At 46.7% G+C, this 66,768-nt stretch overlaps 1 protein-coding gene across 1 annotated transcript; it reads left to right on the top strand.

Annotated features, from left to right (window-relative positions):
* The first annotated feature begins 22,836 nt into the window (after positions 1–22,836).
* On the top strand, positions 22,837–66,687 carry DNM1 (dynamin 1). Its single transcript, XM_010152175.1, is given in 21 exon segments — positions 22,837–22,993; positions 24,151–24,300; positions 25,551–25,754; positions 26,286–26,384; positions 27,041–27,201; positions 28,324–28,466; positions 28,550–28,685; positions 29,996–30,063; positions 31,116–31,254; positions 39,295–39,381; positions 39,590–39,660; positions 40,107–40,158; positions 41,388–41,399; positions 42,651–42,764; positions 53,339–53,448; positions 53,989–54,100; positions 55,327–55,338; positions 56,629–56,799; positions 56,977–57,218; positions 57,619–57,837; positions 66,479–66,687. Coding segments are annotated over 21 exon segments (2,520 nt in total). The 3' UTR covers positions 66,540–66,687.
* Positions 66,688–66,768: the final 81 nt, after the last annotated feature.

The raw sequence follows: 66,768 nt of genomic DNA, 5'->3' as shown, positions 1-66,768 counted from the left end.
GGGTGTGCGTGTGGTGTGTTTAAGTTTAATCTGCTCCATCCCCCTCCCCCAGCCCTCGCTGTCCTCCATAGCGGATGCCATGTCAGGAGCTACGGGAGGCTGTAGGAAGGACGGGGTTCTCTCCTGTACGTTCAAACCCCCGGTGCTACCATTTTGCGGCAGGCAGTGTACCGATGTCCTCCCTTGGCGTGACCTTCGCATTCATCACCTGCAACCTGAGTAAACTGCAGCCGGGCTGCCTGGCTGTCTGCTCCAGCGTAGACACGTAACACCTGGGGAGGGGGGTTGTTCCTCACCTTGTTTCTGGCCCTGTTAACTACTTGTGCTCAGCGATGCACAGGTTTTAGTTATCAGGGTATTTTTTTGTACGCTGCGAGGGGCATGCGTGTTGCTGGCTTGTCTTAAAAGCAGTGGCTGCTGTGCTACCTGGTCAGATGCTTGTGTGGGTGTTTCTCAGCACGCTGCATTTGTGACATCTATGGGATCTTGTTCCCCCCACCCCCTCTTTTTCTTGTAAGCTGTTTGCGGCTGGATGGCTTACAAAGCTTTTCTACTGTTGGAAGGGTCTGTGGGGTGTATGAATCTCTTGTTTAGCTGTGCGTAGCCCCAAATTCTGGGCTTGTGCAAGGGTAGCCTTGAGCAGCGGGTACGGGGTGTGCTGTGTGTGCTAGGAAGAAGCTGCAGGGATTGTGTCTGGTGCAAAGAAAGATTATTTCTTTTCTTTGCTATAGATACACATTCGAAGAGTTTGGGATCCTTTCTAGCTAACTTGAACAGTCCATCCAGTGTCCCCCAGGGATGCTGGGAATCATGCCAAGGGAAGGACGTTGCAGGAACGCTGAGCTTCAAGTCATAGACCAGAATCTATTTGTTTGTCCATAGATGTATAAAAAAAACAATGATTCCTTCCACCAAAGTAAAAAACTTGCTGTGCTGTAGCTTTCTTAGAAGAAGAGGAAAAATAAATCTCCTGAAATACGTGAGCAAAACAGGTTCACCTGTTGGCTCTGCTGTTTACATGCTTTCTAAGTACTGGCAGCCTAACCCCGTAAATCCTTTTTAGAGGATCTATGCAGTCAGTGCTGCAGTGGCATAATACATAATGTATGGCTGTTGGGCCAGCAGAGGGTTTGTCGAAGGACCATCAGTGTATCGGGATACATTGCCCCTCTCTTTTAGAGTGAGCAAACAGAAGGGGATATGTTAATTCTTGGTGCATCTCCACTGGTACCAATGAACTGAGGATTTTATCTGCCTCGTCAAGAGAAATGAGTTAAATCGGTTTCTGACTCTTTCTGATGGCCCCTGGTCCCAGGAGAACTTGTGACCTCACTGTGTCCCATCAGTTGTCTCTCTAGCAGCAAGTTACAGTGACGTGGCTTTTAGAAAATGAAATAATGAAGGGTCCCCTGAGCAGAAGCTGAGAGGCTTGTCTGTAGAAAAGCATTTAGAGGAAATAATTGGAGTGGAAATGGAAAATATGTTGAAGGGAAGAGGTCTTTCTCTATTTGATACCGTTGAGTGCTGGCTAGTTTAGAGGCTGGTAACGTGAGACATCTTGCCATGGAATGTGTGTGTATATGCAGCAAAACCCCATCCTGTTAAAATCCTGTTGGGGCCCTGCTGACATATATAGTCCCTTTTTGTGTGGGTATTGCAAACCATGTTAAGAAGCTGTGGAAATGGAATCCAGAATAAGCATGGCTCCTCAGTGCAGTTGTGATAGAGGCTGTGTTCTTGTCTGCGTAGGCATAAGAAGAAATTGTGTGTAGACCTACTGTGTACAAATACAATTACAGCTCTAGTGTGGACATGACATATGTCACTGCTCCAGCTTGATACCAGGATGGTGGTGCAGCGATTGCTCAGCAGCTGCTCACTGCATAGTGAATGTGAGTGCTGATGAGTTCCTCTCTGAGTGGATGGAAATTTGTGCAAGAACAAATGCTGATGCAGTTGGTGCTGACTGATAGGCTTGATGGGGACACTTCAGAGGTGCTGGAGGCCCTGCTAGGACTGTTTTCCCTGCTCAGTACCTGTGAGGGCTCCTCTCAAATTATCATCAAAGCATGTTCACGTAGCAGGGCAGCACACTTGACCCCACTGCCAGACCTAGCCTGTGGCTGTGCAGGACTTCAGTCTGGGGCTGCTGCTGGCACCTTGCAGTGGCAGCGAGGCCCACACATGCTGGGAACCTCAAAGCACAGAGGAGTGATGGTGACTGCAATCAATGTTTAGTTACGTGTATTACCAAACAAATATTTATTCCTTCCCCCCCTCCCAATGTGATGCTTTACTAGTTGCTGCTAATTATTCTTCCAGTGTCACTCAGTGTGCTGTTAACAGATTATCCCACAGTGCAGAGACTGTGTTTATAATACCAGATGCCGATATGGCTGCTCTGTGTGCTTTTGCTGCCGGAGACTCAGCGTGGTGACTAGGATGCTGCCTGATAGTGTTAAAATCAGTGAAGAGAGGAGTGAAGCCATACACAAGCCAGACAGGTGACACATCTCTTTGTAGACTGGTTTCTTCTGGGCCACAGAACTGGAAGGAAGGTTAATCAGGGCAGCTCCAGGCATTTCCTGTTGGTGTGGTTATAGGCTTGCAGGATAACACAGGTTGGAAGGGACCTGAGGGGTCGTTTAGTCCATTTTTATGGTGGTGTTACTTCCCTGCTGCCGCGTTTCTGAAATTAGAATGTCCTGGAGCAGCACCAGTACCAGCAAAATTGGTCTGATAAAAAGAACAGAGCATGTGATATGTGCTAATTCAACTTGAGAGAGCCCAAAGGACCAGGAAGGTGGGATGATCAAGACAGCCTACATAACTGTTTGTAAAATCATCCATGTTCATGCCATTCTTATTTTGCCATGTGAAAATAACAATTATAAGTGTATTTTTAAAATCCTAAGATCTCAAAGGACTGTTACACAAATCTTTGGATTTGAGGGATTATTAATGTTCTCCACTTCAGAAACGGGAAAAACCAAAAGCACTGGGCTGTGTTCAGCTGGCTGCATGAATGTCTGTGCCTTGTTCTTGTCTGCTCCAAGGCAGCGGGCTGCTCAGTCCTGCTAGGACAGCTGCACTGCTCTTCAAGGAGAAAACGAGGCACCTCTGACTTCTGGAGAACAGACGGTGTAAGGGGGCTGCTGAGAAGGGAGTGACTAAGGACTGGGAAGGAAAGGTAGGTGGAAGGGCTTGAATGGAAGTGAAATCATCTTGTTTATCAAGGGAGCTAAGCAGTGCCAAAGTTGTGGGAAGTGAATTGGGGTTTATTTGACCCCAGACCTGAGCGTTAGTCCTAAAAGCATCCTCTCTTGGGAGCTTTTATGCCCCATAACAAACAGGGACACTTAGCACACCATCGGAGCCTGGCAACGGAATGCTGAGTTAGCTGATGTTTTTATGTTGCCTGGGTGGAAATTGGAGGCAGAGATGGACCTAAACTCAACTATTTGGTGAACCTTGCCTCTCCTAGCAAACAAATTTCATCATGGGTGAAAGAGCAGGTAAAACGCAACGTTGCAATGCCAGTGGCAGTGGTAAGGGTAAGTACCTATTAAGCTTGCTACTTGTGTTGCAGTAATTGCCTTGACAAAACCAGGCAAGGGCCAGGCAGGATGTGCTGCAACTGTGTCTCTGCCTTAGAGCATCCCATACTGAAAATGCAAAGCTGGCTCTTGAAGCAACGTGATTTCGTTTGGCTCCAGGTATAACTTTGAGGACCAACTTAATATCTTCATATCTCAACCTTCTCCAGCCATTTAGAGATAAATACACCTGTGAGATACGATGAGGGAATGCTGGCTTTGACAACACGCTTTGCTTTGTTATGGGAAGCTTCAGCAAAACATTCTTCAGAAGCCAACAGCAGTATTTAGTAACTAGAAGTGAAAGATCCTCTATGGATGCATAGGGAGATGCAGACACTTGGCCTGTTCAGATACTGCAGGGAAAGTGTTCTGTCAACGATCTCTGTGCTTTTGAGTTGCACAGGCTTCTGCTGTAGTATGTGCTTTGTGAGCTTGAGTGCTCTGAAGAGAACTGAGGGGTTAAATCCTCTAAAAATCATAGCTACGTTATGTGTGGATTGAGGATATCTGCTGTACTGGGTAATGCTGAGCATCAGTGCAGTATTTCAGTAGCAGATTGAAATTTAACCGAGATGATACACTTGCTGTCTTGCTCTGCTCTGGCCACAGAAGGGGTCCTTAAATATAGTCTGTGTTGGGTGGTTTTTTTTTTTTGCTCTGCTTTGAGCTATGTTTACATGCCCAGAGTGCTGGCAGAGAGAGTAATTGCAAGCCATGGACCCTTAATTGTTGTATCATAAATATATCTGTGAGCTGACCAAATTCTGTTGTGTATTTGCAGGTTAAAGACATGGGCATTGCTTGGGAATTTAGGGTTGCAGAGGATTGCAGGAGCCAGGATTGGGGTTCTGCTGTTCAGAGGAATCATGGTCAAATAGTCCTTCAAATGGCAGCGAACCTCTGTTCTTCAGTGATGAACATGCTTATTTTCATCTCGGACTAATCGGGGAAGGAAGAAAATACAGAGCACTGAGGGAAATGGATAATGTGTTACAGTAGACCATAAGATAAATTATTTTAACTGAAATCTGTACAGCTCTGAGCAAACACTTGTGGGAGGAGGAACGCTAGGAGAGGATACATAATTAACTTAAAACATAATGCAACATAGATGGCTGTAAGGGGAGGGGGAGGAAAAAAGGCATGAATCTCACTGTTTGTAGATGAAACAGCAGTGTCTGCCTGTATTTGTCCTCTGACTACTTGCTATAATGTTATAGTGGTTGGCTCAAATGAAGTCCTAATATCTTCTTTTCCTGCAGCAGTTAGATGTTCTCTGCAGATCTTGCTGACTGTGTTCTTCAGTTTAACTCTTTAATGGTAATCTCGTACTGCTGGTAACTGCCCATTAGCCTTATATAAACTTGGAAAAGACCCTTATGGCAGGTCTTGGATCATATCATAATTTACCCAGGGAAAGGAAACTCGCTGCATCTCCTGTTGGAAACTGATGCTCAGTATTGTGCAAGTTGGGGCTTGCCTGGACCTACTGGCGTGTGAAAATGACAGGTTGCCTTGTCATTTCTGGAGTTCATCCCCTGATAGCTGACAGGTCACGCCAGCGAAGAAAGCATCCTGGAATCTTCCATGTTTCCATGATAATCTTCATGTTGTCCATTTTAGAGCATCCTGAGCTTTGAGTAGTCCTTTCTGTAGTTTGTGAGAGGTAAGTGTTTTGGGGCTTTTGTGTGTTTGCTCTACAAACAGCGTGCTGTGGCACAGAGCTGTAAATCTGCAGAATCGGTGAGGGAAAGTAGTCAGAAGTTCCCCAAAATATTCTCCTATGCTGGAACTGTCAGCTGCTGCTGTTTTTAAAACTCCACATGCTTATAACTTTTCACACAGTCAAAAGGGGGGGAAAATAGGCAAAACAAAGACAAACTTCTATTTTTAAAGGCTACTGAATGTTTTCAGAAGCCACAGTTCAATACCTAACTGGGGATGCCAAGTCGAGGCCTTGAACCTGACTTTTCCAGATGCTCCGAGCAGACACAACTCCACTAGACTTAAATAGAAGGTGTGGGAGTCTGTCTGTAGGATCTCCTATCTGAGACAGCTTCTGAAATTGTTATTCTAAAGCAGGAAGCTAATCCCCTTCCTGATTTGGTGAATTACTGTATGTTCCTACTTTGAACTTCAAGTTTTGAGCTAGTCTGTCCAAGTGTTGGTAAAAATTCTGAGTGAGGATCTTGGCATCTTTGAGATGAATCTTTTAGAGGAGAAATGGAAGAAGCTGATAACTTAGCATGAGTTAATTTAGAAAAGAGTTCTTGCTGTGTTCTAGCTACTGGGGTGAAACTTATTGTGATGCCTTGAGCATTGAATTTATTAGACAAAAGCAAACCCATGTGTGCCCCACCCACGTGAGCCAATACTCAGATTTTTGTTTCAGGCAGTGCATTTGAGTGGCAAAACCAGAAGACTTACTGAAGGGGTGGCATCAGTCACGTAGAAGCATATGGTGTTCCGCCTGTGTGCCTAATATAAAATTGCTTTGAGGTGGCATCTGTGAAAGGAAATTTACTGGTAATGTGCAGGGTAAACCTACTTCCTTGATATGCCTCTAAAAACACCCAAAAAACTTTGGGTGTAATACTTTCCTTCTTGTACTCTCAAATGTGTAACTACATGAGTCAGAGTACTGCTGGTTGGGAGGAGAGCTAGAACTAAATCTGGTCCAAAAAAAAAAAAAATCTAGTCATGCATGGTGGGAAAATAGCTTGTTAGTGGGACAGTTTTTCATTCCACTTGAACTTTTCTGTTCCTGATCACAGACCTGGTTTTGCACATCCTGATAGAGTGAAAGCTCAGGGTGAAGGAATATTCTCTCTGATAACAGGCAGGCGGGCATGTTCAGCCTTAGGAGCTCAGTTCTCAGCTGCAAAACTAAGTTCTTGTGTGGCTAATTGTTTTTATACCTCTTTCTTTACCTGCAGAAAGAAGAGACTGTTGGTCTCTGTCCTGTCATGTAGCTGTATAACATTAATGGACACTTAAAATAACACTAGAAAAGGTTAACCCTAAAGTAGGAGACTTTTTTTCCTGACAATAAATTAAAACTCTGCAAGGGTGACACAGCAATGTCTGACTGAGCCCTCTGAAAGACCTGCCTCCTCTCCAGCAGTGGTGTGCCAAGAGCTTTAGCTGTCAGGCTTAGGCCTGCCCTGCAGGGAGCTTGGGACTGATGCAGCCACCTTTGGCTGCTAGCATAGATCAGATACTGGATGTGAGGAGCCAGGCTGTTCTTGGAAAGCGCTGGGAGATGAGGCTGCGCTACGTGAGCTCGTAGCACTTAAATTTCTGAGCATAACCTTTCAGAGCAGGGATGGGTAGCGCAGCCTTGTAGAGGAACGAGCCCCGGATTTTGTCCCTAGTGACTTCAAAAACTCAGTCTGGTCAGGCCTGCAGATGGTTGGACTGCTTCTGAAAAGCTCCAAAAAGCTATTTCTCTTTATTTAGTTATATGTGATCCTTCTAAAGCATGCATCCTGCTTATTTTTGAGTGACTTGATCAAGTTTGGTCATGAGAATTGGATGTCTTGCTCAGGACTAACTATTTTGAGTACTGGGGTGGTTATAGAGGACTGAGACAGCATTTCAGGGTTTACTGAGGAGCAGGCAAAAGCATTGTGACTGGCAACTGGGAGCACAATTTAATGTTAGGTATTTACACAATTAGTCCAGGTGACTCGTTGATACCTTGCAATTATGTCCAACTTTTTGTTTTCAACTTCTTATTAGTGAGTACTTTGATACCAATTGAATGTAAAGTGTCTCAGTAATTTTCTTAGGCTCTTGCATAGATATCCAGGGCAATTAAGTTCCTGATGGTCGCTTCAAGCATGACCTTCAGGCTTGTCACAGCTCTGAGGCTGGTGCTGGCTGTAATAGACAACTGCTTTTCTTTCCTTCAAGGCACAGTACTGAGTCTGAAAACTAACAGTGTCTCTGATTGTGCTCTGCTACGTTAGATGCTCTGAAAGCTTTGGCAGAATCAGCCATGACCAAATGGGAGTGTGATGGTGTTTCAGTCCTTGGTCAGTAGCTTCTTGCAATTCAGCATAACACACTTTTGGAAGCATCTTGGAAGCAGAGTTATGCAAGCTCCTCAAGCTGTGTCTTGCTGACTGGAAGCAAACTTGCCAGCTTCTGCCACTTTTCTGCAAGTCTTGTGACTTGTGTGGCTTTTCTTAGAGCCTTGGTCACAGCAATTAAGATAATAGAAGAGCAGTGTAGCTTTTATATCAAAACCATCAATTTCTAGCATGGATATTTGTGGGTACTTTTGTTGTTTTTCTTTAAAAGAAGCTGTTTCCCTAAGTGCTCCTGGAGACAAGTATGAAGAATCTCCAAACTTCTGAGACCTGCTTTGTCAACTTCCCTTCTTAAAAATCAGGGCTTGGTTCCAAAACTATAAGCTCCATTAGAATACTTGTATTGCAGTCACGATGAACAATAAATTATACAAAATGAGATTTGGAATAAACCCAGTTCCTCATTTGGGGCTGAAATGGGAACCGAACTGGGGTCTCTGGGGATGAAAATACTATTTAAATAATTTATTGCCTCAACAGTCCCCCTTAACACTCCCTTTCCTGTTTCTTAAGGCTTTGGATTGCATTGTTGCAGCTGTGGTGAAGGGTGAAGAGTTAATGCTACCATAACAAACCTGAGATGCTGGGACTATCATTTTGTGGCTGTAAAAGAGTGTAGCAAGAGCAGCCTGTGTAGCATCGGGATGCCTGAGAGAGGCCATAGCCGATATTAAACTGAGGCTGCTGTGGATTTTGGCTGAAGGGCCAGGGTTGCTGTAATGCTGTATAAAAGCTGAGCACAAACTGCAGACATATTTCAGAGTAGTTTTTCAGCTGCATTTAGACTCTTTCTCAAGCATCAATAGGCAGAAGTCTACAGAGATGCTGAGTAGTGGGTTCTCAACATCTGCAAACGTTTTTACAGCAGAGCTAACTTACCCTGGAGAGCACTAGGAAAAACTATTAATTCTGCTTTTTTTTTCTTTTTTTGAGGCTGGAGATGCAGGGATAGAGGAGGCTGTGCTGAATTTCTTAGAACAAGGAAGAGAGATCTAAAAGCAAATACCTTGAAGTCTTTGTTCAGTTTCTTGTCTTTGCCTTCCTGTCACTCTTGCATGTGTAAAGGCAGAATAAGTTACGTAGGATCTGGTTATGGCTCAGACGACAAATTATCAGGCTGTTTCAGCTCTGAGAGCTCTTCGTCATCCAAGTAATTATAAACATTTACAAACAGGGGCTTATAATGATGATAACTGTCCATTTGCCACCTGCCTGCTGGCACAGGAATAATTCTGTCAGCAAGGCAATGTACCTGATGACCTGCGAGTTCAGAATTAAACCAGTTGAAAACCAGGCTCTGACCCTCATAGATTTTATGCTGCTATGTGGCTCCACTGACTTGCTTATGATTTTTTCTGAACTTGTACAGCTCTGAGTCAGGATGGGGCCCCTTGATTTTAATACACGTTAGGTTTTCTCTCTTTCAGGCTGCTGTGATCTCTTGAGTAATCTCTGGCTATTTCTTAAGCTGATTGTGCTTTTCCTTTTAATAGAAGCTCCTCTATGAATAGCTGGGAATTGCCTGAGCATGGTGGTGGCCTTGAGAGGAGATCTGTCGCAGTGGGGTTACAGCTAGCGGTAAGGAGGAGACTGGTACACACTGAAATGCAGAATTCCCTCAGGGATTGGTGTGTGGCATGTGTCACGCTGCGCAGCTGATGCTGCAGCTCCAGTGCTGAAACTCGGGTCACCTCTTCTACATCAGTGCAGCTCTCGGGAGAAATCCCAGCAATATGCTTTTTAGCTTTGGGATAGGCTACTTTGGTTTAATGTCCCTGTTCCTAGGGATCGCTGTTATGCCTGTTCATACAAGATGTGTTTGTTATGCCAGGCCTGCAAATGACTTGGCACCCCAAACTTTTCTTAGTGAAAGAGGTCCACTTCCTGAATGAGTTTTTAGAGGCTACTGGAAAAATAATGTTAAAGAATACTTACTGCAACAGGAACAATTGAGGCACTGCATTAAGCCTTTGGTATTTTGTCATCTTCTGTTTGGGTGATAGTTGACCTCAAATGAGATCTCAACAGGCAAAATCAAATGTTATTAGAAAATCACTGCATTGGGTTGAAGGGGTGGAGGAAAAATATCAGGGAAAGGAGTTCAGATCCCTATTTCCTGCAGGAGAAGAGTTGAAGGGAGTGGAAGACCGGAAGGCTCTGGTCTGTTTGTCCAGGTCACCATGCTATAGATCACTTTGCTGTAGATTCAGAGTGCCCACTAACAGGCAACACCAGTTTTGTCCTTCCTCTGCTTTTTGAGTTTAAGCCCTGAAAGTTCTTAATGATGACTTGGGCTCCTGTAGAAATTCTGTGGAGGTGTGTCTGTGTATAAACCTGCCTTTTTCTCACCTCCTGTGGTCACTGCCCAAAGCTACCAGAAAAAAATATTCCCTGGGATACAAAGAAGTGCTGTCACACTGGCTTGTCAAAACGACTCTGGCAGACACATTGGAACCAGCCAGGAGGTCAAAAGCTCACCTCTTCTTGGACTATTGATCCAACTTTCATTCTGGTATAGCCTGAAATGGAGATGTCGTGTGTGGTTTTTGAAGTAGAGTTTAATGCCTCTGACTTTGCTCTGCACCAGAGGTGTTAGCAGTCAGCCTGCTGGTTTTCCTTCAAGGGCTTACGAAGCAGTGCCTCTGCACCGTGTTTCCAGCTAGGGTGATCCTAATTATATCTGAAACTGCAGAGGTGCAGTGCATAGCAAGGAGCTTGGCACTGTTCCTGCATACCTCTCCAGGCAGAGCAGAGGTATAAATTGGCATCTTAAATTCTCTCTGCAGGACAGCCGTGCACCTTGGATACTGTGGTCAGGATGCCGGAGTGCCGCACAGCTCTGTTACCCTGCGGAATTCCTGCCTGGCCTGTTGGAAGGGAAGCAGCCTACCTCCCCATCCACAACACACTCCACCTATTACTTCTGATCCAAGACAAATTATCAGGGTACATGCATTCAGTTTTATAAACCCACCACCCATGTCTGGCCACTAATGGCACATCATGGCTTGAGGCAACGCCCCTTTCCTCATACACCTTCTGTCTGTGTTTGTATCAGTGGGCTCGTCAAAGTGATTTTGCCTTTTCCAACGAACCCTTTCAGTTGTTTGTACCCTTTATGGCATTCAGGCGTAGAGGGGACTGTCTCTTTTTCTAGCACACAGTGCTGTCTGGGAGTGGACGAAGTGCCATACTGCAGTGATGAAATGTGCCTTGAACTACATTTGTTCCCTGAGGTCTTGCAGCAAATACCAGGACTCCAGAGGTGATGGAGCTCTGACAAGAAAGCTGAGGAGACGCTGTGAGTGTTTGGTATCTTTTGAGTCTGCCGTCGTACTTTCTGAAGGAGAGAAGGGCAAAAAGGGGGACAACCCCCTTTTTTAGTCAGTCCCTATGTGACACGTAGCTTGAATGTTAGCTGCTGCTGCACAGGTTAGTGGTGTCCCTTTACTGCAGGACAGCCTTTAGACTGGGCTGCAGCCTGACTCCAGCGAGCTAGGACAGATGACACTGGTGAGGGGAAATAGCAAGGTCAGCCTTTTGCTCATAGGTCTTAGCATATGTTAATCCTAGGGTGTTCCTGTGGCCGTGCTTTCCCATCAGTTAGTCCGCCCTTCCCACAGTTTTATTGTATGCTTGTCCTTTTGTTTTCTCCCAGCTCAAGTTGCAGGTGCTGTACAGGTCTGCAGCCCTTCTGTTCTAGCAAAGCCAGGATTTGCCAGTAGATTCGTTTGTGCCAAAGCAGAGCAGCGTTACTGCAGTATTATGACAGATCAGTGAAGCTCGAGAAAGGGACAAGCAAAGATGCTGGGTGATGGGTTTACCTTTATGAACACTAAAAACTGGCTTTCCTCACTACTGCCATCAGGGCTGGACTAATTTGATGCTCTTAGGTATTGCTGATGACTGATATTTTCCTCTTGGAGACCACTGCCTGGAAGTTGTGGGGAGATTCTGGAGATAAAGCCTTGAGGGCAAAGCTACATAGAATAAACTATCTGCATGACTTTTTTTTTTCTTCCCAGGGTATATGTACTTTCAGAGCAAAATTAAAACATTCTTTGATGCTGTGATGGTGAAAATGCAGCAAGGCAGACAGAAAGGTCTGTCTTGCAGCTTCTGGGGTGGAGAATACATGATGCTAGTGCAGTATTTCTTACACCTATAGCTCTGGAGGCCTCTGGACTCAGCCAGAGTTGTGGTTACTTTTCCCCTGAATCCTAGTATTGCCACCTAGATCTGGTGTAATGTTTGTGGTTTGGGTTTTTTTTTTTAGAGTGAAACCAGCCTTGTTCTCTTTTTCCTGGAATTGTAATTCTTGAAATCAAAGATGCTTTTTCTACAAACGTGTAATCCTTGCTGCCACATCCATTCAGGCTACACCAGACTGCGTATTCCCTTGAGTTACTGATACTGTTGTGTGGAATCAGTGCTGTGTTATTCTTTACCCTGAATATCCCAAGGCAGCAGGCAAGATCCAGGACTTCATTTTCTATTACCCGAAAGATCCCAGAGGAAGCTGCACAGCAGCAGTGCTGCAATTTTCCCCTCTCTCAAGGCTCTTCCCTTCCCCAGTGCTGCAGCCTAGAGTCAATGCGGCATTTGCTATAATGGGCAGTGACTTTTTGAGAGCAGGCAATGCACTGTAGGCTGTACCACTCTAAATAATCCTCCACAGTAAAATGCAGGGTTCCAAAGAAGAAAATCCCTTTACAGTTTTTACCTGCAAAAACACAGAGGAAATTGGCTCACGAGTGCACTTGAGGTGGTGGAGTGCCCCGTTTTCCTTTCCCATCTGTGTTCTACGTCCTCACGTATTCTGGGCTCACCCATCTGCAGGAAGATAGCAGGGAGGGATCTGGCAGATAAGTCAACCCTCAAAATGGAGGAGGGGAAGGATATTCCTGATTAATTCTCTCGTGGCAGAGACTGAACTGAAGCAGATGATATCCCGGGTGAGATGGCTGGTTTTGTATGCCAGTAGTGCCTCTTGTTTCTCCTGGCAACTCCTGACCTATGGCTGTAGACGCTTAAAATCTCTCGGCCTCAGCGGCTTGGGGCTGATGCACAGCAGTGAGGGATGCAGGAGCCGTGTGGACATCAAACCGCTTTGTTTCTATGGAAACAAGTAGATTTCACCACGTTGTAGGGAAGTAGGAGGGGAATTACCCCCTGGGCCTAGTTCTGGCTCTCAGATTGGATTGGTTGCTGCACTGCAATTGTAGAGCAGCAGCTCTTGAAGGGATTATCTGTACAGTCGGTGATCACAACTGGGGAGGGAAGCACGTGGATCCAATCTGCTCCCGCTGCAGGTTACCTCAGCAGGGATGACACAAGGCACTGTTGTGCCAGGGTTCCCAGGGTCACAGCCCTCTGTTGCACTTAGAAGCCAAGAATTAACCTTGGCCGCTCACAGCTGGCAAGGAGGCCTGCATCACAGTGCAGGCAGCTGTGACTGCGTCCTGCCCAAGCTTTACGTCGGGGCGGCTGAGGTGATGAACTGCGCTCCTTGTACTTGAGCTCACCTTCCAGGCAAGACCTGAGAGCTATTTGTGGTGTCTGCAAGGACTGGGAGAAGCTGAGATCTTTCAGACAGACTTCAAGTGTTGCTGATGGAATTATGTCCTGTGAGATTTGGTGTACTCCTCTCAGAAAGTCCCAGCACCTGAAGCCCTGTGTTTGGGGGTGATGATTTTACAAGCTTTTTCAAAGCATGAATATAAACCTCAATCAATGAGTTCCAGTAGAACAGTATTTACTAAACCCCATATATTCTTGGTGGTCTACAGCACTGAGTCTGTTTGCCCAAGGGCACAGCATCCATTCAAGGCTGTAGTGCTGATACTTCAAAAGGGGTGACCAACACCTCTCTATTTCAGATTTGTGTCCTAAAGGTACTTGTCCATCTGGGCCCCAGCAGCAACCAAGAGGGAAAGCTTAGATTTCTAGATACGAGGAAAGCAGACCACAGAGAACTGGTGAAAACTGTCATGCTTCTGTGTGTTTGAGCCTCTTCCCAAGGTATTATCTTGTCTGTTCTTGCCTTCCCCTCCTACAAATGTAGTGCAGGAACTGTGTAACCTGCTCTAATGGAGAGGAATCCCATTTGTGTGGCTTCTGTCTCCTCTCACTATGTATAGGGGCTTTACTACATGTGATGTAAACTGAGTTAGGGATGGAGTGCAGCTCTATCAAATTCTTGCGTTGTGCTTTGTACCACAGCCAGTCAGTTGATTGGATGTGGTAACCCTGGGTTATGATTTTGCAGGGTTGCATCAGAGGAATGTAGCAATATCCCTGCTTTACTTTCAGGTCATCTAAAAATACACATAGTGCACCTTGAAAGTCAGGCCAGATCCTGCTGTAAAGTCTACCAAGCATAAAGCTGGGGTATGCTGGCTTCCTTGGAATTACTGTAGACATAGAGCAGCAGAAATCCCTGGGGCAAGCTCTTGGCTGTGCGAGTTCACGTTGTGGGCTGGCAGACCCCCAGGCCATTGAATAAAAGTGTAATCCCTAAAGTGTAAGAATGTTCCTGACCTCCTTGGATGTCTCTTGCCTCGCTGAAGCGGTAGAGCTATGAACTCTGTAGTTCTGCGTCAGATGAACTTGTGCACAGAGGCTCTGGGGCAGCCATGACTTGGCATAATGCATACAGCTGTCTTCCAGATTTGATGTACCCTGAAGCTAGTGGAGTGTGGAACAGAAAAATCAGCCCGAAGGACTCAAATCAAAATAACCAATAGAAAACCTTTTTCTTATCTTATTCCCACTGCTTCCAGAGACCTCCATAAGGGTATGCACAGGAGAGGGGCTGAGTGAGCTACAGAGAGGGGCGATGTGGAAAGGGTGAATGAGTGAGGCACTGACAGCAACGACACTTGGGAACCAGGCTGTGCAGTCAGAGATAAGCCAGAAAGGCAGAATTTAGTGCACTCTGGAAGAGATTTTAGCATGCCCTGGGAGGGGTAGGGGAGAGAGCTGTTTCCGAGAGAGCTGTTCATGTGAAAATCGCTATGCTCTTTCCTTTTTGCTTTAGCAGTGTTTGTAAATGTGCTGCAGGCTGGAGTCTGAACATGGCCACTGCAGTATCAGTGATGTGAGAGCATGGCACAGGGCCTATCCCCTTCCTAAGTTGTCTGAGCCCCCTCAGCCCACATTTGACTCAACAAATGTCCTCTGAGTGGGGAAAAAGCTTTTTTGATTAACACCTTTGATGTTCAAGGCATGCGGGTCTTCCCAGAGACTCACAAAAGCATGTAAATATGACAGTACATTTCAGTAACAAAAGGCTTTATCCTATTCTGTAGAAAAGAGATGATTATGCTCTACCAAAAATTACCAAGAAGGTGACAGAGGGTGATGGTACTGGAGACTGTCACCTCTATGTATCTAGATCAGTGATGCAGTAATTGTGCTGTGTCCCATGAGAAGATGAGCCCTATGGCTGAGATAAGAAGCTCCTTCAGTTGCTGTCTCTCCATGGCACATCGTTTAGTCTCAAATATCAGTGAAACAAACCCCACCATTATGCTTGTTCACGAGGAATGGGATTTGACTTGCCAAACTTGCTGCATGTAGGCTTTTGAACAGCCAGCCTTGCAGTTGTCTACGGAGGTGGATTCTCTCAGAGGGGGAAGTCTCCTGAATGGTTTCCTGTCTTTTTGGCAAAGCCTGTGATGTGGGTTCATTATGGTTTTTGAATGTTGCCTTTTGCAGTAAATGTAGGTTTCTTATGTGGCTTTATTCACTTCATATGTGAACTCTGAATATGCTACATTCATTCTCTGTTTGAATGAAGTGGGAGCACAGCATGGGGAAAAGATGCAGGAGACCTCCAGAACACCACACATCCTGGCCAGTTGTAAAAGGGGCAGAGTAAACAGAATGGGTGATTCTTGCGGTGAGAATCATATTTCAGTTCTGGAGCAGGATGTGTGTGTAAACATGTAATACAACCTTCCTTTTTTTCTTACAGTGAATTAGCATAGTTGCTCTCCTTCCACATTTGAAGACCACAGTGCCCCAGTCTCTGCATAAAACCCTAGTAAAGGCATTACAGACAGAATACGCCTCACGCTTGCTGCAGACCTGTGCTGGTATCAGCTGCTGCACAGAGGAATAGAAGAAATCAAGGGATAGGGGAATAGGAGGAGGTGCAGAGTTCAGAAGTTACTTTCTAGTTCACTGTCTGTCCCCTCTGACTTCTGTTTGCAAATTATCCACTAATATGCTATAAATGGGTCCAGCTTATACTAGCATTTATTTATGCCTTGCACTGCTAGTACAGCACCTCTGAGGTTTGTAAGATGGTCTCTGGGGACTGCCTTATGTACAGCAAAGTCCCAAACTTGAGAAGAGGTCTACTTGGCCCTTTCTGGTTACTGATCTGGAGAGCTGTACTGGGGAGAAATGGCTAGGAGTTGGAGATGCTGTCCGAGTCCCAGAGCCACTTAACAAAGCGATGAAGTGTTCCAAGTCAGTACAATAGTGTGAACCTCCCTCTGCACTACTGTCAGTAGGAACTCAAGGTACAAGGCAGTGGGAAGCCTTCTCTTGAATTTCACTTCTGTTAACGTGTGGATGATGATGACACTCATGAACTATTGCCTGTCTTTATTTTGCACAATTGTATTCTTGAATAATGACTCATTGTGCACAATAATATTGCCAGTATGCTGGAATGTGGTGTACTTACAATAGATCTTTATTTCTATATGTATCCATTGTGTGACCAGTATCAATTGCAGCCTAAGAAATGGTGTTATACCAAGTGCTTATGGAGTGGCTCTCTTGCTGTGGGTCAAGGCTAGGTACAGTTGTGCTGTGGAAATGGGTAGATAAATAACACTCATCCCCTGGCTTCAACTTCTGAGTCTAAAAGTGCTAACCTTAATGAAAAAAGTGGTTACCTAAGGATGAGATTTACCATGTGGTTATGAGTCTGTAGGACTGGTGTCCAAGCTCACGTGATGCAGCATGGAAGGAAGATGAGAGCTAAGAGAAGAAGAAAACGGAGTAGCAGGCTGATAGGTGCTTTTCTTCATAATGCACCTGCTTTTAACTGCTGCTGTTCATCTTGGCCTGTCTGACACCTGTTGGAGAAGTGCTTTGGTTCTGGGAAGGTAAGAGCTCATAAAGGCCACAAAGTCAGCAGAAAAGGAGAGTCTAAATCTGTAATTCAGCTTTTTTTTTAACCTGCTGTGTGACAGAGAACAAATTTGTCCAGGTTCTTGCCCCATGTGACTTATGAATGTACTTGCATGTCACTTGAGAGCACCTTCTGCTCTGATCCGATGAGGGCAGTTCCTGCATCAGGCTTCTGCTTCCTGGCAGAACTGGATGATGGCTGTTATGAAGGAGCAACAGGCTTGAGCTGGTGCCTAAGAAAGGGAGAGCTACGACCATTCCTGAGGTGTTTGGCTTAGCAGTCCGTAAGATTAATAGTATTTAATATTAATATTAATGATATTTTTAGCCCTGCAGGTACTGCATGGCTAATATGTTGCATAGGTGTCAGCCTGTGTTTTCAGGATTCATTCGAGACACGTGTTTGAGTAAGAATGCTTGAAAGCACAGCTGTTGTGTTGTGAGGTGAAGTGCTGTTCAGAGAGGTTTATAAGCTGTTTATAGAATGCAGCCTGCATGAAGATGTGAGTGTCGCCAATCCGCGTGGTGATCAGAAGTCGTAGGGATCATCTTGGGGTTCTTGCAATGTGTTGTGTCGTGATGACCTGTCAAATAAATCTTGGTCTGGATGTGTGTGAGTGCTGAATGATCAACTGTAAGACTTGACAGATGAAATTAAGATGGTTCTAAGCTTAAGCCAGGAGTAGGTCCTAACTGTGTAAGCAGATAGTAAAATCCACAGGGGCAGGAACTGTTACTTCTTGCTGTGTGTTGGCATAGCGCTTTGCAGTGCAGTTCTGATTGAATTACTGTCCCTGGGCACCACCAGGACACAGGAAATAACACACGATGGATTTAAATAACAGAAACAGCCATGTGAAGCTGTGCAGGCTGTGTGAATCTTATTTTTCTGACACTAATATAATCCAAACTGGGGATTAATTGCATCCCTTAATATTATTTGTCTGCAGATGTTTTAATAAGAAATCAAATGGAAATTAAATGATCAGATGGTGGTGCTTACTCTTCTGTTCTTTGGAACTACTTTTATGTCTCTATAAACTGCTGTTCTGGCTTTTTAACCGCAGCTTTACCTTCTCTAGTGCGTTCTAATCCAAGAATCTCAAAGGGCTGACAAACAGTGAACTGCAAGGATGCTGCAGTCGTATGTGTGGGCTAGGCCTAGACTCACATTTCAAAACCCGCTCAGCCAACGGCTTTGTAAGCCCCCCAGCTTGCCTGGAGGGAGGGGAAGGAAGCAGTGGTAGAAGCACTTGCTCTGTCTTCCGTTTAGAGTGAGAGACTGCACCATGGACTCGGTTCTGTTGTTGACTGCTGGTGGTATTTGCAACTTCAGTGATTAAAATCGTGCACAAAAATGCTTTGACTCAAAGTCCTTTCAGAAATACACACCACCAGTGGATGGAGAAGGTGCAAAACCGCTTTAACTCTGCGGTGCAAGGAACAACTAGCTTGTGAGGCTCAACAAACCAGGGGCAAAATTGCCTTTATAGTCCAGGAGCCCGGCTGCCTGTCCTGTGAACTGACAGATGTTCTTTGAGTTTCCCTCTGTGCGTATTTTCTATGTGTCTTTCTGCTCTGAAATTGAGTTCTTTCTGGGTTGAGAACTGGGCTTGTAAAAAAGGCATTTGTAGTGCCACATAAAGGATTGCAGTGAGTTTTCTTGTCTGGCCATGTTAAAGATTCTAGAACATTTAAGCACAAAGTGGTCTTGTTGGGTCTCTGAAGATATGCATTAACACGGTCTCCCCTCATGGGTGTGTTAATAGCTGAAATTAAATTTCATGGTCAGTACTATGTAGTGGTCTCTTCGCAAACCGTGGGGGCTCTTACTAAAGCAATGAGCTGCAAAAAAAACCCCAGTGTCTATATGCAAAGCAAAGGAGATGGCCAGCAGAGGTGCTTTTCCACTTGAATTTGATGGAGGGAATATACAAAGCTCTTGCTTGCAGTGGAAGAGGACCTATGGATCAGCAGTTGCAGGCCCAGCTGATATGTAGGGATGCCATTACTATTTTCCCTTCCTTCCCTGTTAGGGATTTATGGTTGCCACTACTGAATGTCATGGCTGCAGGATCACGGGCAGGTGACCTGCCAGTGCTGTGTTGCTGGAATTAAATGCCACCGTAACTGTTATGGTGACTCTCTAAGCCTTCATGCACAAACCTAAACCAGTGAGCTAACAACTTTTATTAAAGCACAAAGGGACAGACTTGCTCATGCTATCACTTTTCTCTTGGGTTTATCAGGTTTGAGAGCATTTCTTCTAGCAAAGCAGGTGACCCAGGTGCAATATGCCCATGATAGCTGAGATGCTGGAGGACTAGTTCCTAACCCAAAGAATCTAGCTCCTAACATGAAACATCAGATCAAGTGTTTGACCAAAGGAGTAGACAAGTATTTCTTTGACTAGCAAAATGGTGTGTGTTCTTTAGGAACGGATGTGGCCCTACTGCAGCAAACCGGCTTGTGCAAGTCTTCTAATGGGGACAGCCACCTTCCATTCAATGTAGTAGCAGTCAATAAACACAAACTTGTGTGAAAGCTTCAATGTGTGCCTCTTCAGGAAGTCCCAAACCATTCATCTGGGTGTCTCTTACCTTTTTTTGACTGCATCCATCAATGTTTTCTTCCCTTTCCATACAATATAAGTTGAATTACATGAGCAGTTTGTCCATCTCCAGTGTCTTAAGGGGAAATGCCCTTGGTCCATTTTACCTTCTGATCCACTGTGCTGTGCAATTCATTAAAGGAATTCTGAAACTTGTTTATAGAGCAAACGTGTTTTCCATTATTTATGATGGGGAATTTTGAGTCAATAACTATGCAAAAAAGAAATATACACAAGCAAATTAAGTATTTACATTCCCTCAATACAGCTTCTCTGTCTGTTTTAGCTGCTGCTTTGCTGTGTTTTCTGGATGAAACTTAGCCTGAGGAAGTGGCATAGTGTGGTACTCTTGCCTAAAAGCATAGGAAATCAAGTGTTGTCATGCCACTTCTGCATGTTCCAAACAAAGCAACAAAACCCGTAATTCTCAGACTTTAAGATACGAAGTAGAGGAGGAAAACGGGGTTGGCGCCCTCAACCTAATTGAGTAATGTATTTTGGGTACCAACTCCTGTATGGAAATGTATGTAGGGAGCCTGCGTCTGATGTCCTGCTAGAGGCTGCCTTGTCTCAGAGCTGCAATCCCTGCTGCCCTCATTCCGCACTCACAGCCTTATATCATGTTATCTCTGAAGACTTGTTCCATCCTTGTTTCCTCCCCCAGCCTTGCTACCACACATCTCCTGTGCTGGAACTGCATAAGCCAGTTTATCTACCTGTTCTGCTCTTGCCTGACCAAGTGGTCTGGCGTGTGGCTGTTCTTATCCCACATTTGTTTCCCTGATTCTGACTTCATTTCATCACTCTGTGCTGTTTTTTCTGGAGCAATAGGGGGGTGTGTAGATCTCTCCCCTGGCTCCCAAGTGGGTTCAGGCCATGCTGGGCATGTTCTTTGTGCCACACATGCTCTGTTGTAGTTTATTTACAGAAGCAATTTATTATGCCTCCTGCAAGAGGGCAGGCAAGGCTCCCATGTGCGGCCTTCTCCTTGGCTCCCAGCCAGCTTGCTGCAGAATCTACTAATCCGTACTTTATAGTGTCTATGATTTGAAAGGCTTAGCTGGAGCGGGAGAAGGAAGGAGTTTGTCCAAGAGGCCGTAGAGAGAAAGGAAGTGAAGAATAGGAAATAATATGGGTACATTGAGGTGATACTGCATCACTGGAGGGGTTTATACAATACTGCTCTGTTGGTGACATCTCTAATAGGAGTCACGCATAGAGAAAACTTGAAGTTGAATTGCACGTACCAGCCAATAGCTTGTAGATAAGAACACACATTCATTTTCTGATATTGGGGATCAGATCGCACATGTTTTCACTCAGAACTACAGGAGCACCGAGCCTGTTGGTTTAGGTGACTAAATTTGGCTAATAGATTTGTCATACTCTCTTTTTTGAGGACTTACTGTTTTTCCATGGAATAGCCTGGGAGCTACTTCAGTTAACATGATAAATTGGATCATGTTTTTTTGTAGTGCTGCAAACCAGGTGCCACATAGGTTTTCCATCGACCCTTGTCCTGAGTTTTTGCCTTAAGAGCCGTGAAAGGACAGCAGCGAAATGAGGATTTTGGCCAAAGCAGAAAGCTTCAGGAAAACATGGAGCGCAATATGAGTAGCACCTTCATTCATAGACGGTTCATGCTTGTAAATGCAAGTGGTGCTTTTCCTACAGTAAAGCAGGATTTGATAGTGCACGTTGGTGATCAACTACTAGATTATTGTCTCAGTGAGCTAAAAAGGGAATCCATAGTAACAGGATACCTTTTTCTCACATACAATAACTTCAGAATAAGTCAGAGCTACTCAGATGGGTATGCTAAAATATCTGAGTGTTTGTGCTAAAAACTGATGCCAGCGTAGGACCTTTTTCACATAGTGACCACAGGCATCCATAGGAATGGAGCTGAGACAGCAGGAAGCTGCTAGAATGATGCAATGCCTCAAAGATTCCAGGGTTAGTCCCCCTAGAATGGAAAAACTAGACCTGTATTTTCTGTAAAACAACGGAACGACAAACCCCAGTTAACCCTTTATACTTTTGAAAAGTTTGAAATTATGACCGTGGGTTACAGTGTTATTTTAACTGGTAGAGTTGTACCAGAGGTGCCATTACTCCAGACTCAATAATTTACTGGAGATGTGTTTGTGAGGTGTTAGAGATGTAGGATGCTCCTTACCCTCCCTTCACTTGAAACTACTCTGCAGTTTTTGGTATTAAGTTATTCTGACAGCCCCACAGATAAAGAGAGAATCCCTTTCATATCTGAGGAAAGGGAAATACAGAGTAGAAGAACTTGCACAGGATTACGTAGGAAATCAGTGGCCAAACCAGGAGCTGAAGCAAAACTGCTCAAGTCCTTGCCTGTGGTGTTAAAACAGCTCATTCTTCCCTTCCTTTGTCAGTGCTAAGCTTATGCAGGACTGAGAGCAAGATGCTCGGAATGGAGAGCTCTGGATTTCTCATTCACCAGCTCAGTTAGTCATTACTGGAACAGCAAAATTACTCACTGCCACAGCTGTGAAGGGGGGAAGATTGTGTGCCAGAATCCCAGCGATGTAGGTAGGACTTGTTTTAACAAAGAAAACTGTGTTCATGCTGTAGGAACCATGTTTTTGAAGTGATGCTTCTCCTGCTAGACAAGGAAGCAATCAATCAATCATATTTTCAGAAATGCCCAGTGGGTCTTGAGCCCTGTGAACAGATGAGTATCTGATAAACAGACCACAAACTAGCAGGGTCATCGGCAGATGCGGTGAGCACACCTAGCTTTGCTCAAAGCACTTGGATTTGGAAAAAGAGAAAGTAAAGGAGAACTTGTGAGCTGTGGCTGCAAAGTCAGCATTTGGAGAAGGATAGGGAAAGGTTTCCTTCCTGTGAAATGATTTGAAATACAAAAAATTCCAGATTCCTGTGAATACAGAAAGAAGCTGCTGCTGCTTTTGCCTTGGCAATTCCCATGTCTTGAGTAGTTAGCCAGGAGAAACCTTGGGTGGAGGCAAGCCTTTGGCTGTTTATTCTTTCAGATGTATCATGTGGTGTCTTCTCAGGCCCCAGAGTGCAGGGTGTGAGTGATTTTGTTGTAGTTTGGGTTTGTATTTTGTCAAAAGGAGGCATGCTAGTTTTCAGGCTCTGCTTCAACTTAATGATGAAAGATTTTTTATTTTTTTCCTCCAAGTAGACAGCTGTATTAAATGGGCTTGTTAGTTGGCTCGGAACTTCAGCTGAAGGAGCTATAACTTACAGGCAGGATTAGAGGGAACATGCTGTGAGTATAGGCTTCTTCAGCACAACTGCCTCTCATACTCATTGAGGAGGAGCATCTGGTTTTTAGCGCCTTAAACTTCTTTGTACCCATGGCCGAGACCCCCTGTTAGAATCCATGTATGCTTATAGGAGCAGAAATGTTGTGAAAAGGGAAGGAAGCAATCATTCACTCATCTGACACTTCCTGTTTCGTTTCAGGGACTTTCTGCCACGTGGATCTGGCATCGTAACCAGACGCCCGCTGGTCCTGCAGCTGGTGAACTCCAGCACAGGTACGTGAGCTGCCTTCCCTGTGTGTCCAGCTGGATCTCTGTGAAGGTCTTACTTGACCAGTGGCAGTGCTTAGTGTGGGAATAAATTAGAATTTTCCCCAATAAAAATAACCTGCAGCTGCGTTTCAGTTCTGCCTGTTTTAACATCTGATGCATTAAGTGTTCAGAAGCAAAATGCTTCTTATTTTCTTGTTTTAATTTATTAGGCAAGGCTCCATGCATACACATCACAATTTTCCTTTGCCTATGCAGCTGTGACTCTGGTGAGTGGGTAGGACCTAAAAACCACATGACCCTGCTGATAATCTGCTGAAATAAGGGGGTGAGATGATTTAATGTACTGAAAACCCATTGTGAGAACACTCCAATCTAAAAAGAAAGACTACGGAGTTCTGTGACTGGTCTCTTGGGCAGTTCACTCATTTGGTTTTGCTACTTACTTGCAGGGTATTTTCATCAGGGTATTTCATCAGGTATTTCCACTTAACAGAGGTTAAGATCTCACCCAGGAGCTGACAGGTGAATGTTTCAAGGTACCCTTACTCTCTTGTCAGGTGAACTTGATCCATCCATGGTAGTGCAGTCTGCAGTAAGGAGAGAGTTTGACTTTTAGGAGGCTTTTAAAATTGAAACAGAGTTCTTGGGTTGGTTAGCCGATTCAAGGACTGACACAAAAATCCCACCTATCACCAGCTGGTTCAAAACCATGTCCAGAGAAGATTTTTTTTTTCTCAGGTCTGTTCTTGTTATGTAATGAGACTCTTTTTTTACCCTCAGCACTTTAATACAGAGCTAGTTCAAGTTCTCCTGAGTACCAGGGTATCTCCTGGTGTAGCTGTGGAAATCCCTGCAGGCAGGTACACACTAAATTTGCGTAGTGTCAGCAGAGAAGATCCTGGATTGTTACTTGAATGAAGATAAGTGAGGATGCTGCCTCTGATGAGACCAAAGCTGGATTGGGAAGATGTAGATCAGATAATGTGACTGCTCTGACTTCTATGCCAACCTGCCAGGTGCTAGTGGGAAAGGCCCTTGCCAGACTTCATCCCTTCAACTGTTCTTTTGTTTTATTTTGCTACAGGACGTGTTTTCATTACACTTTGAGAGTTTCTCTGATTACAGTGTCTATTTCTGACTCTCTGCTTCTGTTTAAATAGAATATGGTGAGTTCCTACACTGCAAAGGAAAGAAATTCACTGATTTTGAGGAGGTCCGTCTGGAGATTGAGGCTGAAACAGATCGTGTTACTGGCTCCAACAAAGGGATTTCCCCAGTGCCCATCAATCTTCGCGTCTACTCTCCCCACGGTGAGCCCTAATGTAGTGTCTGAGTCAGGAGACAGATGAGGCAGGCTGCTGCTTTGTCATGAAGTAAAGACAAAGAACAGAGATGAAAGAGGGAGTGTGCTTGGGTCTGACTTTAATCTCCGTGTGCCTGGGCAATGCTGTATGAAACTGTCAGCCTTACCTATATTGCTGAAATGGGTTTGTCTGCCAGCTGAAGTGTCTGACTACCAACAGAACTTCTCCATGAAACAACTGATGCCTGTGCGTAAAATCATTCCTGAGGCTGTTCCTTTCCACCAGTATGAGCACTACAGTGAAGAGCTGCTGTCTCTCCTTGCTTTTTGATACTGCTTTACTAGGCAAATAAATGGAACAAAAAAAAAATTGATGGAGAGAGTGGCTTTCTTGAAGAGCACTTGCCTTCTATTTGCATGTAAATACCTACTTTGTGTAGGTAGTACCTATGTCATATGTCCCTGATCTCAGTGGAAGAATTCCACTTAAACAAGGGAGTGACATAGTCCCAAATTTGTCAGCTCCTTGAATGTGAGCAGCTGTATGTGCATTTTTTGGAAAGCAGCAGCTCGGTACTACACAGCATTTGGTTGGGCAGAACTTGCACTAGATTTTTAGTGTTTTGGGTGTTTTTTTTTTTTTCTCTCAGCAAGACTTAACAGTTATAAGGCTCATGTTGTACTCCTTCAGGAGAAGGCCCAGCTGACTTTGACAGGAGTCTCTCCTGAGTAAGTGTGGCAGGACTGAGCTCTTCAGTGCTGGGGGCAACTCATAATGAGTGGAACCAACTCTTCTGACTTGCCAGTCTTTGTTATTAAATGAAAAAACATATTGTCATCCCTTTCCTTTCAGTGTAGCATATGTAGGACTTTGAGGGCAGTTTCCCTGATCAGTGTTAAAACAAGTGGTTTAAAGGGCAGGGTGGTGAGATTGTTGACAGTCACTGCTAGTAACAACTAGCAACTAGTTCTTGCTAAGCAGTAACAAAAGAACTAGAAAGCTCTGTGTGCTTGTGTGTGTGCATCTGTTATACCTCATGTGTATCAGAAGCTCTTAAGCTATAGGTGGTACTTGTGTACCAGAAGACAACTAGTTCTTGCTAAGCAGTAACAAAAGAACTAGAAAGCTCTGTGTGCTTGTGTGTGTGCATGTTATGCCTCGTGTATCAGAGACCCTAAAGCTACAGGTGGTACTTATAGACCAGAAGATTCCTACCTTAACACTCCCCTGTGCTATCTCCCATTCCCCGTGTCTAGTCCTGAACCTGACCTTGGTGGATCTCCCGGGTATGACAAAAGTCCCAGTAGGGGACCAGCCCCCTGACATCGAGTTTCAGATCCGAGACATGCTCATGCAGTTTGTCACCAAAGAGAATTGCCTCATCCTGGCAGTATCACCAGCCAACTCAGACTTGGCCAATTCTGATGCCCTGAAGATTGCGAAGGAGGTGGATCCTCAAGGTAAACATCTCTTAATTTAGCATGACGTTACTAGACAGTGGCCTGACTTTCCCTTCTGCCTTGTGGTTGCGATTAGCTCAGTGGCTGTGGGCTTCTATCTGTTGTCTTGGGTTGTATCTTCACCAACACACATTCTTCTGTGAGGTGTTAGTGTTAAGAGTTACTGTACTAGCATTTTTGTTATTCCCCATTGTTCCTCTGTCCAAGCCCCATTTCTGAAGAGGTGAAGGATTTCCTTTCCTTCAGTCACCTGCATTCTGCCTGCAGAAAAGTAGGAAAATCTGCACTAAAATCCCTCTCTGCTGCGGCATCATAGGCTGTGCGTGTTCCAGCAGGATATAACTAAGAACTGACCTTGATTATTGTCCTTTTTGCTCTCGTGGCCTCCTGAACATGATGGGAACTGTAGCATTTGAGTCCAAGAGCCCTTGAGTAGCCAAGCTGGGAAATCTGTAAACTCTGTGAGCAGAGAAAATATTAATCAAGATGTTTGCTTGATCAGGTGTGTTTTGTGGGTTGTTTTCTCTGCAGGGCAACGCACTATTGGAGTCATCACTAAGCTGGATCTTATGGATGAAGGAACTGATGCACGAGATGTATTAGAAAATAAATTACTTCCTCTTCGTAGAGGTATGTTTCCTTAGCTTTGTCCACGATCTCTTTCCTCTGTTTTCCCTGTGTGAGGCGTTCTGGCCACATCCCCTTCCTCCAGTGCATCCCCTTCCTGCAACATCTGTTTCAGCTTGTGGTTAAGCCATCTCTGTTCCAAGCTGGAACTGAGTAAAGGCTGGGGAACAGGGATCAGTCACACTGATAAGAGAACTCTTTAGGTATTTGTACCTTGATGCATAGTCTTAGCAGAAGCGTAGCCTTATGCTCTTACCTTTACTTTCTCTTTCCTTCAAAGTAGTAAGGCAAGATGCAAAAATGGAACTATCCTATGGTTTGCCATAGTATATCAGAAGAAATAATACTGGGCTGTGATACATGCTGTGTGTAGCTGTAGCGAGGTATGTCCTAAGGACTTTAACAGAAGGCTGTCAAACGAATGAGTCCGGGGTATGCTTTGTGACTGGGGGAACAGTAATAAATGAGCCAATTCTCAGTTGCACAGTCACTCTTTTCCTGCATACCAAAATATCAGAACCTGGGCCATTCAGAGGAAATTCCAGTTTTGAGCTTTCAGTTGGTTCCTAATAATGTGCTGCCAGTTGGGTAACTTCTTTCTCAGTCTGAGTCCCATTCTCCTCCTTGCAGCCATCTGATCTCTAACCCCACTCTTACAGGTTACATTGGTGTAGTCAACAGAAGTCAGAAGGACATTGATGGCAAGAAGGATATTCAGGCAGCTCTGGCTGCAGAGAGAAAATTTTTTCTCTCCCACCCAGCCTACAGACACATGGCTGATCGCATGGGAACCCCCTACCTGCAGAAAGTATTGAACCAGGTACTGCCAGCAGTTGAGAACTGCTGCCTGCTATCTCATAAGAATGGCTAGGTTGGTCATCAGGGTACTTCTGAGGTGGAAGAATACAGGAAAAGCTAAGACTCGTGTATAATAAATACTTTAAATTGTTTTGCTGCAGCGAGACTTGTGAAGGCTGGTTAACTCTTCTACTCCTGTATCATAAAAGGCATTTTGGTGCCCAGTCCTATGAAGCATGCCTGACTTGTGTAATGCTGACACAGTGAAACATGTTAAGGCCAATAATGAAGCTTACCCACCAAAGGTGGGATGCTGCCTTATACTCTCTGCGACACTGGTGCACAGTCAAGTTGGCTTATGGCATTTACGCTGTCAGAATGCAAGGTCTTTCTGGTTAAGCTAAAAGATACCTTGGGTCTTTATACCCAACAGTAAGCTGCAAAGATTGGTTGGACTTGATGAGCTTAAATGTCTTTTTCATAGAATCCTTTAGGTTGAAAGATTCGAAGATCGATTTAAACGTGATACTGGCCGTCATTTTCCCATCTATTAACGCTGTCTTATTTCGTGTCACATACAGTAGCAACTTAATGTTGCTTCCCTCTCTGCTCCCTTGAAAATATTCCCTTAAGTGAAGAATTACTTTGTCCTGTTTCATCCTTATTTAAGTCTTTAAACTGGAGTCTTCCACAGCTGTGCTCTGTGGAAAACCTCTTAGAGCCTCATCAGTGGTTTTGGCTCCTCCCACCTTGCCTTATCCTTATCATTGAAGGGTTTAACAAACAGTTTGGGTGTTAGTGCTGTGCTACTCTGAAGACTGAATAGCCTTTACCCTGGTGTAAATAGTAAATGTTAATACTTGTATGTGAAGCTGCTTCTTGGGTTGGAGACAGCAGGTTTCCATGAATGTGAGGTTTGTACCAGACTAGAAGGTAAAAGGAAGGTCAAGAACAGGAGGTGGGGAGGCAGGATAGATGCAGCTCATAACTGGTATCTGTCCTGGGATAGACTTTATTAGGACCACTCAGAAGGATTAAACACAGAAGAGAGGAGTGTTCTTTATTTTGTGGTGGGGAGGTAGCAAACTCTTCCCAGTAACCACCTAGAGGATTTTATTTAATCATAAATGTTGTTCTGGTGCAGCAATTGACCAACCACATCCGTGACACCCTGCCAGGGCTGCGGAACAAGCTCCAAAGTCAGCTCCTCTCCATTGAGAAGGAGGTGGAGGAGTACAAGAACTTTCGCCCTGATGACCCAGCTCGCAAGACCAAAGCTCTGCTCCAGTAAGTGGCCTCGGCTGCGTGTCTCTGCCTGGAGATGACTGCTCAGATGTGGCTTCTGCCTCATGCTTTTTGTTTTCTTTCAGGATGGTCCAGCAGTTTGCTGTGGACTTTGAGAAACGCATTGAAGGCTCTGGGGACCAAATTGATACTTATGAGCTGTCAGGAGGAGCTAGGATTAATCGCATCTTCCACGAGCGTTTCCCCTTTGAGCTGGTGAAGGTACTGCTTCCCTGTGCTGCCGAGACCCACTTTGTCTTATTGCCTGTTGACTGTTAAATCTTCTGTCTGTATCCTTACTCCTTCTTTCCCTTTTGAGTACTTTGTTTCATGGTTTTCCTTTCATTGCCTTTTTTGCTTACTTTGCCTCCTTTATTGGGGCCTTCCCATAGTACTGACCTTTCCCTCAGTCCCTGTCCTTGTGACAGAACTTAACTTTCTCCTCTTAGTTAAATAACAATGTTTCTTTGGCTTAACTCCTAAATGCTAAACTAAATGTGCAAATTAACTTCACTTTACACAAACAATAGTAAATCAGTGGTGGAATGTCCTTGCAGATGTGTTGTGTCAAAGCTACTTTGACTGAATTTCAAGATCCAGCACCATTTGTACTATGTGTACTTCCTTGATCCCAAGCACCAGACTAGAACTAAAGCTGCCCTGATAGATATGCAAGATGGAGCAGATATACTTGGGATTATTTCTGTCTGTCCCTTATGAATGGCATAGACATGGGAACAGTGTAGAAACTGTTCTACTGTCATAACAGTTGAAGAGGATTTTCACTGAGTACAGTTTTCTTGGATGGCAAAGTATACTAAGCTGATCAGAAGTGGTACAGAAGAATTTTTTTTAAATGTCAGTTGAAAAAGACTATAGGGCCAAATCGTTCCACTCCTGGATTTTCTGCATTTTGGTTCCTTTTTTGGCATTTGAATATAATGAGGCCCTTCTAGTGAAATAGAAGAGCCTGCCAGCTGATCAGAAGTGGTACAGAAGAACTTTTTTAATGTCAGTTGAAAAAGACTAGAGAGCCAAATCATTCCACTCCTGGAATTTCTTCATTTTGCTTTCTTTTTTTGCATTTGAATACAATGAGGCCTTTCTATCGAAATAGAAGAGCCTGCTTTGCATTGGATAATAGATTTTGGTATGTGAACTGTAAATTTATTTGTGGTGTTAGCTGAAAAAAGAGCTGCCAAAACCTCATGAGAAATCTTGGGAGACAAAACAGTTTGTTTTAGAAAGCAATCTAGCCCTTCAGTCCTATAGCTTTATCTCAGAGAAGCTCCTTGGGAGCTGCTGGGGCTTGGCATCTGTAAGTGTAGGCCCTTAGCTATTCATATTTGTCCAGGATGCCTGTGTTGGCAATAGAAGCATTATGGCTGGGCTCTGTATCCAACACTGGACTGAAATCATCTGTCACGTGATAGTGCTGGCATGGGACTTCTCTGTAAAGCATGCTGATGTGTGTCTTGGCGTTGTGCAAATAAGTGCCAGACAGTTTCTGATAAAATTCTCTCTTGGTGCAGATGGAGTTTGATGAGAAGGAGCTGCGGCGGGAGATAAGCTACGCCATCAAGAACATCCATGGTATCAGGCACGTATCATGCACTAGGCAGACCATTGGCTGCATAACCTTGTAAATACCTCTAGACCTTCTGAATGGAGTTGAAGACTTCAGAGGTACGGTAGGTCAGTCAAAGGGGAGGGATAACCTCCTTGGACCATCCCAGTGGCTTGACTTTGGAAGTAGGGACAATTATCCAAGTCAGTTTGCTTTCTCTTCCTATGTGAGAGTTGCAGAAGCCTGAAAGGTAAAACTGCCTTGGTGATGAGACATTTTCTCCCTCCTCCGTGTGTCTTGACATAACAAAGGATAGAAAGAGCGATGCAAGCCCATACTGTTTCTTCATTTAGTTAAAACTATAATGTTGGGTTTCACTTTCTGCTTCCGTACTAACCAACAGTTGTTAAAAACAGTTGTTGGTTCTGAGCACCTCCTCCCATAAAGAAAGGAGCATTGGGGTGCCCATCACCAGGATCCTTGTGCTCCCAGGACATAGGTAGCAAACACATGTTTTTTCCCTCAATGGAAGCTGTCCTTCAGAAAGCACAGGCCTGAGACCCTGCTGCTGGGAAGGTGAGCAGGACCTGGTGCTTGTCAGAGCCCTTCCTCCACTCTGGATATGAACAAATACTGACCTAGCCTTATTTTCATTCCTTTCTTTTGCTCAGTTGCTATCTGAGCTTGATAAAGGATATCAAATGTGTTTAGTGTCCTGCCCGTTAAGAAAATCTTTCAGAAAAGACCTCCCATCTGCTGCACAGCTCTGAGGCCAAATATGCTGCAGAGGGGTCAGTCGCTGCTACCCTTAGGCCTGGTGATGGAGGTGAAATGGTGGCCTGGCCATGGCTGTCCAGCTGGGATCCATTTTGCCCTCAGCACCTCTTTCCTGAGTGGTGCCAAGCATCCCCCATTTCCTATGGACTCCTGTCAGGACTTGTCTGGGGGGACGTGGCACCCCCTGCCCCGCGTGCCGGGTTTCAGTGATGGCGGTGCCTGCTCTAAGATGTGTGTGTAACGCTGTGACATTCTCCTTGCCCCTTCTCCCCCTCCTGCCTTGTCTTGTCCCCACCCTGGGTGTTTAGAACCGGTCTCTTCACACCCGACATGGCCTTTGAGACCATTGTGAAAAAGCAGGTGAAGAAGATTAAAGAACCTTGCCTGAAATGCGTGGACATGGTCATTTCGGAGTTAATCAATACCGTTAGACAGTGCACCAAGAAGGTAACCAGAGGCAGCATGGAGCTGGCACCTTCCACCCGCTCGCTGGCTGCGGCGCAGCATCGTGACCTGGGCAGGGACTTGCCTGCAGCCACACTCGGTGTTTCTAACCACCTCCTCAGCATGACTAGACCTGAGCGGTACCAGCCTGGGACCATCCAGCCAGCAAGCCAAACAGGAAGGGGAAGCACTGTGGGATGTGGGCCGTGGCCCTGCTCCCTGAATGTTTAGAGCTGAGGGGTTCTGGAGACATCCCTGACATCCCTCTGTAGTGTGATTCCTGATTCCTTTGAAAGCCAGTGGTATTTCTCATGTGGCCACATTTGATTTTAAATTTAGTATCTGGGTTTATTTTCTAAGCCAGAAACCAGGATTTAAATTTTGTCCCCTCCGTTACTGTGTAAACGGGAGGGTTAATCCCAAACTAGCCTCTGAGTGTTGCTGGGAGGTATGTAGGGCTGAATGTCAGAGGCTGCAGAAGTTATTGGTGTGGGCTGTATCACAGAGAAATGTTCCCATGGTGTTTGGCTTGGTTTCTGGTTGGCTTGGTCCATAGCCTGTTCTGGAAGAGCAGCACATGGCTGAGGAGCAGCAAGTTAGCTATGTCCATCAACCTCTGTGGTCCTCCTACTCTGAGAGGGCTTCAGGTTTTGCCTTTTGGGAACCACACTGGTATTGGGGGCTGAGGGAGGGAACCTTCCTGAATTTTGCCCTTTGGATATGGCAGCTTTTCTGATGTTGGGGTTGAAAGGCAGCAAGATAAGAGTTGTGCCATTCCTCTCAGCCATGGCTTGCTACTTCAGGCAGGGCTAGGTGCTGGTGAAAAGGCACCTCAGTTAGGGTGGTGGTATGGGAACTGGTGACTGGAATAGCTGCTGGCTATTCAGGTGCAGGTAAATGGGCACTGCAGGAAGTGTCTGGAGAATCTGACACCCTGTCTGTGAGGGTGGGGAAGGGTGCCCAGGTAGTGATGCCTGCTATCGCCTGCAGATGTCTAGTCCTTAGGGCCAAGAGCCTCTGTAGAAGGGCTTAGGCATGCAGGCACATGCTTTGTCCCCCAGGACAGACTGGGAAAGGAAAGTGGATGCAGTGGGAGATTGCTCAGGTTTCTAGAGTGCTGGAGGAGCTTCCTTTTTCTGTCCTGCTGTCCTCTCTTGGGGTGTGTGACTGTGGGGAGCACCCAGAAAATTGCCATTAGAGCCTGGCGACAGGTAAGCACAGGCCCTCGGGCTGCCAAGTATCCAGAGTCGCCTGCTAACTGGATCAGAAGGGCCCTCCTTTTTCATGCCCTCTGAAGCTTCTCTTGATTTGTTCTTCATCCATCAGTTGCTATTCAAAATCTCCCATTTGTTCTTTCTCTTTGCATCCTTCCCTCCATCTTCCACTCTGTTCTTCATTGTTTCTTTTTGTTTCCCCTTTTACTGACAATTTCAGAATAGACCCTCTGTTCTGACAGCAGCAGGTTCCTCAAGTGTTCGGGTGGTGGGGAATAAGGAGGAGAGACTGCAGGGATGGAGAGAGATGTCACAGATTCAGGATTAAAGTATTCCATTTTAGCTTAGATCCTGGTGCTAAGAATCTGATGGTTGACTTCAGTGCGAGTTGCTCTGTGTGTGCTTTAGTAGCCATGGTGACAGTTTTGGATCTGAAGAAACAAAGTATTGTCATTCAGGTGATACACAGGTACTGGAAGGGACCGATTTTTTGGAAATAATCTTTTGTGCAGCCCCCCTCCCCAGTGTGGTAGATGAAGCAGTGTATATTGAACTTAGGGCAACTGCATTAGTAGGAAACTGCTGCTGAGTCAGAGGATGTGAACTGAACTCTGGAAATGGCCTTGTTTTGCTCAAAGGGGCAGTGTTGGCACCTTGAGAGACACCCTTGGGGGATGCTGAATCCTGTAACATGTTCCAACTCTTTGCTGCTTAAAAGGCAGACTAGTTGTAGGCCCTGTAATGTGAGTGTTCTGATACTGGTGTTGCTTGGAGTCTTGCAGGTGTTATCCACAGAGATAAAGATGAGATGATGAGGGAAATATCTGATTTAACTGAGGTGGTGGTTAATCCATAGCTTGCCCTGGATTGGTGGTTAGATACAGGCACCCCAGGTTTGACTATGTACCCTACCTTTAGAGACAGTATGCCCTTCCCATGTCAAGGGGACATTGTCCCCCTGAAAGTACTTCCGAAGTAAAAATGCCCCATGCTAAAACAAATAACGCAGAATGTGTAACAGAGCATCCTGGCAGGAGCTCTAAAGTGTTAAAGATGTGCTGAAAAACTTGTTGGGGTGCAGTAGTCTTGAATTGGATTTGTATTGGCCATATGTTAATAACTTCAGTTGCTGTGCACTTTTGGCCGCTTCGTAGCAGAGCCACTGAGAATACAGGTCCCTTGGATGGTGTCAGTGGGAATTAATACTTCCTTAGAAACCTCAACAGGCCCGTACTGGATCTGATGCTGCAGGTTAGATGAGGCAGAACAGATGCTTTGTATAGCTATGGATGCCCTGTAGCATGTTTGTTTTCCTAAATACTGGGTGCATCTGTTCTTACTGAGGACGTTAACGTTGCAGGGAAGGCGAGTGAGATGTAATATGCTCCGTAAGTGGAGCAGTTTGTCTGAATCCTTGGAACTGAGACACATCCATTCAGTTCAGTTCTGCCAAACAAGGTGCAAGTGACAGACTTCGGCAAGTCTTAGCTTGGCTCCTGTTCAGGCTTCCTGCAGCTGGAAAAAGGAAAACACGAAGGGGAGATAAGTGTGGTGGGAAGGAAAGGGGCACGCCTGAGGCCAAGGGAAATGAGACATGGTCAGTCTCTAGGAAGAGAGGCAGCGGCTTGCTATGGCCATCAGCTTTGTCTTCAAATCCCAAGAAGCTTTTGTTAAGGAAGACCTCACTTGATCCCTGGGGGTTTTGCCCGTTCGTCTTGCTCTTGACAGCTCACCATTTCACTGGTCCAGCTGCTCCTACCTCATTCCCCTTTGCCACTTCCATTTGCCTGTAGACTCTCCTGATACTTGGCAGTGCACAGGCCCCATAGCAATGCTCACCTGGTTCAAGAAACTAATGGAATGAACCAAAATCTCACTTCTCATTTTGCCTTGTGTTTTCTCTCTTTTCCCTTTTCCTTCCTTCTCTTTCCTCCTCCTTCCTGCTCTCTCTGCTTTGCTTTCTTCTTCCTCGTTGCTTCCTCCCACCCTGCCCCCGCCATGCAGAACGGGTCTCTTCACGCCTGACCTCGCTTTTGAAGCCATAGTGAAAAAGCAGGTGCAGAAGTTGAAGGAGCCGAGTCTGAAGTGTGTGGATATGGTAGTGAGTGAGCTCACATCCACCATCAGAAAGTGTAGCGAAAAGGTAAAGAAACAAAATAATGCGAAGAAAGGTCAATGCCCATCCCCTTCCCACACACTTCCATGCTGTTTCTCCACACACACCCCAGGAACTCCAGCAAACCTAGTGAGAGAAAATGGATATAAAGATGCATCGGAATGAGAGCAGCAACCTGCAGGTGTAAGAGCAGTTGAAAAGCAGAGCAAGAGAAGTGGTCGTCAGCTGATAAGCTCTTTAGCTGAGAAGTGAGCTGGGATCCAGTGGATTACTCTGGCATAGCCTTTTCCTCTATCTGGCTCGGGGGCATTCACCTCAGTGTGGACCAAACCCTTTGCAAGCTTTGTTTGCTGTGCCACTGCCTGCACATTTAGAATTTCTTAGGTGTTTTCTGGGACTCCCTTAAAAAAATCCAGATACCCTAGGAAAAGATAAAGCCTGAAGATGACCTCACATCCCCACACCATGAGTGGTCTGCAGATTTCTCTTGTCTGCAGAGCTATGTTGAGCAGTAGCACATATAAAACGACTGCCAATTAAAAGTTTGAGGTGCAAGACGTCCTTCAAGAGGTATTCAGAAGATTACTGTCCCAAAAGGCTTGGGGACAAGCTTTTGCAGGCATTACACCCTCTGCATCATTCTCCTGCTGATCTCTCACCCCATGCGCAGTGGGAGGTAGTGTGTATGCTGTGAACCACAGGAGCTGGAGCCTTGGGCTAGTGGAGGGCAGCAGCAGATGGAGATGAGACAGCCCTGAGTGACAGGGATGGTGTCAAATACTGCTGGGAGGCTGGGACACCAGTGGGTTTGTTTCCCAGGCTGGTTTCCTCCAGGAGGTGGCACCACATGTCTCCTTTAAAAAAAAAAAAAAAAGCAGATGTGGCAGTTGGTGTTAAACTTGCCAGTGAAGGGCCAGAAACAAGTCTGGCACAACAGAAGCATACTTGGGAAACGGAGTTGGAAAGGGTTGTTGCATGGGTTATTTTAAGATTTGAAAATTAGAATTCCCTCCTTCCAGAGTTACAGCCGGACTTGCCAACTTGATAAGAGTTCAGGGTGAAGGGAAGAGCTGAGCTAGTATGGTCTGGGTGTACTCAGGCATACAGAGCTCACCTCTGCCGAGGAGACATCGTTGACATGCCCTGAGCTCTGCCCAATCTATTCCTCGCGGAGTCCTGCTGTTGGCAGATTGTGGGGGCTGATGTGGTGAGGCAGAGTAACTCCTTTCCAGCCTGTTTCTCTTGTGGGTGTTTTATTTTGATGGGTTTGATTGCTTACACTGTGTTTTCTGCATCTGGCTGGAGATGTTTGCTTTGGGTGGGAAAGCAGAAGGATCACGAAAACCCCAAGAGTGTTGAATTCGGCTTTCTCTATTGGACTATCTCATTAGAGTGGCTGGATACCCACTTGTTCTGTGGATTTTAATCTGTCATATAGTGGAAGACCCTGTGAGGATGCTCCAGGGTGATACAGGCGAGGGTAATCCTGTAAGGAGGGTGACAGTAGCAGTGGTGTTGTAGGAGGCGAATGGCTGCAATAAATGCTGGAGAGGCCAGGGAGGCAGATGTGAGTAACTGCCTGAATGTAGCAACAGTAGTGGAAAATAAAAGGAAGACTAGTAATGCTTAAAGTGAAATGTCTACATGTAGTGAGAAGGCTGATCTTGCCTGTATCTCCTTCTGAAAAAGTAGAAGGTAACTGCCATAGACCACTTTAGGATAGCAGCCAGCCTGAGGAGGGTTCTGATGGCATAAGGTAGCAACAGCACAGGGGCATTAGTTAATTTGCAGTATTTATCTTGCATGTTATAGCCCTAACTGCTTGATGTGGACAAGAGCATGTTGCTATTAGGGGAGGCGTCTGGAAAAGGCTACTTTAGGACTGGTGCTAATTGTAAGGTAATACCCAGCCTGCTGTGTTTTGGGCTGATGCTGCCCCTCGCATGACAAAACCAAACCTTTAAACTCACTAGAAGTCCTGCAAGGCTTCTTGAAAGGAAGAACTGCTGGGGCTAACACCTCTTGAATTAGCTTAACAGTCCTGTAGCCTTGGTTTGCTGCTGTCCTGAACTATTGTGTGTTACTGTTTGTGTGCTGTCACAACTATTTTGTTTCACCTGATGGTGAAGGAATCTTTGTGCAGTTGATAAAGCTGCATAGATGGAATAATACCATACAAGAAAGAACACAGAAGGCGGCAAACACACCTGTTGCCTACAGAAGTACGGTTTTCCTGTATGAAGAGAGATTTGCCGTTGACTATCCCTTGACTATTAGACCAAGTTGAGGGCTGAAGAGAAGGTAACCATTAACTGGCCTGATTCTGGGCTTCTTCCAGTCTGTTAAGTGGAAAGTAGCTCCAAAATCAACAGAAAGCTGGTGTAAGCACATAAGCCCTTACATTTAGGAGGGTAATGCTCTAGCTCGTGTTTTTCCAAAAGCAGGAACCCTCTGTGTCAGGCTGCACTGCAGCATCTTCAGTGCAGGAAGGTCTTGCAAGTCAGCAACCCTTCCGGTAGAGGTTGATCTTTGGTGTGCTGGCAAGGACTCCTGGAATGTGCAAAGAGGGGAACTAAGGAACACTGGGACAAATTGGTTTTCAAAGAGGGCTGTAAGCTTGTATTTTGATTAAACAGGCAAATGCAGCTGAAACAGAATTGAAAACCCACTTGAGCTGGGATGTGATCCCAGGCTGAGAGACTTAACCCCTTGAAGGGTCGCCTGCTCTCCTGTCTTTCAGTCATGGCATTTCTGGGTGCTGTTTGTACTGCTGGTGATCACTCCTTGCCCCTCTATGCCCTATTGCATGTTCCCTGGTGGTGTGACATTCTGTGGCTTGTCTGTGTCCTCTTTCCTCACCCGCCCTTGCTTCTCCCGTGCATGCCTGGGGTTGGGAGCTCTTGCATGGGGACTGATGCTGTCAATTTATTTTTGCACATGAATGTTGCTGATTGACCTGGGTTCTGAATAAACCACAACTTGTTTTGCATTTTGTGTGCATTTGTACTGGTTGGGAGTGGGGTGGGGGAAGGTTTGTGTGGTAGGTTTTGGGGTTTTTTTGACTTTTTTTTTAATTTGAAGCAAAGAAGCTGAGACTTGCTTAGAGGTTTTCCAACTTCCTGTTTTTCTGTTTGACATAACTTGCCCATCTATCCTTTGCCAACCCCCCAAAGGAAACAGGAAGCTTTGCCTGCGTGTCCCTGAAGCAACCAGCTGCCTGAACCATAAAGATCATGGAGAACACCCAGTTTGTGCTTTCAAGACAAGGTGGTGGTGGGGAACACTAGTTCCACTTGTTTTTTCCTGCCTCTGTAGGGTCATTGGCGTTCAAAGCAAACCACACATTTGAAAACAGGCAGTGACAAATCTAGTCCTCAATTTCAGTTCCAGGCTATTGGGACTTGCTCGACTGCAAGGGTGCTGAGAGGGTTTGAGACTAATTGTAGTTCTGTGTTAGAAATATTGCTTGTTAGTGTGGGATCTGGCTTCCAGTAGTGAGGCTGCACTGCTTGAGCCTGTTCATTCTAGCATGTTGTAACTGCTTATGTGTACAGAACAAAAAGCCAAATCAGTTGAAGAAGCTCTCGTGTAAATGGGAGAAACAAAACACATGCAGTACAGGTCATAGGAAAATTAGATTTTTTTTTTTTTAATATATATACACCCCCTTTAGGCAATATAAAAGACTGATATTAGGAAATGCTGTTTGACATTACAATCAAACTGGAGGTAATTAGAAAAATGGGGAAATTATTTCAGAAGGGATAAGTGAAATGGGGAAGAAAGGGCTAGGTGCTGAGTCTGGAGGATAAGTTTTATTTGACTGCTTGGCCTGACGTGAGAGGCATACAGTTCCTGCTGTCGAAATCGCTAGAGGTTTATAAATCTAGGCAAGTAGGTGAGTGCTGTGTGAAACCCAGAGGGCTTTAAGGGTGCTGATTTTGGGAGTGTTTGTCGTGTGATTTCTGTAGATATTCTTCTTTTGAATCACAGCTAGCGAAGTCCTACTTTTCTCTCTGAGCAGGAAAGGTTTCCCTCCTCAGTAACATGGCAGAGTGTGACATAGATGTTGTGAATACAGACCTCAGCTACATAATCCTGCCCCAGCACAGGTAGCAGCAGCTGGGTGCCCAGAGCACGGTGTTTCTTGAAGACACGTACCCTTGGGTTGGTCAGATCCTCTCCCCTTACAGATGTTTGAGAGGGCCAGATGCTTTCTCTTAGTGCCTCAGCAAATGGGGATTGAAATCCACTTCACTTCCCAGGGAGACTTCCCATAGGATTTAGCAGGTTGTAGCAACAGGCCACTCAGCTACTCAGCCTACTACAGTGGGACGCTGAGCACCTAGAGAAATTGCTCACTTTAGTGGGTAAAACCCAACAAGCAGTGAGTAGCGCACTTATATCTGGGGTTTGTCAAGAGCCTCACGGCAGGAAGAACGTGGTGGGTTTGGAGCAGGTCTCAGGAGAGGCAGGAAGGTTGCTGCAGGAGTGAGAAGGGCTTTTCTCTGAAGCCCAAAGCAAGAGGGAATGAAGTTTGCCCCCAGCAGACCTCCAGGAACTTGGAAAAATCTGTCTGCAAGTCCAGCTTTCTAGAACTTCCCTTGAAAATATCTGATTGCAGGGTGTATGTATGCATGCATATATGTGGGGGGTTGCTTCCCCCCTTCATACCTCCCTTTCCCATGTGCACGTGTTTTCTCTCTCTTGCAGCTCAGCCAGTACCCTCATCTGCGTGAGGAGATGGAGAGGATTGTTACTACTCACATCCGTGAGAGAGAAGGCAGGACCAAAGATCAGGTAAGGGATCAGGAATGTGTGAGAGGGGAGATTGGGTGGGGTGGGGGGACCCCTTTGAAGGGACTATCTAGATGAGAGGGGCCTGAACCAAGTAAGGGATGCCTGGCTGCAGAGGGCTGATCAGATGAACAATGAACTGGGCTCTGCTCCTGACTTTTAGCCGTGTCAGTCACTAACGTCTGTCTCGCTCTGTGCCTCTGTTTGGCAGGTGATGCTTCTAATAGACATTGAGCTGGCTTACATGAACACAAACCATGAGGATTTCATTGGCTTTGCCAAGTAAGCACCCACATCCTATTGCCTCCTCTTCTCTGCATGCGTGTGGCTCTGTCCTATAGCTGCTCCAGTAAGTGGGATGCTAAGGCCCTGGTGCAGATGCTGTGGTCCCAAAGTATGGTTCAGCTCTCAGTATCGCTTGTTTTTCAGTGGCTCTGTACTGCAAGGCTGGGGAGAACAGGCACATGTAGAAGGGGGAGTTAGGGTAGTGTTGGTGCGGGGAGGGAAGCAGAAGCTATGGAGGGTTAGCGACTCAAGTGTGCTTGATGTGGGAGTGAGAAAATGAGGAGAGCAGGGTGAGAGAGCTGATGGAAATAGATTGGGCTGTCGCGTCCTGGAAGGCAGTCGTGAGGGGTGTGAACTCACTGTAGCAGCTATCCGATGGGAGCAGGATTCAGGTGATGGAGAAGGGCCTGAGGGGTTTTGAATGTCTCTGCTGTTGTTTGCAGTGCTCAGCAGAGGAGCAGCCAGATGAGCAAGAAGAAGGCAGCTGGCAACCAGGTAGGCCAAGTTCCATCTCCTTCGCTGCTCCAAGGACATGTTTGCTACCTGGAAGCTGCCAGGTGGACAAGTGCTGGGATGGATGCAGCAGTACTCATAGTGTGTTTTACTACTCAGATTCTGTTTATACCTGGAAGTGTTTTAGGCTCACTGCGCTCAGGAAGAACTGAGCATGTAGCAGCAGTAGAGGGAAAGTGCTGCAGAGGGAAATGGATGCTTGATAATCAAGATCTGGTCTTGCTTTTCTGCTAGAACTCCCTATTAATGTTGTGTAAACCCCTGTTTGTTCAGCCCCTTCAGCAGCTGAGTGAACTCTTCTGAGGGGAGGGGTACACAACACTCGGTCTGAACTGCTGTAGCACAAAATTGTCTGTTCTAGTTGTCTTTCCCATCAGTGACAGCTAGTTTCTGGAAGGGGATTTCAAGAGAGTTCATGGGCTCTCTTCTGAAAAACTTCACTGGAAATTCTTAAACCTCTGTACAGGGAGACAAAGGGTGATTGTAGCCATGGTTGCACTGGGTATGTATAAGTATATACATACACATGTATGTATATACTATACATATATACACATCCATGGGAGAAGACAGCAGTGGAGGGGAGGGAGTTCCCTTACTCCTTCAGGAACTGTGAGGAGTGTACATACAATTGTAAAGGGACTAAAGACACTTTCTCCCAGACTTACTGGGGACATGGCAAGGCTGTCTAGGCGAGAACATTGTGTAGAAACAAAGCCTTACAAACAGTCTTATAGAGAATGGAAGCAAATGCTTTTGCTTTGAATTTCTTAAAGAAATTCACTCCTGATCCATCCTCTTCATAACATGTTTGACCACCTTTTGTGCACATAAACACGCAGACAGTTTCCATACTGTTGGCAGACAGGTAGGTCAGCAGGTTGGGCTGGCCAACCTTCCGTTTCATGGGATCTCACAGCAGCTGTAGGGAACCCCATCCTCTGCAGTGTACCATACAGAAAACCCAAGTCTGAAAGGGTAGACTCTGGATCTACCTGTAAAGCGCTTTGGCTTTCCTGTGAGCAGACTTTATTTTGGGATGGGGGTTGCTTTTCTTAACACCAGGGGTAAAAGATGTGGTACCAGCTTCCAATTTATTTTATTTTTGAGCCTCTCTCCTCCTGCTCCAGCTTTCCTAGTAACAATCTCTCCTCTCTTTGCTCCTCTCCTGCTCTCTGCTCTGCTGCTGTTGCTATGGTTCCCCTTTGCAGGATGAGATCCTGGTGAGTAGAAGGCCACTCAGCAGGGTGTGCTAATGAACATTAATGTTGCATCTGGGAAGGCAAGAACAGTGCTCAGACAAATTATTCCCTCTGCTGCTGATTGGGGAGAGGAGGGCAGCTCTAGGCACAGGTGAAGCAGAAATGAGGCAAAAAGGTAGTATGCTGAGGAAAAAAATCAGAACTGCTGGTACATCTTGTGAGTGGGTGGAGATAAAAAGCAATAATCCGAGGATGTGTGGCTCTGTTTCACTGCCCCCTCCTGCCCACAGAGAGAATAGGACTGTTTTGAGCTTAACAGTGGGCATGAGATGAAGATCCAGTGTTCTTATATTTACCTTTATAGGGTAAATTGTCAGTTAAAAGGATCATGCACCTCTGGTAGGCTGCGTCGCAGTGTGACATGCTAATATGCACTGCAATCGCATGGTTTTTTAGTGCCAGGTCGTTCTCAGCAAGCACATCCATACAACAAAGTACACACATGCAGGTATTTTGGGGTGTTAACAGTGCAGTAATACATAGAAAAGCTAATGCTTTTAAGCTGATGCATACTTGCATTTGATTACTGCATGTGTGAGGCTCTAAACCAGCACTTGGTAAATTGGGAGTTCCCTAGAGAGTAGTAATAGCCTGTTGTCTGTATGGACTAAACTTAAAGGAACTTGTTTTGCCCTAAATTAATATGAATACTCAGATACCTGGCTTTCCTAAAGTCCAAGGTAGTAATTCCAGATGCACCATTTTGTTCAGTTATACTTAGTGTCTTCTTTTTACTAAACACGATTCTCTCTGGGCTGCTTGCCCATATTTCTTGAACTGGTTCCCCCCACCCCGAGCCGGGTGAAGCACTCCACATGCACAGTGTGCCACAAAAGGTGTGCTGGTGTCCTGGTTTTCTCTAGGCATGACCTTTTCTGGGTGTGTTGCTGTGATCTGGTGCTCATAGATTGTGCCGTTGTCTGGGGCATTCTTGATGCAGTTTTTCCTGCATCTCTTTCCCCTTGGCAGAGGGTATAATGCACAGCACTGCCAGGTTCCTTCCTGCGTCCTTTTTATACTGTTCCTGGCCCTTTGGAGGCAAAGACCTTCACTGGCCAGTTGAGTGGGGGGCTCTTCTGGCAGCAGCAGAGAGCACGGGGTTCCTTGTCTTTCCATACTACTCTGTGTGTAGGGATACCCTCTGATCTTTCCTCTGTTGCCTCAGGCCAGGATTTAGGGAGCTTGTTAATGCCTGCTGCTTCTACCCCTTAGGTCATCCGAAAGGGCTGGCTCACCATCAACAACATCGGGATCATGAAGGGTGGCTCCAAGGAGTATTGGTTTGTCCTGACAGCAGAGAACCTCTCCTGGTACAAGGATGACGAGGTGAGTAGCTCAACTCTGCGACTTCAGTCTTGAGCATCTAATGAGGATAAGGCTTCCAGTTCACTAGGTATCACAGATGTACCTTCCGAGTACTGGCTGCAGGTTGTAACACAAGGACACAGGCTGAAGCCATCCTTGGGCCGCCTTCCTTGTGGTCTCAGTGCTGCTGAGCATTTCTGAATTTATGGGAATGTGGCTTTTTTGACACACAAAGAGTAACATCTGCGCTTGTAGCCCTGCCTGAGTGGAAAGTTGACGGACACTTGGAAGGAATTTGACCTTCATTTGTCTTGCTGTGGCAGCTGTGATCAAGTGTTAGTTGCAAGATTTGGACTTCTTAGTATTTATGGGGCAGCCATGATGAGTTTCCTGAAGGAAGGAGTATGGCAGAGGTTTTCATGCATCTCTCCTAGTTGCAAGAAAAAAAAAATGCTATGCTCTCCTTTCTGAGCATAGCAACAGGAGTTGTGGCTCAGGTGCTCGCTCTTTCCATCTTTTGAGTAAATTACTTAACCTTACCAGGATTCAGTTGTTAAATGTTCCTGCTTTTCAGCTCTTTCAACTTTTCTATATTGAACATGCCAGTTAACACATTATTTGTAAAACTGTTGGAATTGTGAATGGTTAGAGTACTGCTGGTCAGAAGTACAGTGATGTGAGGAATATCACTGATAGGAACATGGACCTACTCTGTAGAGTTGCTTGAAAATCTTGCATATTAGGAGTTCTGGCAATGTGCTGTGATGCTTCAGTGGGAAATAATATAAGCAGACAGAATTGTCCCAGCTGAAATTATCATTGTCAACAGTGTGTTGCTTCCTGTGCAAGACAAAGGTAGATAATTGTCTTTTTGGATTACTTTGAAAAGAGAAAGAATAGCTGGATGGTTTTGGTAAGGACACGATCGAAAAGGTTAGTCCCACCCAATGTGCTGGGAGTTGAAAAATGCCTGGGATGATGTAGTCATGCGTTCTGAGCTGATTGGGGTTTCTGATGGCAAATAGAGCAACTGCTTTGCCTCTCGTTGTGGTGTGTGTCCCTGAGGTGGTCTGAGGCACGCAGTACTGTGCCTGGGAGCTGCAGCTAGGCCTGGCTTCTTGTCTCGTTCGTATCAGTGGGCCTGTTTCATTCTGGGCAGGTGGAAATGATGACAAATACAATGATGAATCAGCCTCTAAATATCGCTTTCTGCATGGAGACTGCTGCTGTGCTGCTATGGATGAGCAGGCAGCAATTTCCTAATTAAAGAACCAGGCATTGAAATGTCTTGTGCTGAATCAGTGTGTCTCTGCTGTAAGCCCCCTGCCCTTTGTATTCGGAGCTGCTTTGGGAGGCTTTGCTTTCCTCTAGGTTGCGTACGCAGGTCGAGTGGTTATAAACATCAAGGAGTTTAATCAAAGCCAGCTGCTACATCTGTGTTACAGAGGGGATCAGAACTCCCTCTCCTTCCCTGGGGAGTGGGAGGGAGGGAGGGCTGCAGTGGGGATGTGTAAACTGTTGATAGATTCCAGTTGCCTGGGATGGGGATTGGACCTGCCTTCCCTCTTGAGGGAGGGCAGCTGTGGGGGTCAGTAGCAACTGAGGGTCTGCAGAGTTTCCTCTCTGCATAGCAAGAGGTAGAGCTGCCGAGTGAAAACAGTTCCCTACCCTCCTTGGTCCTTTAAACCCAGGAGAACCAGTGCTGATGAGGTCTGAGCTGCCTCTGAGAAAGCAGCCTTTGTCCTCAGCTGAGCAGGAGGAAAGGGAAGCAGGTTTTTATTTGCTTCCTCCCTGAGTTCAACTCCTTGATCTCTGCAAGGGAGAAAGGAAGCAGCATCCACCTGGACTCCGTAGTCGAATCAGGCTAATAGTTGGTGGATTTGAGGGGCAGCTTGGAGAGCCTTGAGCATGGGGATCCCCATCCCAAATCTCAGTCCTGTGTGGAGCTGGCTCCGTCCCAAAGAGCTGTCTGTAGTGCACGGGCCTCTGTCAGGCATGTCTGTCCCAGGGCGCTCCTTCTCCACCAGTTCAGGAAGACCTGTCTTCTCTACAACTCCTGACGTGTTTTTAAGGCAGTGCACTATGATCTTTCTGCACTTAAGCTCTGGGAGTAAGGGGGAGGCTTGGTCTGCCCCACCCCACACTTCCGTGGGGCTCTCTTGTCCCAGTTCCCCTCTGCTCTGGCAGCTTTCCAGAGGGACCAGGGACGGCACTGAATCCTTCTGTGGATGGAAGTACTGGGGGCAGAGCTGTGGGTGATGATGAGGGAAGGAGCAGGATGAGGAGGTGCGCGGTGGGGTGAGGGCTGGGGAGCACCTCTGGAGCTGGGAGGAGTGGGGACGCAGCCTGTCCCTACCCTGTTTTGCAAGCCAGGACCCAGAGCCTGTGGAATGAAGACATCTGGACCCCATTAGTGAAATACCAGTCTTTCCGCAGTGCTGGCTTGTTTTTCCTCTGCCTCTGAAGAAAGGAACTGAAACTTAGCATGTCTTAAAGGGCCCGGCATTGCTTGTGAGCAGGGATATATGGCTGTTGATGCTCTGGAGGGGCCTGAAGGAGTGTGCAGGGGAATGGGAGGGGGAGGAAAGAGCAGGCCAGGCGGGGGTGGAAAGTTGGCTCCTCACCCCTCCTTGCTGCCAAGAGCATGTGTGTGTGCTCCTGGGCTCTCTGTTTTTCTTCCTGTCTCCCTTCAATGAGTCAAATACTGGCCCCATGGAGAGCGGTCCCACAGAAGGCTGGCCTCCCAAGACCTGGAGACCCTCCTGAGGTACCTGTACCTCCTGAACCCTGTGGAGTTATGCCCCAGGCCAGGAGAGGTGAGGAGGAACCTGCTCTGGCTATGGCAATACAGAGCCAAGATACCCTTGCTCAGGGAGGCCACAGTGTCCCCAGGGCTGGAGCAGCAGCACAGCACACTGGTTAACTGCTCAGCAGGCACCGAAGTGGACACAGAACAAGAACTCAATTTGAATAGTCCTGTTTGAATCCCTTGTGAAATGCAGTGCCCATGTCTCAGCAGCGCTTTCCTACCTACTGGAAAAAAAGGGGTGTGAGCTGGGCTAGAGCTGCAGGTGATGGGGATGTTGTAGGCAAGGTGCAGTGAGCCCTGTGCTCAGGGCTTGTCAGTAAAGCTCACTGCCTGCTGGAGGGAACCCCTGCATGCCCTCCTCTGTGAGGGTGACCGCTCCGCTGAAGTGTCTCCGACTGTGCCACTGTGTGCTGGAGGGTTTGTGCAGCTGGGTAGATGGATATATCTGCTGCTTCCTTTGGGAATTTGTGTGAATGTACAATACAGATGGGACCTTCTGTCCCTACTCAGGTAAATCGTACTACAAATCTGGGGCTTGTAAGAACAGGTGACTGCATGAGAAGAATACTTTCACATCAGCAAATAAGGCCGTATTTGTGTGTTGCATGTCATGTCAGTGCCTTTGAGCCCTGTGTGTGTACAGAGGGGGTGAGCACAGAGTTTTAAGTACTTCCAGGTGCTGGGGGGTGCTTCATTTTTTTTTTGCTGCATCAGTTGTGCTTGGGCTCCTTCTGTCTTTATGCCTTCTCTTTTGCTTGAAGTATGAATTATTTTCTCCCGTCCCTGGGGAAGACGTGACCTTGCTGACAGTCACCAGATAGCTGCTTGTACTGTACTTGTTAATGCCTTGTACCCAGTTCTAGTTTAAAAATAAATACATTGATCAATACTGAGGTTGTTTCCCCACTGTACACATACATGTGGTCCCCCCTGTTCTCCACCTCTCCCTCCCCCACAAAAGTCTGTGGCCTCGAGGCCCAGCTCAGCTAATAGAAATCCTTTTGGCTTTACTCTGATGCTCACAAGTTGTCAGAAACTTGCTGCGATGGGTCTGGCTGCAGCCAGGTTTTTGCATCCAGCTTGTTTAAAGACCATTGGAGCAGGTCTGCTCCGAGGTTCCTCCTCTCCTGCTTTCACACTGCTCTCAGGTGCTCTCTGGGACACGTTACTCCTCTTTACATCCTCTGTGGAGCTCTGTGCATTCATTCACTCATCTCTTTTTCACAAGTGCATGTTTTCTCATGGATAATCTCTTACTCAGTCTTAATCAGTCCTCACTTTTACTCACTGTTTCTCTTCTTTCTTTTCCAGACAAACATCAAAGCAAACACAACTTTGAGCATCCAAACCTCCAACTTTCAACCCTTTGTGGGTTTTTCTTTATATTAATGACCAGCATTCTTCATGATGCAAAATCCTCTTTCTCCAGTCACCTTTCTGTGCTCGATCCTGCCTTCTCAGGTAGCAAAGCACAGCGCAGTTTTGACTCTGCCAGGCCTGCGCCTCTGTTTCTGCATTGTATGGCAGAGTTTTAGCATGGGAGAAGCCATCCTGAACACAGCTATGGGACAAGTGCATGAAGCTGAAAGAAATAAGAAGGGGATGAGAGAGGTGGAGGAGCAAGAGGGTTGTGAGCAGGCTGGTGAAACAGGCAGGTAAAAGTGATCATCAGGCATGGCTCCGAAGGGTTATCACCTCCCAGGTGGAGGGACGAGTGACCTTTGCATGCAGCTGGCCCGCAGCCCACCCTCTCCAGGCATGTCCCCGTGCAGCACTGGCAGTGTGTGGTGTATCCCAGCACAGCCTAACCAATGTGCAGACTACTGTACAATCTCGTAGTCCTGAACAGGTAGTCTGAACACTGGGCAGACGGAGTGGAGCCTCTGCGATCTGCTCTCCGGCTATCAGCAGCTCATTAGTCCTTCCCCCTCCCTGCTTTTGGGATGGGGTTTTGGGGGCAGAGATGGGGTGAAAGAAAGTCCAAGTCCTGATTGAAAAAACATCCTCCTCTGGCAGCTGGGAAGAAGAAATGTTGCTCTCGGGATGTTTCCAATTTGGAGCAAGCTTCTGAGCCCCTTCTTCCAGTGCTGGTGTCAGGCTGGTACCTGGTTTCCACCTGTGTATGCTGTACCTTTTTAGAAAGAGAGGAGAAAAAAAAAATCAATTACTGCTGTGAGAGGAAATGCTGTGCAGTTTTGGCTGTCACCCAGGTGTGCAGAACTTGTTGCTTCATTCAACTCCTTCTCTTCCCCATGGAGCTGTGTGGGAGGATTCCCAGGCCCCACACACACCCTCATCTCCTCTGCCCAGTTCTGTCCTGTAGATCAGCCCTTTGCCTGGGGTCCGGAGCAAAGCTCCAACAGGACCAGCCTTTGCTTCCTAGCCCTCAGAAGGGTCCCCTGACCCACCTTGGCCAGTTGCCTTCGCAGCTCACCTCCGGCTGCTGCAGGAGCAATCCGTGTCCCCTCTTTTTCTCCCCCCACTATGTCTGGCATTGCTGAGCCTCCCTCCCTCTTCTGGTTTTTGCTCCCTCCCTTCTTGCTTCCCTTCTGTCCTTCTGCCTCAATTGACGTGGCAGTGGAAAGCTAACTAGACTTGAGGGAGGAGCTTGCCGGCTGTTGGGAAGGCCGGAGGTTGGCAGGAAGCGAGCGGCTGACGGATGGGGTTGCGCGGGGGAAAGGAAGGTTCCCTACCCCGCATGGAAACTTGAGGAATGCTGTCGCTTTCTGTGGCGCTTGGCTCCCATGTAACGATTCCAGATGTTAGCCCCAGCCCCTGCGGTTTGCTCCCTGTCTCCCTGGTGCTGCAGGGATAAAGAAGGCTTTATGTACACCGAACGTCTCCCTTCCAGGATCCTCTTCCCTTGTGTGCGTGCTGGTGGATGGTGAAGGTTTGTGGCCAAAAATACGAACACCCAGAACTCCCACTTTGGCTCTAACCATACACTGGGAAGGGTAACCGACCCGACCCTTTTCCTGGAGGTGTACAACACTTCGTGTGTTGTGCTTGACCTCATCAAAGCAGGTCACATACTGGGGGGTGGCTCATCCCTGCCCTGGCACAGGGCCGGGTGTAGGAAGAAATGCCCGCTTCTCCTTAGCGAAGGCTGGCGAGCATCGCTGTGACCTTGGAGAGGTCATGACAGTGGAGCTGGGGGCACTGTAACCTCTCAAGCTACCCAGTTTCTGCCTGTGCATTCTTATATACCCTCTGATGGCTTTTGTGGGTTGCATCTTTAAATCTGTGCGTTATTTCAGCTGATGCAAATAAAAATCTCCACTTTTGTGCAGGTGAGTTGATTACCCTTGCTGTGCTTACCAAGCCAACAGTAATGGTTGTGATTAATCACACGAGTCCAGGCCTAGTGTCTACGGAGCTTTTGAACTAAATCAGCTTAAAATCTTAGGGTGTATTGTTTAAGTTAAACCGATGCAGCTTGCTGATGTAAACAAGCCATTACAGCTGCTTTGCAGCTCGGAGCAGCGATCCCAGTGTCCAGTAAATTGTGCTGGGAGGTTAAAAGTTAGTTGATACAGGTGGGCTGTGTTTTGGAAAGATGGTCTGGAGGTGGATGTATGTTGTGGGATGGCTAGGGCTTCCTGGAAGAGTCACAGCTCAAATTCAGCTCTCTTAATGCGCGTTTTCTTTTCAAAGACGAAGAGGAGAAAGTGGTCGGTAACATCTTGTTTGGGGGGAGGTGGAGTGGTGATTCAACTTGAAAGCAATTTAGCTGAGCATTTTAAATATGCCAGACTTTTTTTTTTCCCCAGAGATTTCTTCCTAATAATTTTGTAGTGTGTGTGTTTATTCATGCAGTGTGTTTCTTATTAATCATGATGTTAATGTTTTTCCATTTGAGTAGGGTTTTATTACAGGAGTTCCCAAAACGCACTGTGTGTGTTTAACACAAATGATTTGACTGAAACTCCAGTCACCTCTGGGACAGGTTTGTTTACCCATAGTGCTTTCCGTCTTACACGAAGGAAAGGGGGTCAGGAGGTTTAAGCAAGATTAATTTCTCCTAATTTCACATGTCCACCGATTTAAAACAATGGCAATGCTCTTTCTCCCACATCCACAGACCCTTGTCTCTGTGCTAAAGGAGGTGTTTGTCATAACAGCCACAGGGAAACCTTTAATTAGTTTATTTGTGCTCCAAATGCAAACTGAGACCTAATAATTCTGCCAATTACTTTCTTGTACTGTGAGTGCCAATTTCCAACCTTAGAGAGCCCACACATGCATCTGTCAGCTTCGTTTCACATGTATCCAAGAGCAGGAGGATTTAACTTGCTGTGGAGGCAGTCCAGTTGAATGGAGGAAACGCTTTGAGTCAGGCTGGCCTGCTGCCTGCTGAATTTTGTCAGCTTCTTGAAGGTTCTTACCTACAGGAAGGATAGCAACAAATAATTCAGATGATAGGGCAAACCACTGCTGTCTGGCCAAAACCAAGCTCTAGAATTTAGCCACCATAAGGAGGTGTGTAGCCACAATAAGGATGGTGCAACATCAGGCTGCAACTGCAACATCCCTTATTTCTTCCTCCAGCTGTTGTGGTTCACACCCCACAATTGGAATGGCTAAAGGATCCTGGTCTCCTTCCTGGCCATCAGGGTTTTCTTTCTTTGGTAGATGCAAAGTACAGAGCCATATGGCTGTATCTGCACTCTGGTGGGGGTGGGGGACTAATCCTCTGGCACTTATCCTGCCTGTGCGAGTAGCTCCCAGTCATCTTTCTGCAGTTCTCCGTGCAAGCAGTGTGACTCCTGCCGGGAGCAGCAGCCCTGACGAGGGGCAGCGAGCCCCAGGCTTGCAGCGTTCCCCAGCCAGCACAGCATCTGTGTTCTTTTCTACGGCCACTTCTGCCACTTCACTACCTCTCCTTGGCCTCCTGACTCCACAGATTATCTCGCAGCCATTGTGCACATTTTATGTAACACACTCTCTGAGTTTTGACTGATATTTTTTTTTTTCCCCTCTTATAGGTGAAGGGAGATATCCTATGAGCAACATAAGCCTCTTGTATTCAAAGCCTTCAGTCTGATCTCAGTATTTCACAAACTACTTTCCTATTTCGATGTGTGCTGGCTCTTCCTTCTCTTCCCCCTCCCCTCCTCCAAGTCTGGAAAGCTAGAGAGAAGCCCTTTTCCCCTCTTGGCCAGGATGCTATTCAGCCGTAGCACATACAGCCAGATTGTTAACATATGGGCAGAGGGCTCAGCCAAAGTTTTGAGAGGCTCAGCCCTTGGCAGCTCATTCCACACTTTCCTGTCTCTGCATTCAGGAAATGAAGTCAGAGTGTTGATATAAACCAGGCTGGGTTGAAAACTGAGAAGCTAGAAAGCCTGAAGTGGGGGACTGGGAAGGGGGAGGTGTGGGGAGATGGAGAGCGGCAGGGGCTCGTCGCAGCACGGGTTGCCCTGTAGTACGTGTGGGCTGGGGGCTCGTTGCCTTGTGCCAGTGTCTTCTCTTTGATGGCTCTTGCTGCCTCAGAGCCAGAGGACTGATCTCTCCTCCGGTTTATGGAAAGACCAGCGTGCAGGGATAGTGTTGTCTTGATTAGGCAGCGGCATTTATGCAAGAGCTTGCAAAGGGTGAAAGCTGAAACTCTGGCAAAGAGTGTGTATTTCCATGTCTGGGACACGGGATTCCCTTGCCTTTTGACTGTTTTCCTGAAGAGTGACTCTGTTGCTAAATTTCTATGGAATGATGTGGTTCTGATGCAGAATGATTTTTCCCAGACAGCTTTAACATCAGTTATTTTACTAGCCCGGAGACTGGGGGGTGGATGCAGGGAGTTCCAGTTCAGTGAGACTGCAGTGGGGATGGTCTGCCTTGCCTAGGGACCTAGCTGGTGCACTTCAGATCTAGGTCACCAGATCAACCTAAACCAGCATAGTAACAACCCAAAGGAATCAAGCTGGAAGCTGTTTCTGGCTTACAGAACCTGGAGTGGTCTGGGTGGCTCTGAGACCAGTACCTGGCTGACAAGGTGTCCCATCACAAAAATGTGTGACCACCTCTAATATAGACTGATCAACAGCATTAAAAAAAAAAAACAAAACAGGGAGACTTGCTTGGAAGAGCGCTCCTGCTTCCGTAGCCTGGCATTTTTGAGAGGGAATGGAGAGTTTGGCAGCTACCGGAGTGATCTCTTGTATTTTCGAGATGCTGGCTCCTGGGATATTCTTGTTGCATGCATTCTGTAACGGACTGGTATAGTTTGATCTTTGAGATGTGTCTGAACTATGTCGTGTCTGATATCCTCAGCAAACTTAACTGAAACTTCAGAGGATGTTAGCCTGGACTTGCCATCCTCTGGGTGTTTGAGCTCAGCAGCTTTGTCTTCCTTATCTACTGCTCTGCCCTGCCTCTCTTTTCTAGCCAGCTCATCAGAATCTCTGCTCACTGACAATCTCCGTTTTCCGTTCTTGTTTCCCCTGACAGCAATCATGTTTTGTCTTTTCCAGCCAAGAAAGGGCTACGAACACGCGACGTGCTCGCAAGGGGACAGTCACACGTGCGTGCCTGCACACAAATGTATGCTCTGCTTCGATTTCAGTCTCAGAGAGCTGCATTCTGCCTTTTGGAGACCAGTGTGATGGCTCCCTCTCTTGTTATCTCGGGGTATAATACCCAGCTGGAACAGGATGTTCCAAATGGGGACTTTAAACCAAACTCACTTTTGTTAATTTGATACAGATCCAGATTTGAGACTAAGCAGGAAGAAGGATTTCTGAGAGAGTTTCTGAATGTAAATATAAAAATTAAGATCAAGTTTGTTTAAAATACGATATCCAAGGTAAAAAATGTTGAGGTTGGTTTTTGGATACCTTGTTCTGTGTTTAGCTGGAGATGTCTGAAGAACCAGACTGGAGGGTTGTGAGTGCAGTTACACTGAAAATGAGTCCCTTAAAGCTCTCTGAGTCTGGTCACCCTGGTTTTGAACATTGACCAAGAATAAACTGCCCATGTTGCTTGAGCTTCTAATCACTCAGAGCATGATGTTTTCATTAATGAGTGTCGTTACTTGTTCTTTTCAACACAGGCGGCCTTCAGGTAACCTTACAATAACTTGTATTATTGTAGCCAGACCTGCTCTTTGATTTTCTGATGCATATTTATTACTGCTTAATTAATACTTTAAAAGGGTTCACAGTGACCAGTAGCGTGTAGGACAGTGACAGGATGAAGTGGGCAAGTCAGCTGTTCTGAAAAGGTGAATTTAAGTTGATACAGTCCATAACTTTTGTGTCAAACCAGCTTCTCCATCTCATGCCTGGCTTTCCTGGAGCCTGGATACAGGCTCGTAGTGATTAAAACACTGAAGTGGGGCTGTGAGGGCTGCTTGCCCCCCTCTGAGCAGCAGCAGTGCATCCCCCATGGATGCTGTCCTGAAAAGAGGTACGAGGAGCCTTTCCCAGGCAGACCTGCTCTGGGTGTCACGTGGCTGGTGAGGGTCTTGGTGCTGGTTGACCCCTTGCTGGGCAGAGTGAGGGCCTCGATGCTGATCACAGCCTGGAGAACAGGGACGGGGCCGTGCTGCTGCCTGCTCCTGGAAGAGTTAATGGTGCAGGGTTGTTGAGCCACGACACAAAAGCAGTCAGAAGGGACAAACTCTTGTTTCTCGAGGTCCCTTTTCTCACAGACTTAAGGGACCAGAGGACCTGGGCTGAGAATGCCTCCCTGGTGATGTGGAGGCTGTATTGCTGGCAGACTCCCTGACGCTGGTAACGTAGAGGCCTTGTTGGAGCAGTGAGTGACTTGTTATCTATCCCCTTTTCAGGAGAAGGAAAAGAAGTACATGTTACCAGTGGATAACCTGAAACTGCGTGATGTTGAGAAGGGGTTCATGTCCAGCAAGCACATCTTTGCTCTCTTCAACACTGAACAGAGGTGAGCTCACTCTCAACATGCCAAGCTCTTGGAGCTAGGGATAGGATGTATGTAATACTGTGATATTAGTTAGGAGGGAGTAGAGATGAGTGTGTTGGGATAGCTGTCCACGAAAGACATGTATCCTTTAAGGATAGTCATTTTTGGAGGAGATGGGGGACTCCTTTTAAAAAGCTTGACTTAATTCTTTTTGGATTGGGCTGTGGCTGGAGTATATAAACAATGTTCTTAATGAATGACTGTGGAAAGCCATAGGAAATAGGGGACCCAGGTTGGCTGGAGAAGTCCAGCAGTGAGCAGAAATGAAAAGGGAATCTTTCAGGCCCTGTTGAAACACACCTGACCTGGGGGCAATCAAACTTGCTCATAAAAAAATTCACTTCCTTTCCCTTCTGCAGGATCCTCATGAGGATACTAGCAAGGGAGTAAGGGTCTCTGCCTTAACCACAGGAAGATTCCCTGCCCATTGACATCTTTGTCAAATCTGGGCAGATGTTTGATTTGCAATAGAGCAGAATAACATGTCTGTCTTCCTCCCAGGAATGTTTACAAGGACTACCGGCAGCTGGAGCTGGCCTGTGAGACCCAGGAGGAGGTGGATAGCTGGAAGGCTTCCTTCCTTCGTGCAGGAGTCTACCCAGAGCGTGTTGGGGTAAGTTACAGCCATAATAATGGGATGAGAAGAAACACAGCATGTATCTTAAGAAGGATAGTTGCATTCTCTCATGTTAAAAATAAGTCAGTGAAGGGTTTTCTGTTTCCTGACCTGAGGACGTTTTGGAGCAAAATTTTAAGTTTTCAGTGTGTCCTGGTGCTTCCTTTAAGGAAGCTTGGGATAAAGTAACTGGCAGCTTCAGTGGAGAGAGAAAGTAGGCCAAGACTGCCTGGATAAACCCTTCTAGCTCTGTTTTGTAGGCATTAAATTCCCAATGCAAGGAGGATATTTAACTACCTGACTACTAAGTGGCATGTGTCATCTGAGCAAAGGCACAGTTTCTTTTCAGTGACATTGTACAGCCATGTTAGGAGCTTTCTGGCTTATTAGCATTTGTTCTCCCATTCCTTCCCCCACCCAAATAGGAAGGGATGTTCTTTGATTTTTTCCTTTGCTTAGTAGATACCTTAACGTGCTGCTTCAGCAAGACCACTTATCTCTTCCCTTAGCCTTGTCCCACAACACTTGCTGTCAGCATTATGCTCTGCTTTAAAAGTATGTTCTAGAGAATTGTGGCACGTGTTCTTGTTCAAAGCCTTCCTGTTCCTCTGCGAGAGGAAGATGCTATAAATTGTTTTCCTATTAGAAAAGTGATAACAGCTTATCTATTTGTATTTGATTCTGATAGACTTGCATTCATCTTTCCTCTTACACTTGAAGACTGTTTGTTGCCCTAAAGCATGTCCCGACAAACTGATGTGATATTAAAAAAAAAAAAAAGAGGATTGGGGACTGGACCTTGATAGTGATATGACTTCAAACTGGCTTTGAACCAGACTGGGCCTCTTACACACTGGCAGGGGACCTGTGCCACCTACTGGTGTGCAGAGGAGTGGTTTGACGTGGGAGCATTGACTAGTTGACTGTCCCAAAACCCTGTGAAACGAATAACAAGTGGCCATTGTAGGTAAGTAAATTGGCCTTTCTTGCGAAGCGTGTGTTTCCTTTGCAGAGCGTCGCGTTTTGATTTTCAATTTAGCTAAACAATTTACTTGTTCCCCTTCCAAGGTAATCTAGGTATTTTTGGGATTGATCTTTTAACTTGTTCAGTGTTATTATGGGATCTTCTCTGAATTCTGAGACGAACTAAAAGTGATCTTTTTTTTTTTTTTTGTCCCTTTTTGTTTTAATTTTTTCCACATATGCTCAAACTGGTATGCCAGGACAAGGACAAAGTAAGTCTGACGCTCTCTCTCTCTCTGTTGCCTCCTGGGGCTCTCACCAGATACAGTCTCTTCTTGTTTCCTTTTATCAGTTTCCCGAGAGGCATTTGCTGCTTCCCCTTTGTACCTCTGTTGGATTGCTGGTGTTTGGTTCTGTTCTTGGTTTGAGTTTTCCTTTTTTCTTTTTATTTCTCCATTCTTGTATGACACTCAAATTTTGGTGCAAACTTATTTTTGCAGTTTTGACCCTCTTTTAAGTTATCCTGTTTGACATCCACTTCCTTTACTTTGTTTCTCACTGAGGCCTTGCATTCCTTCATTATGTAAGGGCTTCCCAGGAAAAGCTCAAATGAACAAAAGAATTTGCCCTTTCTCATATATTTTGTTCCCCCAAACAAAAGATCAACTATTTCCTACACTGCTGCAAATCCTTCAGACTGGACTGTTTAAAAATCCCTTGATTTTATAAAGACAAAGCTTTCTTTTAAAAATAAGCATGGAGAAAGACAGCAGGTTTTTGTGCTTTGCTGCTTTGAAATTGTTCCCAAGTGGAGGAGCCTGGGCAATTCCTTGCTGTCCAACAGCACAGGTTGGGTCTTACCTTACAGAAAGCTAAACACCATGTTTGGGGCAGACAGGAGGAGATTCATCTGCTTGGTTTGAAAGAGAAGATAATTATGATTTACAGTGCAAGATTTGCAGTTGAAGTGATTAGGAAGGTTTTCTAGGTTATTCCATCTACTTGGGGTCTGACTGAGGGTGAGCAGTTATTTCACCTCTCTGTATCTGTTTTCTCATTTGTATAATGAGGATAAAGATGCAGTGTGTCAGAGAGCCTGTAAGGCTTTATTTATGGGGAGTGATTCTCAGGTCTAAACTGAATCTGGACACGGAGAACTGTGCTGGGTTCAGCCAGGAAAGGGTTAAATCTCTTTACTGTGTCATCAGATGTACATCAGATGAACCTTTCAGGAAGCTATAAACATGAAAAAATACAGCTCTGAGTATTCACTAGAGCCTTAACCTGTGAACACTGGTCAGGAGTCCCTGATTGCCTTTCACCTCTGAGTAATAACATTCTATTAAGAGAGCAGCTCTATTGTTAAAGCTCCTCTGATCCGAGCTGGAGGGGTCTGCACAAGCTGTGCTGTGCATTGAGAATCACAGCTCAAAATGTGAGGTTTTAAATTTTTTTGTTGCATGTGCTTCCTGCGTGTTCCCTTCTCTTCTCCTTGTTCTCTCACGGAAAGCTCGTTTTGTGTTACATCTGAAGAACCAGTCTGTCTCTCCTTTTCCCTGCAGGCGAGTGAAGCAGAGGAGAATGGATCAGACAGTTTCATGCACTCCATGGACCCTCAGCTGGAGAGACAAGTGGAGACGATCAGGAACCTGGTGGATTCCTACATGGCAATTGTCAACAAAACCATCAGAGACCTCATGCCGAAGACAATCATGCACCTCATGATAAACAATGTACTTATTGCACTGTGGCCAGTGGAGATGGGGAGACAGGGAAGGGGAGAAATAACAGAGGGAGAGAAAGAATGAAGGAAAAACTGAAGGCAGCTTGGAAGGAGGAAGAGGTGGGGGCAGAGTGGAGTGTTTTGGGGAGGACAGTGGAAACTGATTCCCTTTTGTGCTTGTTTACAGACCAAGGACTTTATCCATTCGGAGTTGCTGGCGAACCTGTATTCCTGTGGTGATCAAAATACGCTGATGGAGGAATCGGCAGAGCAGGCCCAGCGACGTGACGAAATGCTGCGCATGTACCACGCCCTGAAAGAGGCCCTCAACATCATCGGGGACATCAACACCAGCACCATCAGCACCCCAATGCCCCCACCGGTGGACGACTCTTGGCTGCAGGTGCAGAGCGTACCATCTGGACGCAGGTACCAGAGGCTCAGGGGGAGAGCCCCACAGACCTGCCTGATGCCTCTTCAGTGGCTAGCTGGGGCCTCCGACTGAGACAGGGAGTCCTCCTCTTCCCCTCTTCTACTTGTGGATGAAGAGTTCTGGGTATTTGTGTTGGGAGGCTCCTAGGCCTTGAGCTATGTAGGGCTGCTGTGTCTTCACAGAGGATGTGGGGGCTCTAAACCCTTATGTTAGATGGGGGCTGAAGTGACTTTGAAGGCAGCCTGAAGCCTGGCATGGCTCTTGGAAGCCGAAGGGTTCTGTGTAAAGTGACGTAGAACTAAAGAAGGAATGCTGAAGGCAGCGTACAGGGACCTGCTGATGGCAGAGGGACCCCAGGCCTGTTGTTGCAGTTGAATTTCTCTGTCTGTTTGCCAGGTCTCCTACATCCAGCCCCACGCCACAGAGGAGAGCTCCGGCTGTTCCACCCGCCAGACCTGGGTCTCGAGGCCCAGCTCCTGGGCCACCTCCTGCTGGTGGGTCCACACTGGGTGGTGCCCCCCCTGTGCCCTCCAGGCCAGGTGCCTCTCCTGATCCCTTTGGGCCCCCACCTCAGGTTCCTTCTCGGCCTAATCGTGCTCCTCCTGGTGTTCCCAGGTAAGTCCTGAAGTGCTGGTCCACACAGGTGGGATATGTCTGATTTTGGGGTAGCAGCCTTGACAGCACTTAGCCTGCCTGGGCCACAGGGGGAGAATGGAGTGCATGGTGTGGGTACCGGCTTGGGATATTTGAATTGGGTCTGTAGGCAGGAGCATCGCTGTCCACTGAGATATCGTTGCACACATGAGGCAATGCTGAGGCAGCTCGTAAGAACAGAGGAGCAGCCTCTTCTCTGCGCAGACCTGTGTGCAAAGGATGGGGAGAAGGACCTTGTACCGAGGGCTTCATTAAAGCAGTCGTACCAACACCTCTGCTCACAAGCAGGAGGTGGTCACCAGAAAAATCACAGGACTGGAGTGACAGTTCCCCTCTGTGTAGGGCTCCCCAAAGTCTGAAGTTGTTCCTTTTCCCCTGGCCCAGAGCTCTTCAAGGTGAGTTGGAGAGACCTTCATCTAAGCTCTTTAGGTGCTTTTTGGCCAGGAGAATATTGCAGTATCACTGGCAGGGAAATAGATTCTTTTTTTAGGCAATTTCATTGCCTCTGTAAACAGCCTAGTGCATTTTCCAGTCTAGAGGGTTCAAATTACTCAGCTTTGCTTCCCCATTAGGAAACTTAATTCCTTTCCTGTGCACGCACTTCAAACACATTTCAGCATAGCAGTAAGGGATTATCCCTGTGCAGCCAAGGATGTGTTCCTAAACAGGATTTAGGAAGCAGTCTGGAACCAGGAATATTTTTATGTTGGGTACTTGGTCTCCCTGTGAGAAAGAGAAGGTATTTGCAGAGTAAAGAACGAACGTAACCAGAAACTCTTAAGTGACATGCCAGAGGGAACAATTCCCTCGTGGAAAATACCCCTTTTCCAGTGTGTGCTGGTGGCACATGTCTGAACCTTTGCTGTTTTCCGTGGAAACACCCATCCTGTCAGTGGGTGGTGAGGATACCTGGCAGCAGCAGTTCAGTCCTCCTCATGTGATGGTGCTGCCTGGTTGGAGGGGAAGTGTTCTCTGCCAGGCTGTATCCAGCTCTCAGAGATGGATGAGTCCAAACATATTAGAGACCAGTTTCTTGACTCTGGTGTGTGCAAATGGTTTTACTTTCTTGGTGCCTCTGCCCCAGCCCCTCCCTATGCACCTTGATGCAGCTCCACACGTGCCTCAGTGTTGTCCCAGGGACTGCAGTCCTGCTGGTGGCACCTGTGGATGTCAGCATGCTTCTCCTGTGTATTTTGGCTCTTGCTTCTTGTGACCCTGCTTTTCCATACACGTTGTGGTTGTGTTTTTAGTATACTTCTGCTTCTTTGTCTCCATCTTTCTTCCTTCACTCAGTTTCATTTCTTCACTCATGAAAAATATTCTATATACCTGATCATCATGATAGGATTCCCTAAAATAGGCAGAAATGAATTGGCCTTTTTGAAGAAATCTGTCATGGCCTGTCTTAATGGCTTTTCTGCCTTCTGCATGAGGTAGAAGGATTATGGGGAAGGTAGGGAAGGGCACTGGAGCAGAGGAAGAACCAAGCAATCCCTTGCTTTAGGAGGAGAGATGGTAGGTTGGCTTGCATGCTACTGACTGCCCTGATCTGGAGTTGAGAATGTAAATCTAGAGGCTGTGAAGTGATGCTCATTCTCTGATCCCACTCTCTGATTCTTCCAGTTGTTCATAGACTCCTCCGGATCCCGATACCGGCTTGTCATTTGAGTTCACTGATGAATGGAGAATTTCCAATGACAAGGGACTCTTTCTCTTCCTCTCCTGTATATAGAATAAGAATGTTCCCTGCTAGCACTTGGACTCGGGTCCTTCTGCCATGGGTGAACGAATGCCATCTCCATTGTTGCTTTTTTTACTACCCATCTCTTCCCTTGCTAAGCGGGCTGTGCTACCGTGTGTGCGTGAGGAGCAGAGCTCTTGTGTACGGCGTGAGTGGGCTTTGCTGCTGCAGGTGGTGGTGTGTAGTGGACCGGAAGTGAACGGTGGTGGCTGGATGTGCTTTGTGTGTGTGTGCACGCTGCTGCCTGTGTCTAAGTTTGGCAGTTTGTGACTCCGGTTTGTGTGAGCATCTGGTTTTATGGATGATGAACATAAAGACAAGTGTTGCTCCATTTCTTTTTTATGAATGTAATTGTATAGACACATTCGTCCACATAAAGACACCACACACTCCATTTTTTTGCACAAGAGTGTTTTCCTGCTTATAACTAAATACATTTAAAACACGACTTACCATCCTGCTCTGTATTTGGCATTTATTCAGTCTGCTATGGAAGTCTGTATTGCCAAATCCAAACCTTTGGGAGCTGAAAGTTACAAACAATACAAGTTCCTGTCTGTGTGCAGTAAGGATAGCGTTTGGGCTGTATGCCTACTGGAGCTGTGCAGGAGGATTTGCTCTGGGAAAGAGAACTATGAAGATATTTCTCCAGGTATTCAGTATCTTCAGTTTAAAGTAGTTTGATAAACTGTAGGTGAAAGAGCTTAGGCAAGCTTAAAGGAGAAATAAGGAAGTTTTAAGTGAGAATGGCTTAAACATTGGAAAAAATTGTTGAAGGCATTAATGTGTTCTCCATTCTTGGGTACATCAAAGGAAAAACATGGAAGTGATCAGCATCACTGTAAGCTTAACTTCACACAGCTGTGACTTTATTCTGGAGGTCAGAATAGCTGACACCATGATTTGTGACCTTCAAAATACAAGTTTTCACCTGCTTCTTCACTTTTTGGGTAGTGCTCAGGACTGTGTTATGTGTCTTTCCTGAGCAGTTTGTTTCAACTGTAGCATTTAGCGTGGTCAGAAGACAGGAATCCTCAGTGAGAGACAAGTCAGGCTGCCTGTGCTGAGACCCAGGTGTGCTGCTGGCCCAGCAGGTATGAATGTCAGCCTGGATGTGTGAGTGGGCTTGCTGGGGGCTGAGTGAGCAGCAGCCAGTAGGTGTGTGAACAGATAAATGGCTTTCAACACACCCTGTGCACAACGGGGCTCTGGATGTGTGTGAATCCTGCGTGGCCGAGTGCAGCCCTACCCAGCAGTGCACGCTCACGCCGTGCTCTGGAGGGGGGACGTGTGATGTATCTGTGCAGCGCGTGTGTCTCTGTTCCGCCTTCCTGACAGTCTGTGTGGCCTCTGCCTTGAACTGTCTGAACTGCCATGTTGATTTCATGTTGTCTTTCAGAATCACTATCAGTGACCCCTGAGGACTGGCAGCCACGGTACGTTTCGCTCTCTCCCTGCAATGCATGAGTCGCTGTGTCCCCATCCTCCATCACTCACCTCTGCTGCCTAGTTCTTGTACTAGTGACAGAGTCCCTTGTCCATGAACCACCTCTGCCAGGATCTCCTAAAGGGAGGAGTCTTGAACAGAAAAACTGGCTGGTTAGAGACGGAGCAGCTGCTTGAGCTGCAGGAGCTGGGAAAGCCTCAGTACCTGACTTAAGGTTACTAGAGGGCCCTTCCTCTGCTTCCAGATGGAGGAGGTGGGATGGGGGAATGAGCTCTGCAACGAGGTCTAAACTTGTGTGCCTTTCATTTGACTCGGATCCACGCTGACTGGGAGATCAGCTGAATGAACTCTTGATTTGGTTTGTCAGCTCTGTTAGGATGAGGATAGAGGCGTGGGGAGCTGTTAGTTCAGACTCCTTCTATTCTCCCGTCTGGCTGGAGAAATGCTCCCATCCTCCCAGTGTCGCTAGTGCTCATACAAGGCAGGAGTTTGGGTCATTAATGTCAGGACTTCCATGTCTGTGTGCAGGGTAACTCCGACATGAATGTTCCCTGTTACCCTTGTGTCAGAAGCAAACTCCCTTTGCTTGTTCTCCACTTGATCCTTTACCTTCGGGGTTACTCTTCTGCTTCCATTCAAACTGCCTTCTCTCCCCTGTGAGAGGAAGGGTTTAGTGACCCGTATCCCCCCAGACACCGCCCCGAGTCCCTGCCTGTTTCCCTTTCCTCTCTCTCCCTGCATCTTGCAGCATTGTACTCGTTGGGGGATGTCGCAGGGGGTTGGGGCAGGCTGCCGTACCGCGCTGGCCCCACAGCTCTTCCTTGTCCTGTTAAAGCTGAGGGTGGGGGTGTGAAGAGGGAGGCTTGGTAAACTCTCCCGAGTCTTTTTCCTGGGGAAACTCCAGCCCGTACTGACAGAGGGGTAGATGAGGCAAAACAGGGCAGGTGTGGGTGTGTTGGGCCCTTTCTCCCTTTCCCTGTGGATATTTCTTGAAGTGGAAGGTCTGACTGGGGTGGAGCAGCAGCTCCTGTAGCTTCCCTTGGTGGTTGTGGCAGAGGAAGCTGGGAGAGTGTGTGCTGTCTTAATAACAGGAATTCAAGCCCCTGTTCGGGGTGGGGGGAGTCCACATCCAGCCCCTCATCTTGCAGCACGTGGTGGCTGTTACTGCTGCGTGTGACTGCGGTTAGAGCCCAGCAAACCAACCGGGTGGTTGTTCAGTGATTGACGTGTGCCTTGGGGACGTCATCAGTCAGCCCTCCTCACTGATGACACGCTGCAGAGCTGGCGGAGCAACCTGCAGCTTCTCCAACACTCTGCCGGCTGCAGACATCCCCGACGGCCCTGGAAAGGTGCATCGTGGGGAACAACCCCAGGAAAGAGGCTCGCTGTTGTCTGTACCTCGCTCTGGGACTCGCTGTTATGGGGCGTTCTGTTCTCAATCTGGCATAAAGAGCACCAAGGAAATAAAAAACTAAAAACCAAAACACCACCAAAAAAAACCAAACAGCCCAAAAAAACCCACCACAGACCCTCTGCAGCCCGGGGGAATAAATGTAGTGTTTTACCATCTCTGCTAGGCCCTTATCAGAACCCTATTAGCCTGTTGGTTTCTAGATAACGATTATCTGCGTGTTCTGTCTCATTATGGCTTGAAAGACTGACTTGAGGGGATGTGACAGTCTGTGTAACCAGTCTCCTTGGGCTCCTGCCAGGACTCAGGTCTTAATTTCCATGTACTGGAGACTGCCACAGGCTTCCCTGTGGGCAAAACTTTGCTCCTTGTTGTCCCAGAAAAGTGACTCCCTGGTGATGTGAAAGGGCTCAGCTAGTAATGTCGTGAGACAGACTGAAGCGGTGTTTAGGGGTAAATGTTTGAGACCCTTCTCTGTCCCTTTTTCTGCTGGGGAAACATTGTTTTTGCCTTCTGTAACCTTACCAGGCAAGTGTCTCTGGAAAACCTGAGCAGAGACAAAGCCTGTAACTTTAACCATCCCTCTGAAATGCTCAGAGTGCTGAGAAAAATAAATGTCTGAAAAAATTAGTCATAGTACATTACCAAAAAAGCAGGCAATCTACCTGCAAATCATTTGTGCTCCTTTCAGCCCTATTTATTCTGGTAGGGTCAAGTGGCCCCTCTTGCCAGAACACGTTACGTAGTCCAGGCACTTCAAGCATCCTTTTTTGTGTAAATCCACGGAAGTTGTTACAGGACAACCTGTCCAAACTCCTGAAATGCAAAAGGCCCTTCAAGCTTCTCAAAAAGGAGGAAGAAAAAAAAAAGCCTTCTAACATGTGACAGTGCAGCAGCATCTCACTGCAGGTTGAGCAGAATTTGGTAAGGTTTGAATTCAAGTGCTGTTCCCGTTGGAATGACGGCGGTAGCCGTCGAATGGTTAACGGGGTTGCATTTACATCCTGAGCACCCTTCAGAGCTCATGCACAGATCCCACGTGTCATGGAACTCGGGTTCACAAATGGCCCAGCTCGAACGTCTCATTGCAAGCTTTGCTTCTTGGAGATACTAGTATTCCACTGTCCTTCCAAGGTGGCTATATTTTCCAGATTCGCTCAATCCCATCATTATTTCCTGTACGTGCTGACCGGGTCTTGCTTTCCCCATTGATGCTCTCAGTCAAGGAAATCTCCTCTGGAGATGTTTTGGTGTCTGAAGCTTTAAATGTATCATTTCCCAAGGCGAGGAACAAGTGGTTGTAATTGTTTTGAGACCTGGGGCTTAACATACGGAGCAATAAATTCTGCCATGGCCTGATGAACAGGACTGTGGTGTTGCTCTGGCTCACTTGCTGAGATGAGGGAGCTTGCCCCAGCCCATCGAGCGTATCTCCTCTGGTGCCAGCATCACTCAGACTTGGAGTCAGTGCGGAGCAAAGACTTCCTCACCTCTGAAGGACTGGTGCCAACCTCCTCTGCTGCTTCCCTCCCTCCCCTAGCCCCTGTGTAAGGGGAGGGCCTTCCTTGCCAGCAGTTGGCTCTCTAAACTGGAGCTTGTCAGTGTGGGGTTGTTCAGGCATTAATTCTGTGACACCTGGTTCTGTATGACCAGTGCAAATACTTCCTCTTGGTCTATGTCCTGTTGGGTTTGCTGTTTGCATTTCGGGCAGTTTGGACTGTAGAACGACTCTGGCTTGGGACTGAACGATCTAATTATGATGCACCGTCGTGATGCTGTTTAGGCTGCAGACACCACAGGGAGCATGCTTTAAGGGGAAAACCGATTGGACTCACTGACCTGCAGGACAGCTGTGGGGTGTATTTGTTGATGGCTTAAAGCTTGTCTGAGTCTGAAGTGGCCTTTCAAATAATGAGAGACAGCAGGGCTGTTGTCTGTATCTTCTGGGGTTTTGTTTTTCCCCAGTCCCCTGCAGGAAGCAGATCTGAGAACATTTAATCCATGCAGAGGGCAAACACTGTAAGTGGCTGCCCACCTACTGAGCTAGAATACCCACAAAAGAGCTGAAAGAGAATGGAGCAGCAATGGCCAAAGTTCTGGTTGTTGAAGCAGAACCTGCGCTTGCTGAGCACCAGAACTGGAGAGCCGCAAGCTTGCCCCCGGGATCAGAGTTCAGGATCGTGTATTGGAGCAGGGAATCTCAGGCTTGCAGCAGGGCAGGGGAAGAAGGTGCTCCTCCAAACCAGCCAAGAACCTCTGACAGCAGCGTGTCTCAGAGGACCCCATCCATGCTGTGTGACTGTCATGTGCTTGATACAGGAGCTCACTGTTTGACCATGCTTCTCAACTCTCATTCCAGAGCCAGCGCGCTCGCTGGCAGCAAATCTCTGCGCTTCCAAATTTCGGAGGGAAAGCAAAACTCTCCAGCGGATTGCTTTGCTGGTGGTCCGTGCTGTGCGGGAAGGCCGGCGCGAGGCCTGACAGGAGGCTGGGAGTCTCCTCTGTGGAGTTGCACTCTGGTAGTCCGTGCCTCCGGTTTTACTCTCTCGCTGGCTCAGGCGAGGTGGAGAAGCATGTGTGATTGTGACTGCAGTTGCTGTGCTAACCACGGTGTGTGTTCTCTTGTTTTTGTTTTCTGCTTTTTCACAGCAGAAGGGGCCCCGCCTCACCTACTCGACCTACCATAATCCGACCGGCTGAACCGTCCCTCTTAGATTTATAAATCGAGGCTGTAGACAGCTGGCGACGAATGCCGTGCTGGCGGCTTCCCCCCTCCCTTCCACAGCCACAGTCACTCCTCTCATCCATCCCACATCTCCGCCTTCCCGCCACCCCTTCCTGGTGTGTCGTAAAAACGCTAGCCTAGCGATCGAGCTCTTCGTCTTCACTCGTGCGTCCTGTATTGCTTTGTGAGTGTAGAGTAGCCTTCATGCAGTGGCATGGATCCCTGAAGTACACGGGCTCCTCGGAGAGATCAGCCGCAGGGACATCCCTCAGTCCAAGAGGCGGCTGTCCGTCCAGTCATTCACCTGCCTGGTCTAGCCTGGATAAGTGTCCTGCCTGCGTCGGTTAGCCGTAGCACCTAGGGCTGAGCTGTAGCTGTTTTCCTTTCTTGTAGCTAGGACGACAGCGTGACTTAGAAGAAGAACGCTGTCACACCGTTAGAACGGGTTAAACGTCCTGTGTGTTAGTCTGACTTCTAAGGTGCAAAAACTCACGTTGGGAACAGTGCAATCGACCTTATGTCAGAGCGAGGCAGGGAGGTCAACAAGGGTTGGGGGGGGAGCCCCGCGGATCGGCGTAGTCCTGCTAGAGTGAAGTCTGAGAGCGCGTGCGGGGAGCGCGCGGACCTGCTGGCGCTCGGCTCCCCGAAAGAGCCGGGGGGGATCCCGCCGGCGACGCACTGGCTCCTGCCGGCCCTTGTCTCACATCGTCGCTTTTGGCTGGCTTTTCCCCCACCCAGCAGGGAGAGGGGAATAGGTATGCCGCTCCCCCCCTCCCCGGCAAACGGACAGCCAAATGCTTTCAGGGAGTTTGCTGTGTAATGTTTTGTTGAAAATATTCCTGCTTTGGGATAAGCACATCTTTTCAGTGTGTTTTGGGTACTGTGGTGACTTCTTCCGTAGCCTTCTCTTGCATGTGGATGGTACGTGTTTGGGGAAACTTGTAACCGTTGTTGATCGCAACTCATCCCCTTGAGGTTTGGGTTTTACTTTTCATGCTACGTGTATTAAAAAAAAAGACTTGCTAATTAAAAATCTATCAACCCTGTGCATCTCGGATGTCATGTCTCTCCCAGAACGAGCCACCTGTGGTGCAGGTTTTCAGCCTGCCCTCATTCAGATTTAAGTTACCTTATTTCAGCGCTATTGCTCTTCATTTCTGTTGTGGATCCTCTATTGTTCTGATACCCTGTATTTTAACGGTTGTTTTACTACTTCTCCCTCCTTCTTCCCTTCCCCTTTTTCCTTTCTTCTTTGTTTTTCTTGTCTTTGAACTCCAGCCGGCCGGGTAAGGCCAGTCCCTCCCGCCCGGAGAGCCCAAAACCACCATTTGACATGTAGGCCTGCTCCCTCTGAGACTCTTTGCCTGCCTCTTAGCTGTTCTGTCCTGGAATGGTCTGACTCGAATCTCACACATGGCTTGTTTTGTTTGTATTTTGTGACACACCTATCAGATGTGATTCTAGTGAAACTGGGTTTTGTTTTGTTTCTTTCTTCCCAGCTGCTTAAAGGAGTTTAAACCAGTATATTGTAGTAATGAGAAACATATCTTTACTGTTATAAATATCTA

Source organism: Eurypyga helias, unplaced genomic scaffold (genome assembly GCF_000690775.1).
Source record: "Eurypyga helias isolate BGI_N326 unplaced genomic scaffold, ASM69077v1 scaffold5605, whole genome shotgun sequence".
Taxonomy (NCBI): domain Eukaryota; kingdom Metazoa; phylum Chordata; class Aves; order Eurypygiformes; family Eurypygidae; genus Eurypyga; species Eurypyga helias.
This window is presented reverse-complemented; position numbering and strand designations above follow the sequence as displayed.